Source organism: Schistocerca serialis, chromosome 6 (assembly GCF_023864345.2).
Source record: "Schistocerca serialis cubense isolate TAMUIC-IGC-003099 chromosome 6, iqSchSeri2.2, whole genome shotgun sequence".
Classification (NCBI taxonomy): domain Eukaryota; kingdom Metazoa; phylum Arthropoda; class Insecta; order Orthoptera; family Acrididae; genus Schistocerca; species Schistocerca serialis.
The window spans coordinates 241,586,008-241,658,096 of record NC_064643.1 but is presented as its reverse complement, the minus strand read 5'-3'; positions in this window follow the sequence as shown (position 1 = coordinate 241,658,096).

Genomic DNA, 72,089 nt, shown 5'->3' with positions numbered 1-72,089 from the left:
TCCCCTTTCAAAAATTAATGAATTACTGTGCCGATAAACCTCTACGTTATTTGATTTTCTAACAGCTGAGCGAAACTGAACGTACTCAGACATTACTCTCTTTACTTATTCTGATTAACACTAAACTGACACACAATATTTTTAGCGCAACGCAATCTGACTTTCAAAAATCCCTACAAAAGAATGGCCCTGACTAACAACAACCTATACCTTTCATGAATCACTTACCTCACAAAAATCTTGGTTACTCGAACTACTGCAATACAGCGAGCGCCACTAATGCCAGCTAAATAAAAGATTCTAACTACTGAAGGCACTAACTACTGATGGGCATAGTCAGCAAATGAAAGATTTTGATAGAGAACAAACAATGTATTTACCTTAATAATGTTCAAAAGTCATTATATATATATATATATATATATATATATATATATATATATATATATATATCAGTTCATGATATCCAGTATTACAAATTTACTCGCTCGTTCTGGCGGACACACGTCCAGATCGTCCGCTCTTAAAATTCTGCCATCTCTCTCCCCACATCCACCACTGCTGGCGGCTCACCTCCAACTGCGCAACGCTACGCGCTGTTCACATCCAACTGCCCAACACTACAATAGCGAATATTCCAACAACGCTAACCAGCCACAGACTGCACACAGCACAGTCTGTGATTTTCATACAGAGCGGTACGTGGCGTTACCAACATAAAAACCTCAACAGCCTACTTACAGCTGTAGACAACGTTCCGTACCCTGTTTTGTGAGTGATACCTTCATTGTTTAAAAAACACACTCCTGAATCAAATCCTGACTACGGCAATGTCAAGCGTTATAAACGCTCCTCATGCCTTGTTTTGCAAATCATGCCAGTTGCTTAAATAAGTAGGATGTTATCATATTGACAAGAGAGCTTAAGAGGTTAGTGTGTTAAGCCGTGAAGGATACGTATTTCATTGTTAATTTTACTCAACGAATTTTCTGTTCTATCTTGAACTGCTGGCGTTTCATGAATAATTAACCTAATTTCAAATTCAAATGGCTCTGAGCACTATGGGACTTAACATCTATGGTCATCAGTCCCCTAGAACTTAGATCTACTTAAACCTAACTAACCTAAGGACAGCACACAACACCCAGCCATCACGAGGCGGAGAAAATCCCTGACCCCGCCGGGAATCGAACCCGGGAACCCGGGCGTGGGAAGCGAGAACGCTACCGCACGACCACGAGATGCGGCCCAACCTAATTTATTGTGGACTGTAGTCAGCAGTGGGTAAAATGGATCAGTGTGTTTACACTATTTGTTTACTGTTCCTCTTGTAAATTGATTAAATATTATTTGGATGTTCTGGTTTGTCTCCTTGTGCTGTGGTATATTTTGGATACTATTTCCTGAGCTAGTAATTGATCATTTTACACTGTGCTGACAAAAGTCATGGGATAGCGCTATGCAAACATCCAGATGGTATCAAATCGCTTACACAAGGCATAAAAGGGCAGTGCATTGGCAGAGGTGTCAATTGCAGTCAGGTGATTCATGTGAAAAAGTTTCCGACATGATTATGCCCGCACGACGGGGATTAGCAGACGATTAACGCGGAACGGTACTTAGACGCATGGGGCATTCCATTTAGGAGATCGTTAGAGAATCCAATATTTCGCGATACACAGTGTGAAGAGAGTGCCTAGAATACTAAATTTCAGGCATTACTTCTCACTACGAACTAAGAAATGGCCTTCACTTAACGATTGAGAGCAATGGCGTTTTCGTAGAGTTTTCAGTCCTAATAGGCAAGCAACACTGTGTGAAACAACGGCAGGAATCAATGTAGAATGTACGGCTAACGTATCGTTAGAAAAGTGATGGAAATTTGTCGTTAATGGGCTATCGCAGCAACACCAACCAAAGCGATTGCCTTTGCTAACAGTACGACGTCGTCTGCAGCGCCTCTCCTAGGCTCATGATCACATCTGTTTGATGCTAGACGACTGCTAAACCGTGGCCTTGTCAGATGGGACCTGATTTCAGTAGGCAAGAACTGGCTGCGTTCGAGTGTGGTGCAGACCCTAGGCACAAGTTGTCAACAAGGCACTGTGCAAGCTGGTCATGGCTCCATGAAGGTGTGGGCTCTGTTTACACGGAATGGCCTGTGTCTTTTGGTTCAGCTGGACCGATCACTGATTGGAAATGTTTATGTTCGGCTATTTGAAGACTATTTGCAGCCATTCATGGAATTCATATTCTCTATCAAAGATGCGGCATGTTCTTGGGCCACAATTGTTCGCGACTGGTTAGAAGAAGAATCTGGGCAAGTCTATCGAATGGTTTAGTAGCCGAAATCACCCGACATGAACCGCAACGAACATTTATGGACAGAATCGAGAGGTTAGGTCATGCAAAAACTCGTGTACCGGTAACACTTTCGCTATTACGGACGGCTGTAGAGGCACCGAGGCTCAATATTTCTGCAGGGGACTTCTTGTTGAGTGTATGCCACGTCGAGTTGCTGCTCTGCACCGACACGATATTAGGAGGTACCCCACGGCTTTTGTCACCTGCGTGTATTTCTTCCATCTCATTTGTTTATAGTACGTTGGTACTCTTTTTTGTGTGCTCCTTGTTATTGTAAAGCGGAAGGACTTGTTAGGGGCAAAATGTTTTAAAATTTCTTACGTTGTTAGGGGCAAAGGTTTTACAATTTCTGACGTTGGTACGTTGTTAGGGGCCAAAGGTTTTAAAATTTCTTACGTTGTACAAGTTTTGCATACTTGTGAACTGAGTGCTGGCTGTTTTGCTTGTTTTTGACCTTGGTCACTGTTAACATACGAATTTAAAGTCTGTTAAGAAAGTACACCCACCTGACACCAGCCAGTTTCCAGTCATGCCGCTTCCTACGCTACAGTCTTTTGTGGTGATAGTAATAACTTCATGTCCACTCTTCTTCTTGCGTTGTTCTTTAGAATTAAATCATTACACGTCTAAGTTTCGACGTTCTTCGTAAATTTGCAAAAGCAAAGCAAAAGGTGAAAGTCAAGGAAAACTGAACGGTGTTGTGGATCCAATACTACGGCAGTTTTCGCCGCAGGTGGCCCATGTACATAAATGATGTAACGTTAGAGGAGCAGGAGGAGATAAGTATTTAGTCTCCCACTGACGGCGAGGCCGTTCGAGACGGAGCATAAGCTAGATTTAGGGAAAGATGGGGAAGAAAATCGACCGTGCCGTTTCAAAGGAACCATCCCGGCATTAGCCTGAAGCGATCCAGAGAAATCACGAAAGACGTAATTCACGATGACTGGACGCGGTTTGAACCGTCGTCCTCCCGAATGCGAGTCCAGTGTGCTAACGACTGCGAAACCTCACTCTGTCGATGTAACGTTAAATCATAGCGTAAAACATATATTCGCCGTGAGCTGATTATTGTTGTTGTTGTGGTCTTCAGTCCTGAGACTGGTTTGATGCAGCTCTCCATGCTACTCTATCCTGTGCAAGCTTTTTCATCTCCCAGTACCTACTGCAACCTACATCCTTCTGAATCTGCTTAGTGTATTCATCTCTTGGTCTCCCTCTACGATGCTCTACGAGCTGATTAGGCAAATGAATATGTGTAACAAATCAGAAGTGTACAGTTGTGGAACCGGAATTTCACTGCCAAACCCTCAGAGGCCGTTCCTATACAATCCCCGAGCATCCCTGTTCAACGGAAACACGGGCTCGGGTAGCTCATTACAGAGTAGTCGCATTTTGTTTGGCGTTTTGTCCCAGTTAGCTGTGTATCTGTATTGTACCGAAAAAGCTCCCCAGTAATGGAAATGTCGACAGAATGTTTTGTATGTCTTTTTTCCACTTGCTCAGGGTACCGCTTGCTGACAATAATTATTCCGCTTGTTTCCTACTGAAATATCCTACTTACCTCGTCTCCCTCAAGTTTGCATTTAAAACTGAATGGTTATCTCTAGGGTTTTACTTTCCAGCCGCGTTCGTTGTGCGTGGACGGTGATACACAGCAGTACTGTGGATTTCAAGAGCGAATTTCCAATTAAATCATTTAAATACTGTTAGGTAGCGAAAAATCGGAAAAATTAGTTTTGAAGTGCAGTTGCACTAGGAGAAATAATAAGTAGTTCAGTATTGTTAATACTAATTATGTACCCCATATACTCACTCGTTCCACGTCATTTCGACAAACGAATCGTTCAAGTTGCCTGCGGAACATGTAACTAACCAAGTAACTGACTAACTAACTAAACGTTTTATAATTGTTTCATAAGGTTTGTGGAATGGAGTTCCATTGCATATCAATTCTCTGCTCTCAGTCTGTATCTGACAAGGGGAGGCCATGAAGTCTGGAACGCGGATTTACTGCAAACTTCGTACACTCGTAGTACTCCATTAGGACAACAAAATGTGTAAGCAATAGCTCGTACTTCTCAAACGATATTGAGAAAATCGCAAGATAATTTCGACCGTCGAATATCGTCAAATATATACACCCGTGCGTGGCCGCCTTTACCAGGAATCAACGGCAGGCGAGTGGTTAGCGTTCTAGCCCCGTAATCGCTGGGTCGCTGGATTGAGTCCCACTCGTCATTTTTTTTAATTTCTAACACAGTCATTTTCTTTACTATTTATATTACAATAGATGTAATGGGAAAAATACGTGTAATCGGATGAACTTTTATTAAATTCACAATGTTATCTGGCAGTCCACAACTTTTCACTATCACAAATAATGTAGATATTCATAACTACCGACTAGTAAACGACCAAACGCATAAAGTGATAGTGAAAATGTATGCTTGTCCGTGTCTTCAAAATTGTTCGTATTTAATCCAAAGAGAACGAGAAATTGCTTCTCGTGAAGACGCTATTAAAATACACTCGATACTGAATGACCAATGATCAGCGCCAATATTTAAGGAAATGGTGCGTTATGCATGGTTTGCTTCCAAATTATCGGCTGAAAGAGAGGTTTTTGCAAATGTTAACGAGGTTTGTTTTTCCACGGACAACCTCAAAAGACCTTGCGCGTGTGGAAACCTAGCATTTATTCAATGCAGCTGGTGCCGTTTAACTTTGTTTTTCATGTTTTTACGAAAAATACCATCCCGCAACTTGTAACTGTAATGTCGAGAGCGACGATTAATTGTACATTTTTCGAAAGCCGTCTGTGCCGGTCAAAACTTGGAGGTAACAAATCGTTTCGGGCTCCTTCCAGGTATAAGGGATTTCTGAAATCACGGACAAGCATACATTTTCAGTATCACTTTATGCGTTTAGCCGTTTGCTAGTCGGTAGTTATGAATATTATATTATTCGTGATAATAAAAATTTGTAGACTAGCAAATAACGTCGTAAATTTAATAAAAGTTCATCCGATTACACATATTTTTCCCATTACATCAACTGTAATATAAATAGTAAAGACAATGACTGTGTTAGAAATTAAAAAAAAACTGACAGCCGGGATTCGATCCAGCGATTACGGGGCTTGAACGCTAACCACTCGGCTGCCGTTGCTTCCTCGTAAAAACGGCCACGCACGGGTATATATATTTGACGATATTTGGCTATCGAAATTATCTTGCGATTTTCTCAATAACGTTTGAGAAGTACGCGCTACTGCTTACACATTTTGTTGTCCTAACGAAGTACTACTAGTATACGAAGTTTGAAGTAAATCCGCGTTCCAAACGTCGTGGCCTCCCCTTGTGAATTTGTTCTGTATTCTGCAAGTCGGCACAATTCTAGAGCACTAACGACTGTGGCTCTGAAAAGCAGCTGCGAAGCGTATATTTGTTAGCAAGTCAACAGTCTCTTCACCGTGTAAAAGTTTCATAACATTCACCAGTCGTTGCATACTAGACGTTAGACCTGTTTAACAATTCTGAGTTTCTGTTGCGCTCTCCAGCCCGTTCTAAGTTTCAGCCAATGCAGTTTCCTCCACGTACACACTTATCAAAAATTGGTGTGTTGGCTTCCCCCAGTGTGGGATTTAGTTTTAATATAGCCAATGGAGTGTTCTGTTAGAATCTTTTATGCCATGGGTCGCCCACTTCGCGTAAAGTGACTGAAGGAGGAAAGTATTTCTATTCACAAAGCAGGCCAGCATTCTCTCATTGCACGGCAAGATGTTTATCAACTTCTGAGGCCCCTAGCATGGTGTCCGTGCAAAACAAGTCTTTTGCAGAAAACAAGGGCCCTTATAAGTTTTTTTGGCCTCCGAACCACTGCTCTTAACAATCACAGCTTTCTTCTGAGTCCAGGTGATCCTCACACCACGCTAATGACTTCTCTGACTCCAATGTTGGACTCATGTCCCACAGAGCGTCAAGGATTATATGAAATAGGCAGCAAGACATCTGAACGTCGCCACATCCTGACAATAGACCCGGTGCCCGATATCTGCTTCCTCGTAGTCAATGTGGTTTTAGAGTGCTCTGAAAAGGTAGCCCTCAGCTCCTAGGGATTCTTTCTAACGTAGAGTCCCTGGCCTTGTCTATCTGGCTCTGTTCATGGTGCACTCAGTTTAGCTGCATAAAAATTCATGCCAGACCTCCACCAACAAAAGAATCAGATTGCTTCATCTGACAATTATTGTATTAATCATTACAAATCTTAATTATTTTATTAAAAACAGAAACTAAATTGAGATAGTACTAATTACCAATTAAATCATGATTAGCATATGAGACCGTCCAGTATAGCAACAGAATGCTGTGTACCAGTACCTCTCTAAAAACACATGAAACATTTCAAGAATACACAATTCCACGGCTATGGTCTCATGAAACACAGAAAATTCTTTATTCCTGTAAGAATAATTGCGCAATAAAACAGTTCCTAGCATTTAACGCTTCCCAAAAGTTCTGCAGTATCTGAAATATTCTTGCAAGGTCACTAGAAAAAAGACAGTCACTGTTTCTTGGAGAGGTAAATCATCTAAATGTCGGTAGCTTCATTCTTCGGTGGGACGATCATTTGCCCTGTTAAAGGCGCTGCAGTCTGGAACCGCAAGACCGCTGCGGTCGCAGTTTCGAATCCTGCCTCGGGCATGGATGTTTGTGATGTCCTTAGGTTAGTTAGGTTTAACTAGTTCTAAGTTCTCGGGGACTAATGACCTCAGCTGTTGAGTCCCATAGTGCTCAGAGCCATTTGCACCATTTGAGCCATTTGCCCTGTAATAGGGACTATCCTGAGCGGTGAGCTTCCTATTCACAAAATACAGTGCTTAACTTTCTCTATCATTCCCAGAGTTTGAAGTTCCTGAAGTCCGAGAAGTATTAATTGACTTTAGCCGAAGCTCTTACCACATGGAAAAAACCCGCAAAGTAAGTCTAACTGCCAGACTTAACATCCCCTGGTGACAGGCTGAATTTGACTACATATTTCATGGCTCTTTTATGGGTAAATGAGATCAGTGGTCACACGAGGAAGAACGACGTGCTGGTGTGCACACTGGGGAACTAAATTGAGAGGACATTCATTCACAAAGTAGACGCTTGTCCTGAACTGCATTACATATGCAACATATTTAAAACTATAACACTGAGGTTTAGTGAGAGTTAACAGTATGAATTATTGTTTAACAAGGATTATGTTGGGCCAGGGGAGGAATTACGGAAGATAATATTCACAATTTCTTGCCAAGTTGAATCGTCAGTACTGACGTGCGCCTCGCAGCAGAATCACGATGCGTGAAGTGAGTCACGACCAGGTCAAGAACAAGTTCTGCCCTATATGAATTTGGTAAAATAATAATTTGCAAAATCCCCATAGTGCTTCAAACAAATGATTATAAAGTACAGATTTTGCCGACTCGGCAAGTGACAACTAACACATTACATGTGTTAGCAGTTGTGAATCAGGATAACCATCAACTGTATATGGGAGGAGGAAAATGAAAATTTGAAGCCGAGCGGTCTAAGGCGCTGCAGTCATGGATAGTGCGGCTGATCCCGGCGGTGGTTCGAGTCCTCCCTCGGGCATAGCTGTGTGTGTTTGTCCTTAGGATAATTTAGGTCAAGTAGTGTGTTAGCTCAGGGACTGATGACCTTAGCAGTTAAGTCCCATAAGATTTCACAAACATTTCACACACACAAAATGAAAATTTGTGCCGGACAGGGACTCTAACCACGATTTTCCACTATCGCGAGCATTCGTGTTACCACGATTCATGGCCAGACCCAAACTTCCAATCTTAATAAGGTACTACTATCTTTCCTAAGTTTTCCCCGCCTCAGAACACCGGAGGACGAAACAACCTGAGGGGTGACGGAGGTGATGTGGGAGGTCAGAAGTGACCAAGTAACAATTTACTGGCCCATAAAATTTTCCATTCGCTCAAACTATAAAATCTGAATGACCACGTCCCTGGCAAAGAGGCAACTGCGATGGCGCCCATTACAACAACCTCCGTAGTTGACTCGTCGAGGCGCCTGCTGCGTGGCGCTTCAAGTTAGTTTTGAAATTCGAGCTCAACTGTTTTTTCCAGGCCCAGCCACAAAGCTAAATCGAGAAGGTTTCCCAGAATTTACCCATCTGCAGACCTTTACAATTCCACCCACAATCATTCAGTCCAGGGCAGGTGGTTACAGGAACATGATCTGATGAATATGAAGCGTCATAAAAAATGAAAATATAAAACACTCAATTTCGGCTTCCAGCGTGGTCTTGCTCCCTGCAGTTGAAAATTATGAGCAAATATGGGTGTCCGAAAGACAATGCCGAAAAAAATCACCAAATTATATGAAAGGTAGAGTGACTTCCGCCTTTCACGATGACTGACAGTGCACGTTGTTACTGCAATGACGACAGCTAGTATACTACGTATCCATCAGTGCTTGTGGAGAGCTATATGTGCTGCAAAATGGGGTACTTATTCTTGGGTAGAAGACTACTAGACGTAGCGTGATCAAAAGTAGCTGACATGTGGGAATATTCCCAAGTCGTGCAGCGACTGTAAACCATAAAATTACCAAATATGCAGCAACCAGTCGCAAAATCATGTTTTATTTATTCACTTTTGGATATCGATTTAACAGATCAACGGCTACCATCGGTGCTTTCAACCAATATGGGCCCTGAGTAGTAACACTATCTTAACTTTATGTTTGACCTCTGATTAAGACAGTACTACTACTAGGGGCACATATTGGTTGAAAGCACCGGTGATGGCTCTTAATCAGTTGAAATCGATTTGCAAAAGTGAATAAATAAAACAAGATTTTGCGACTGATTGCTGCATATTTGGTAATTTTATGTGGGAATATGTAAACAGCGAAAACCTATCTGGCATACAAATCACTCGTCAGTGGAAAGTGTAAGAGAAACACAAAAATGTTTTCACGCAGAACTCTGGAGTTGTTCAGCCAGAACTCTGTCAGCACGTCCCGCATGTTCATTCTGTAGCTACTGGACGATGCTACTTGGTCAGTTGCCTTGATTATCTGCTACCAGCAACACAGGTGTGCATGTTTTATGGCCTGCCGAGTTGGTAAGGTTTCGTTCCTGGATGTATTCTAAATGGCTGTCGTATTACAGGAGAGTGTGTTGGGATGCCAAACTTACAGGGGAGTTCTTTCTGCGCTATAATGCTACTGGGCTACAATAGTTAACTTCTTGATTCCACTGTCTTAAATAACCGTGCAGTATTCTGAATATTTTCATTACATATTAAATTTGAATGATTTATATTAATTACTTAGTAATGTTAATAGTTTCTCGATACTCAGTATTCAACATAATGTTTAACAGGAATGAGTAGATTTCTTTCTCGGCGAAAGTGTTCTGAATTCTTAAATAAATCATTTAATAATGCAAATTTTATGTAGACTATGTGCAAATAAATCATATATTGTCTAGAGTAGCACTTCCATGAACGTTATAACTGAACAGTTTATTTCCAGTGGTAAAATATAGCTTGAGAAGCTAAGAAAAGGTAAATTTCATTTTCAGTACGATTTAAGTGTTATTTGGTAGTGAGTTTCGTAAGATCCCTTAAGCACAGTACCCGCAAGTAATGTTATTGTTTCTCAATGAAAATTATTGGTTCATTCAGGATAAACTGATGCAACTTTCGTAAAATTGTTATGTACAGAGTTAATACATATTATTCGGTATTTTCTGTCAAAAGAACACCTATTAACTAAAATACCCTTATAGTCGATGCAAAAAATAATTTTGTTATTGTAGTGTTATGCAAACAGCGTGAGTCCTCCAAACGTTCATATCGACAGCTGGTGTGTAATGCAAATAATCGTGCAGATGAAGATCTCCCTCCAGGAATACAGTTTTCGTGGCAACTAACTTAAATTTGAGGCTGCATTTATGACGTTTCAATAAGTATCAGGAGGATACTTCTCGTCAGGATGTCAAGACAATGGAATTCAAGTAACAAGGTACCGAGAAAATCAATCGCATTATTAACTTCCGCAGACAATGGGTACTTAGTACTGAGTACTAAAAGGTTCTTGGAGAAGTAATTATGAAGTAAGTACAAATATATTTAAGCCATCGTAATCTCGTAGACAAGTGGAAGATCTGACCGCAGTTTCTTTATCAAAGTAATGATTGAAATTTATTTGTCAGTATTTATACTGACGAAACATAAATAATTGTATTGTAAGATTTTCTTACGGCATAGAAATTAGCACACCAAACTACATTAAAACAGTTTAAATTTTTTAATTTATAGTGATCTGTTTCTCACTAACCATTGTAGTCGGAGACAAGCTTTTTGATGAATTGCTTTTCATGCATTGGTTTACATTATCGGTGCAGTAACTGTGAAGACGAATCGTTTGGTGTCGCGACGCTTTATTCCCTTACATGAAAATACAAATGACACAAAATTGACATTCAGGGTATAAGAGTCACTGATGATACAACTAAAACACCGTAGCGGCACTCTCTCAATCGGAATCTCTGCCGAATACCTACTGTCTATACGTTTTCGACATATTCCCACATAAAAACAGAAGCTATTATTTTGGGCTGGTTAATTGCTGGATCCAGTTACGAATTACCAGCTACCAACCCTCCATCATGGAACAAGGGCACAACGAAGAAGTGTAACAGGCTTCGTTATGATGAAGTAATTTCTATTTCATCACGACTCGCATCACAATAGAGACAAAAAATTTGTTGGATTTACATTATCAGGTCCTGAACTTCAGAAACGATGTTCCACTAAGATTTAGCATATACGCGGTCACTCATTAGTAAACTCCAAAAGAATTTCATAAGTATTTCAGATAATCTCTTCCCCGATTTTAACATAGCCAACTCTTTCGGAAACTGGAGAATCTCAACTACTTTCCGTGTCTTCAAACTGTCCTATCAAACGGATACGTGTAAGAACAAGAAGAAAACAGAGATCGCTCATCGAACTTGTGGTCTTAAAATTTTGTGGCAACAACGTGCACGTTGAAGATTAAAACAAAAGGTTATCTGCTGAGCCACTTTATTCTTCAAACAGGGTAGTCCCGTACTGCGGAAGTTGCAATTGTTGTCATCAACGTATGTAGTAGAATATGTCCACAATATCAGTTTGGTAAATTTCATTGATGAACTATCAATAAAAACATTTTAATCAATAATAGAGTTACAGTATTCTGTTCTGTAACGCCGTGCAGAAAACAGTTCTGAATGCGTCTTTCACTGTTATTGTAACAAATTACGAAATAGAATCTCTAATCGTACACATGTCAGTCCTCTGGCCTATTTCGAAAATTGTTAGAGAGCAAATGAAATATGTGCATCCCGAACGACCTGAATGATTATTCAGTTCTCTGTGACAGATGGACCAGCCATTAAGGTGTTCTAATGTTGTCCGTGTTTAGTGTTGTTATGACTCTCAGTGGGGTATGTCAGGAACGTGAGCAGTGGAAGACTACTCTTGATTTTTGTGAAGAAGACGGAGAGGCTGTGTGCTCCATGAGACACCTTGAACAGCGTCTGACAGCGTTTGAAAGGGGTTTCGTCGTCGGTCTCTGTTTCGTCAGCTAGTCCAATAGAGCATATCCGGTTTTATTGGGTACGCTGATATGGCAGTTGCTCATTATTGGACAATATGGGAAAGTAACGTGAAGCAGATTTAGCGATGAAGCATGCGTACAGAAATATGATTACACATTTAAGTAATTTGCTACAGTCTAATTTTCGCCGTGCATTTTGCTGTAACAGATAACCACGTTTTCACCGGCATTGCACTTGGAAAAACATAGTGTCTACCCTCGAGGCGGTTTATTTCTCCACAGTTAGGCTTGAAACAAAAAAAGAACAAATACGAACAACATCCAGATGGATGTGAACAAGGACGGAAATAGCCCCATCTGACTCATTGACCAAACAGGGTTCTGGAGTCATGCAAGAATATATGTTGACATTCACACAGGACGTCTGAAATCAATTCCCACCAGGGAGAGTCCCAAGTCCGATGTGTAACTTACTGTCCACTGTTCACAACCAGTAAGTAAATGTAGGTAACCCACTGTAGAGGGTAAGAGACTGAGCTGTGTTTACGGCCGTTCGTTAAACCCAGTCCTGGACTTGAGTGTCAAACAATGTGACATTCTGTGAGCGTTCTTTGGCTCGTAGCATCGCCGGGGCCAAACTGGTTCCTACAGATTTCAGTCGATATTCTGAACTGAACCTAATCCAGGAAACAAGAAGAGATCAGCTGTAATTTGAATGAAGTTTTCTCACATGTTACAGAGGCAGTAAAGCGCACACGTCTATAAAAGTCATTTTGTTCGTCACGAAAAGTGTTTTGACAATTTTTACTCACTTAGGGCAGTAATTACCTGATGTTTTGATCATATACATGCACAATCTTACGCTTCTCCGTATTGTTTCATTTTGTCCTCTCTCTGCAATATCAATTTCAAGTTAAAGGAACCATTGCCGTAAATCATAAGTTGGTGAAGGACGAAACAAAATAGTATCTATAGATTACTACTTTTTCGAAGTTGATGCTTTCTACCAAAGGACTAAACATGTTTTTTTTTTCTTTGCAGAGATGTACATTGATGTATAGTCAACTGTTAATACCTTTTTCAGCAGACCAAGCAACTGCAATTTTCATTACCGCACAAGTAGAGTATTTATTACGATTTGGGTCACTGTTGTAATGAAACAATACGAACAACGAATTTTTAAATTTAATTTAGAAAACTGCTCATCGCTACATGTTAAATAACAATTTCAATAGCTTCATTCCAGATCATCAAATAACCTTTTTCTTCATAGAAATAAATGAGCCAATTTTATTATGTCACTCTTCCTTTGCTTATGACAAAGACAGCTTTGTAAATATCTCCCACAATCGTAGAACTGTTAGGTGCAAGTGTTATTTCTCATTTGAGCAATGGGCAACGTGAGCCTTGGTGCTGCATGTGCTACAAGACAATCCTTGACTCTTCCAATCTCCAGGCCATTGCAGTGCAGGAACAAATGGTAGTCGTCTGGACGGCCACCAGCTGTCCTGTAGCACATTCTGCGTTTGGTACCTGCGACTAAAAATTGGACTATCAGTATGTGAAAGTCGGTATGTGCGATCCGAATAGGGTAGAATGAATATTTTTAACTAGGCGAAGGACCTGCTCCTTGCTTTCTGCGATGCAAAAGACATTCATGCGATAGATTAATTGAAACTTGGAGCTGAAGGATAGCATACGTCACCAGGTGTTGTCTCCTTCACCTGTCACTGAATCTCAAGGAATTTGTCGCAGGAAAGCGTTTTGACGTCCGTAACGACGGTCGGTAGGTGAATTAGTGAATTGAAAACACAGTTTTAATTAAAAAAAGGGTTTACGAAATAAGACCCACAGAAACTGTATGAAACAAACTCCGTGTGGCGACATAATATGTCATTATAAATTTCCCGTCATATTGCTGTACTACCAGCTACGAAATGCGAACTGCGACAAAAATTATGATATATTTGTAGGTGCTGGATTAATAACTGTCGCCGTATTAATATGTTTTTCAGGTATGCTGTAATAATGTTTTATGTCTCCACATGATTATCATGATTTCATAACCTAGTAGAAATACCGTAGTTATCATTTACTACTAATCATTAATTAATCAAAAATAATTATCTAACAATGTGGCACTGCACAATAATATCTAGGAGGTTTCATCATCGTGATTTTATGATATCAGGCAAGTGACTTTCGATTAAATGCCCCCTGTACGCGAATTACATTAAGTGCAGGCTAATGACGTAAAGACGGTGACGTATGATGCATAGGGTCTGGCAGCCATGCGTACACAGGTAGGCGAAATTGTTAAGGCGATCTCTCGCAAACGGCCAAAAATAGTGCTTCGAGTCCCGGTCTGGCACAAATTTTCAATGTCCTCATTCTATTCTACAGTTCAAAGTTGCCCGTATATTCAACTGCGAATAGATTTCCTGCATTTGCGTTGCTCTTAAACCAGCGCCTTAGTCATAGGCGTTTGTTATTACTTCATTAGTTATAACATTATTGTTTATCTGTACATAATACAGTTGGTTTGGTGTAGTGGTGCTCCCTTTCACAAAGACATGTCAGCGACACCTCGTAAGACTATTGTTAACATACAGAAGTCACAGTAGTCACGTTGATCTCAGACAAAGTGAGGACACAACAGTAGTTCATATGGCTGAATTTTACGTTAAACATAATAAGACATTAGATTTTGGGCGAAAGGTCGAAATGCATTGTGTGGTGCTCATATGACCAATCACAATAAACGAAGTACTGACACCAGATAGAATAAAAGACGCTATGACCGTGGGGACCTGTCTGACAACGTGATAGAAGAAGAAACATCTGTCGACATCGAAGCGACAAGCGATACAGCACTAGACTGAAGATAAGATAAAGCAGGAGGGATAGATAACATTGCATTATAAAATATAAAATCATTGAGGAATTGTCAAAAAGGAAACAACTATTCATTTCGGTGTGCAGAATGTATGCGACTAGCGACGTACCATAAAAATTTCGGGATAACGTCATCAACATAATTCCGAAGACCGCAAGAGCCGGCAATTGTGAGAATTATTACACAGTCAGCACAACAGCTCACGAATCCAAGTTGATGCTGAGAGAATGACGTGACGTCGTGGGTGATAATGGAAACAAGACTGAAGGAAAATGAAGGTTTATAAGATTTGTCGACCTATAAAAGCGTCTGATAATGTAAAATGGTGCAAATGTTCGAAATTCTAAGAAAAATAGGAGTAAGCTATAGGGAAACACCGGTAATAAATATATATCATAAAAGTAAGTGTACAATGTGAGTGCTGCTAATACTCAGAAACGAATCCCAGTACGATCAAGGGAGTTACATGGTCTATCCTTCGTCTATGAAGAAAGTCCCCAGTTTTACCTGAATGGCGTGCAATTAAAAAATGGCTCTTTTCGCCCTCTAGAAATTTCTAGTACATTCCAGAACATTCGAAACTATTCGAGAACATACCAGAATATTCTAGAGTATGCGGGAACATTACACAAAATTCCAGAATCTTCCCTAATGTTCCACAATGATCTTCGATGTTCTGGAATGTTCGGGAATAGTCAGGAATATTCTGGAAGATTCCTGAATGTTCACGAACATCCCGCAACGTCCCAGATCACTGTGGAACATTCCAGAACACTGTCTAAAGTTGTGGCATGTTCAGGAACATTGTAGACTATTCGAAGCCTTTTTGGTATATTCTAGATTTGGCCAATCTGGATTGGTTCTTTAAATGTGCAATTTTGACAACTAAAAGTAATATCTCGAGCATATTAACTTCAATATTAAAAAGAAAATACCGGGTGGAAATAGAATATAGAAATGAATCGACAAGATGGCAAACATTGAGGAATGTGTGAACTTCCCTTCAGAATCTGTAAACTCTTTACAAGTACCAGGAATGTCATTACACGGCCTTAGAATTAAAATTGGAACGCTGATAATACTACTCAGAAACCTCAACTCACCAAAATTATGCAACAGAACAAGGATGACAGTCAAACAGCAATCCAATAATGTCATCGAACAAAGGAAACAAACTATTTACCCCCAGAAGACGATTGATCTCTACTGAACTGCCATTTCAGTTTAAAAGACTACAAGTTCCAATCAAATTAGCCTATAGTTTTACAATTAACAAAGCGCTAGGACAACCATTAAAACAGTGCTGCAACAACCTCAGAGACTCATGCTACTCTCACCGTCAACCATACGTAGACACCCTCGAGTAGTAAATTCGAAAAATTTGTGCATATATACACCGGATAAAAAAATACAAATGTTGTGTACAAACAAGTATTTTAAATAGTTAGAATTTGTTTTCAACAAACTTTTTGCCTCTTATACTTTAAAGTCTATTCCGTTTTCTCCAATCATCACACAAACTCACACAAACTCGTTGAGCAAAGCCGCATAACCCAGGTAGTATACCATGCACTAAGTGATCAAAAGTATCCGGACATTCCAAGAACCTACATTTTTCACATTGGTTGCATTGTGCTGCCACATACTGCCAGGTACTCCATATCAGCGGCCTCTGCAGTCATTAGACATCCTGAGACAGCAGAATGTGGCATTCCACGGAACTCAAGGACTTCGAATGTGGTCAGGTGACTGGGTGTCAGTTGTGTAATATGTCTGTACGCGAATTTCCACACTCCTAAACACCCCTACGTCCACTGTTTCCGATGTGATAATGAACTTTAAACGTGAAGGGACTCGCACAGAACAAAAGCGTTCGGGCCAGCCTCATCTCTTGACTGACAGAGACTGCCGACCGTTGAAGAGGGTCGTAATCTGAAATACGCAGACATCCATCCAGACCATCACACAGGAATCCCAAACTGCAGCAGGATCCACGGCAAGTACTATGACAGCTAGGCGGGAGGTGAAAAAACTTGAATTTCATGGTCGAGCTGCTGCCACACATCACGCCGGTAAATGCCAAACGACGCCTCGCTCGGTGTAAGGAGGGTAAACATTGGACGATTGAACAGTGGAGAAACGTTGTGTCGAGTGGCGAATCAAGGCACACAATTTGGCGATCAGATAGCAGGGTGTGGGAACAGCGAATGCCAGTGAACGTCATCTGCCGGCGTGTGTAGTGCCAATTGTAAAATTCGGAGGCGGTGGTGTTATGGTGAGGTTGGGGTTTTCATAGAGTGGGATTGCACCCGGTGTTGTTTTTTGTGGAACTGTCACAGCACAGGCCTACACTGATGTTTTAAGCACCTTCTGGCTTTCCACTGTTGATCAGCAATTTAGGGATGGCGATTGCATCTTTCAACACGATCGAGCACCTGTTCTAATGCACGGCCTGTGGCGGACTGGTTACATGACAATAACATCACTGAAATGGTCTGGCCTGCATAGAGTCCTGACCTGGATGCTATAGAACCCGTATGAGATGTTTTGGTACGCCGACTTCGTGCCAGGCCTCACTGGCCGACATCGATACCTCTCCTCAGTGCAGCACTCCGTGAAGAAAGGGCTGCTATTCCCCAAGAAACCTTGATTGAACGTATGTTTGCGAGAGCGAAAGCTGTCATCAGGGCTAAGGATGCTCCAACACCATATTGAATTCCACCATTATCAACGGAGGACGCCACGAACTTGTAAGTCATTTTCAGCCTTGTGTCCGGATACTTTTGATCGCATAGTGTATGTGCAAGAGCCAAGAGGGAACAATGATGCTGGAACACCAAGAACAAAGCGTTCGGATTAAAAAAAAAGGATATAAGATTGTGTATGTAGGCTTTCGTCTAAATATCGAAGAAGCAATGGCGGACGTAAACGAAAGGTTCTAGAGTGGGATTGAAAATCACTCTGAATGGATGTGATATTGTCCGCTGATGACATTGCTACACACAGTGAAAGCGAAGGAAAATTATAGTATTTGTAGGATTTAATGAACAGTCTAATGAATACAGAATATCGATTGTGAACAAATTGAAGGAAGACTAAAGTAAAGAGAAGGAGCAGAAATGAGAACGGCTAGGAATTTAATGTTAGAATTGGGAATCACGAAGTGGACGATGTTAAAGAATTCTGCTCTTTCAGCAGCAAAATAACTCGCGGCGGACACCGCAAGGAGGACATTAAAAGCGGACTACCACTTGTAATGAGTGCATTTCTATGAATGAGTGATTTACTAATATGAAACATAAGGCTAATTTGAGGAAGAAATTGCAGACTATGTACGTTTGGTGCACAGCATTGTACGATAGTGGAATATGGGCTATGGGAAAATCAGAAGAAAAATGAGACATTTGAGTTGTGGTGCTACAGAAGAACGTAAATTAGTTGGACCGATAACGTAAGAAATGAGTAAGTTCAGCACGGAATCGGCAAAGAGAGGAATATATGGAAAACGCTGACAAGAAGAAGGGACAGGACGATAGACATCTGCTAAGACATGACGGAATAACTTCAATGGTACTAGAGGGAACTGTAGGGGTAAAAAAATATAGAGGAAGTCAGAGTGGCATACATCCAGCAAATAGAGGATGTAGGTTGCAAGTGCTACTCTGAAATCGAAAGGTTGCCAAGTGAGAGGAATTCGTGGCGATCGGCATCAATCCAGTCACAAGACTCATGACAAAAAACATTGTTTGTTGCTGACATGAAAATTTAGCTACACTTTCTTCTAACAATGTATACCGAGATAAACCCAGTCTGCTTCACGCCATGCATTACTGTGTTCGTTTAGAGCCAAACTTTGGCTATCATCCAGTTAACATTTGGTCGTCTCCGTAACTTGAACAGTACGCAGGTGAGCTGGATAACATGCGTGATCTATGCCCTTAGCGGAATATCTGAATAAAATCTCGCTTTTCAAGTCGCACATCAATTGAAATAAAATTCTCGAGTTTTCGATTGCAACCTTCGCCATCGTTGTCGGGAGTGAAAACCGTTGACTGTCGGCGATGGCACTGTTCATCTTATGTAGGCACTATTGCAGCCCATGGCTGAACATGTTAGTTCACAGAGGAAACGTTATTTCAGACCACCTGCAGTCTGAATAGCAGCACTTGAGAGCCGTGTTCATGTGGAATGTTTATAGCAATAGAAACATTGCAGACGCTTTCAGCTACCATCGAAGAAGGACACCTTGTGAATCGACATGTTAGACCAAGGCGGCAGTTTCCTACCGTACTGTGGGCAACGAGCAGCAAGTTAGGACGTGTGCTGGAGAGACATGGACTGAGACCTGTGTTCTGGCTAGTATCCAAGATACGAGGTAAGGTGTGCCCTGTTAAAGACGATGTAGCTCTTTGTGTGCCCGGTGTGTGTAGTATCGTTCACCAACGCAATAACATCTCTGTAGGTCAGACATTTCGTACAATTACAGAGCGTTGTGCCGAGCACAACTGACAATTTAAACAAAGGAAGCTTGACAAGTTGGCTACAGCACAGAATTTCCTGAGAAACGACCAAAAATGCAGTTTGAAAACACGAGAGTCTGTGTTTTGGCTCATGCGTCACCATACTGCATTTGGGTTATGAAGCAGGGCCGAGTTAAGGATGAACAGGAATAATTTTATGAGAGATGAGAGACACCCACTTAGTAGTGCGTGGGGATGGGCTTTGGACATCAAAAAGAAACAAAGATAGATGTCTGGCGCTTGTAGGGAGGCGGGATCGGGAGTTTAAAACGGGTTGCCAGCCCCTCGCGCCACCTGACGCCAATCGGACCCGCGGCGGGACGATCTGCTTCGAGCTGCCCAAACTACGTTCCCAGCATGCCTCGTCTCGCCCCTCTCTGATACGTGGCAGAGGCTGCAATCGTGCCAATGTAAGCAGAAAACAATCTCAGTCCTGGCAGCACAATACATAAAACAAGTAATTGATATAAATGGTTGTAGCTTCGTCATAATTTGTATTGAAAAGTCACAATGAAGAAATAAAAAAATAGATAGTTCTCAATGCAAGTTATGTCAAAGGTACGACCATTTATTTCAATTACAAGACAAGTAGCGGACCTGTTTCTCACTTGCAGCATGCTGCAAATTCATAAAACAAGTACTTCACAGAATATGGCTCTGAGCACTATGGGACTCAACTTCTGAGGTCATTAGTCCCCTAGAACTTAGCACTAGTTAAACCTAAGGACATCACAAACATCCATGCCCGAGGCAGGATTCGAACCTGCGACCGTAGCGGTCCTGCGGTTCCAGACTGCAGCGCCTTTAACCGCACGGCCACTTCGGCCGGCTTCACAGAATACTCACCACATTCCCTGGTCACTACCGTATTATCTATCGCAATCTCAAAGAATGCCCAATCTGCTTTCTAGTCATCCTTGCAACCATGTATAACAATATATTCTCCACGGGCTACTATCCTGACCTGTGGAAAACCTCGAAGATCCTGTTTCTCCTCAAATCAAGCAAACCCACCTCTGTTACCTCCTCGTACCGCCACATTTCCCTCACCTCAGTGCTTAACAGTGTCTCTGAATCCAGCATTTACCCACGAATTCCTCTCCTGTGCCAACCCCTTCATCTCAGAGTAGGATTCGCAGCCTATGTCCTCAATTATTTGCTGGATATATTCGAGTCTTTGTATTCATCTACAATTTTTACCCTCTACATCTCTCTCTACTGCAGTGGAAGTCATTCCCTGATGTCCTATCATTCTGTCTCTCTTCCTTGTCAGTGATTTCAGTGCTTCTTACGTCCTTACCATATACAGAATGACTGACGCTCACAAAGTAGATGAAGTCAAGGAATTCCACTACCTAGACAGTACAGACATATAAAGAAGTACGTGATCTGTAATGAGAAGTAGCAGAAATGAGAACATTGAGAAACTTAACATCAGGATTATCTTCACTTTCACTCGGGATGGCAATGTAATCTGCGAATCGTATCAATGATATCCTTTCACCTTGAATTTTAATGTCTCTCCTGGACCTTTCTTTTACTTTCATAATTGCTTCTTCGATGTACAGATTGAACAGTAGGGGCCACAGACTACATTCCTGTCTTATATCCTTTTTAATCAGAGCACTTCGTTCTTGGTCGTCCACTCTTGTTATTCCCTCTAGGCTTTTGTACATATTGTATGTTACCGGTCTCTCCCTATAGCTTTCACCCATTTTTCTCAGAATTTAGAACGTCTTGCACCAATTTACGTTGTCAAACGCATTTTCCAGATTGACAAATCTTTATGAACGCGTTTTGATTTTATTTAGTCTGGCCTCCATTATCAACAGCAACGTCACAATTACCTCTCTTGTGCGTTTACCTTTCCTACAGCCAAACTAATCGTTATTTAACACATCAGAAATTTTCTTTTCTATTCATCGGTATACTATCCTTGTCAACAACTTGGATGCATGAGTTTGAAAGCCGATTGTGCGATGATTCTCGCATTTGTCACCTCTTGCTGTCTCCGGAACTGTCTTGATGATATTTGGTACGTTGGCACACTCATAAATTCTACACACCAACGTGAATAGTCGTTTTTTGCCACTTCCCCCCAAAATTTTAGAAATTATGATTTGATGCTATCCAACCATTGTGTTTTATTTGATCTTCAGTGCTTCAAAGCTCTCCTTAAATTCTGATTCTAGTACAGGATCACCCATCTCTTCTAAATCGTGTTTCACCCTCTATCACATCAGACAAACCTTCTGCCTCATAGAGGTTTTCCACCTATCCCCAGTCTCCTCCGTATTTACCAGTGGAATTCCCACTGTACTCATAATGTTACCATACTTGCCTTTAATTTCACCAAAGGTTGTTTTGAGTTTCTTAAATGCTAAATCAGTCCTTCTAACAATCATTTCTTTTTCGATTTCTTCACATTTTTCACGCAGTGATTTCGTCTTAGCTTCCCTGCCCTTACTATTTATTACATTCCTCAGCGACTTGTATTTCTATATTTCTGAATTTCTCTGAACTTTTTGTACTTCCTCCTTTCATCGATCAGTTGAAGTATTTCTTCTGTTACCCATGTCTTCTTCGCAGTTAGCTCCATTGTACCCATGTTTTCTTTCCAGTTTCTGTGGTGGTCCATCTTAGAGATGTCCATCCCTCTTCAAATGTGCTGCCTACTGAGCTATTCCTTATTGCAGTATTGATAACAGAGCCATAGGACAGCTAGTTGGCTGTCCGAAGACAGTAACACTTGGTCTTATCTAGACCGAAAAATTGCAGTACAGGATACTACTCTTAGAGTGACTCCAGCACTCGTGAAGTCATCTGGTGGATGTTGAAACAATGATAGCAGATCGATCAACGTGGTAGATCACTCGGAACTGCTCTATGTACGAGAGGAGATAATCACGACACACTGCAGTCCAGCAATACCCAGCACAGAACTGCTTTGGACGTGCAGTCCGGCCTATTATAGTGAGTTATGCGAACTCGTGCAGGAACTGTAAACAGCGTCCATCATAAGTGCGGCTGAAGAGGTCTCTCACTTCTAGTTTATCTCGTCATTCCTTAGTGCTTCCCTATCCCACTTCTTTGCGTATTGATTCTTACTGCATAATCTCTTTAACTTCAGCCTACTCTTCATCACTGTAAGTAGGCTGTTTAGGTTTTTATGTTGGTAAGGCCACGTCTTGCTGTCTATGAAAATCGCTGACTGCGCTGTGTGCAGTCTGTGGCTGATTGGACTCATTGTTGGAATATTCGCCAGTGTATAGGTGGGCGGTTGGATGTGAACAGCGCGTAGAGTTGGGCAGTTGGAGGTGAGCCGCCAGCAGTGGTGGATGTGGGGAGGGAGATACCAGAGTTTTGAGAGGTTGCTATGAGCGGACGATCTGGACGTGTCTCTGTGAGAAAAAAGAAATTTGTAAGACTGGATGTCATGAAGTAATATATATATGGTGTCCCAGCTATCTTGTCCACCCAAAATATCTCTGGAACAATAACAGCTATTGGAAAACGACTTTCACCGGTATCAATGTAGGGCTGGGCCCATGGATGTACATATTTGGAAACATTCTAAAACGAAAGCATATGTGTTTTTTAACACAAACTTATGTTTTTTTAAATGGACCTCCTATAATTTTTCTTCAGTAATCCATAGCATGACAAAGTACATACACAATGGCGTTGATTGCATCGCAATATTCCCATTACATCCCGAGATATTGAGACACGAAGTTGACGCTTGAAACACCCGACATGCGCTGCTAGCGCACGTCCTGAGGCTCAGGCGTGAACCCCATGCTGCCCGTAATCGCAGCAGGATGGCAGCAGACCGTATTATTCGTTTCGGACCTCTTGATAAGTATGGAAGTGTGATTACGCATGTCAATCACATCGCGATTACGGGCAGCATGGGGTTCACGCCTGAGCCTCAGGACGTGCGCTAGCAGGGCATGTCGGGTGTTTCAAGCGTCAACTTCGCGTCTTAATATCTCGGGATGTAATGGGAATATTGCGATGCAATCAACGCCATTGTGTATGTGCTTTGTCATGCTATGGATTGCTGAAGAAAAAATATAGGAGGTCCATTTAAAAAAAAACATAAGTTTGTGTTAAAAAGCACATATGCTTTCGTTTTAGAATGTTTCCAAATATGTACAGCCTTACATTGATCCCGGTGAAAGTCGTTTTCCAATAGCTGTTATTGTTCCAGAGATATTTTGGGTGGACAAGATATATATATATATATATATATATATATATATATATATATATATATATATATATAATGACTTTTGAACCCTATTAAGGTAAATACATTGTTTTTTCTCTTTCAAAATCTTTCATTTGCTAACTATGCCTATCAGTAGTTAGTGCCTTCAGTGGTTAGAATCTTTTATTTAGCTGGCAGTATTGGCGCATGCTGTATTGCGGTAGCTGAGTAACGAAAATTTTTGTGAAGTAAGTGATTCATGAAAGGTATAGGTTATTGTTAGTCAGGGCCATTACTTTTTAGGTATTATTGAAAGTCAGATTGCGTTGCGCTAAAAATATTGTGTGTCAGTTTAGTGATGCTCAGAATAGGTAAAGTTTTGCTCTGCTTTTTGAAAATGAAATAACATAAGAGTTTTTCCAGATCTGTCATTCTTAGTTTTCTAAGGGGACGTTTCATCACCACTTCAATGTGATCTGCCTCTATATCTGTTCCTGGGTGCGCCTCTGTGTCCAGCGTCTGATTTTGAAATCTCTGTCTGACCATTGTGTCATCTAATTGAAATATTACTGTATCACCTGGCCTTGTCCAAGTATACCTCCTTCTCTTGTAATTCTTGAACAGAGTATTCGCCATTACGAGCAGAAAATTATTACAGAACTCAATCAGTCTTTGTCCTGTCTTATTCCTTGTCCTAAGCCAATATTCATTGGTAACCTTTTCTTCAACTCCTTCCCCTACAACTGCATTTCAGTCCCCATGACAATTAGATTTTCATCTCCCTTTACGTACTGTCTTGGCCTTTCAATATCCTCATATACTTCCTCTATATCTTCATCTTCAGCTTGCGACGTCGGCATCCGTACCTGAATTATCTTTGTCGATGTTAGTTTCCTGTCGATTCTGATAAGAACAACCGTATCACCGAACTGTTCGCAGTAACACACTCTCTTCCCTACCGTCCTGTTCAGAACGAATCCTACTCTCGTTATACCATTTTTTTCTACTGTTGATGGTACCCTATACTTATCTGTCCAGAAGTCCTTGTCTTCTTTCCATTTCACTTCACTGACCCCTACTACATCTAGATTGAGCCTTGGTATTTCCCTTTTCAGATTTTCTAGCTTCCCTACGACGTTTAAGCTTTTGACATTCCATGCCCCGATTTGTTATCATTTCGTTGGTTATTCAACCTATTTCTCATGGTCACCACCCCTTTGCAGTCATTCAGGGAGATCCGAAAGGGGGACTATTACGGAATCTTTTACCATTGAAGAGATTATCACGACACTTTTTCAATTACAGGCCAAATGTCCTGTAGATCCATGTTATGAGTCTATAACACAATGGTTTCCATTGGCTTCTGTACCCTCATGCCACAGAACATTGATGATTCTTCCCCCTTTAGGGTCAGTTTCCCAACCCAAGGTCAGGAGAGTGCCGTGAACCTCTGTCTAGTTCTCCACCCTCTTTGAGAAGGCTGTTGGCACAATGATGGTAACTTCTCATGCCGGTAATATTCGGTCGCCAATGCTGATTATTAATTAAAGTTTAAGTGGTTGCAGGTCTCAAACCCGTGACTGATGACGCTTTGATTGCAAATCAAACACACTACCCCTAGACCGTGGGTGCTGACCCTCTATCGTATGCTGCAGAAACCCTGATGATTACACCAAATTCACCTCAGTCAGTTTACCTACTGGTGTAACGAATGGTTCCTTAAGATTATCTCCTCCAAAATCCAGACAGTAATCATAAGACGCACCACCAACACTTCCGTCTCTGTGACTTCTTCCTCACCCATCCAGTTAACTAACACATTAAAATATCTTGACCTAATCTTCGACCGACAACTAACGTGGAAGGCACACTTAATCGTCTCACACGAAGCCAACTAAAACTACTAATGGGCCAAACATGGGGACTACAACCTTCCACTCTCCTTCACATGTACAAATCCCTGATTTGCCCCTCCCTTTCCGACGCAAATGTTGCATGGATCACTGGCCCTCCTAAGTCGTTCCAGATCCCTGAGCGCCATCCTCTCTGCCTCTCTTTCCGCTTCCTCTTATCCCCACCCCTCTCCCCACTAACAAGCATCAACTATAATCTCCTATATTTCTCTGTTCACGTTGAACACTTCTGGATAACCTTCACCATTCAAAAATTTGACTCCAACAATTCTATTGTGTCTTCTGTCCTTTCTGCTCCTAGTGTGCTGTCGCCCTTCTATCCATGCAGCCAACCAATCCTACACCTGCAGACCCTCCATGTCCTCTCCCAAAGAAATTTCGTCTCCCTCTTATGGACCACACCCCAACATATACTCATTGTACCAATTCCTGAATCCACTCTACCCTCTCTGCCCCCACCTCATGTCACACGTCCTCTCGTCCCGGTCCCTGTCGCCATTCCACTCCCTTTTCCTCTCATGTCTATAGATCCCAATACCAGCTTTCCCTCTCTGTCCCTACCCCTTAGCCGCCCCTGATTCATCACAACTTTTTACCAGTCATCATTATACATCATCACTACTTTCCATTCTCCCTCTGTACCCAGCCTTCCTTTACTCTACTATCTACACTCTTAGGGCAGGTCCTTTCTTAGCTTCGGTGAAAGCGTACAGTGCTCTGTTTTTAATGGTCAGTGTATCTATTGTCATGTTCAGTGTTCCTTTTCAAAGTGTTTAGTGTTCCTCAAGTGTTTCTCAATTGGTTTTAACTGTGCTGTCTGTCCACATTTTATCACTGTTTTTAAACAGTTCAATAAGGCAGTATTATCTTACTTATAATCTTTCATTAACTTCACCTTTTAAAATAATTTTTATTCGTAATACTTATCTCTCCTTGCTTTGTTTTTGTCTTACTATCTACATTAGAGACATGTTCAACTTGCTGAAGTGCGAGTTGATTGTACCGCTGTCAGCCCCTCCCCACATCCTCACCCACATTGGGAGAGGGAAGATGAAATAATAATAAAGAAAGAAAAGAATGAAAGAAAACAGCCCCGAGGTCAGTGATTAAACTCTTGACGACTATGTTGGAAATAGCCATCGAAAACGCTACAATTTTTTTTGCACCGACGCAGTTTGAAAACCGAGAAGATTTTAATCAAGCATAATCTAATTACATTAATCGGAGGTGGTGAATTAAATTCTTAGTGATGGACAAATTTTTGCATGTCTTGTGATGTTTGTATTATGAGCACCAATTTATTTCAACTAAGTGCCAATGCGTTCTAGAAGTGGAGCTCTATTCGTGAGTGAAGACTTTTTCTTTCATAATGCAACATTCAATGTGTGCTTGAACTTATTCCTCTATATATCTGTGGTTCAAGTCTCCAATATATGTTTATTCTCTCTTTATTTATTTACACTTCAGCCAGTTAATTTATTTCTGCAGAAGTGGTCTGCGTTTTAAACCAAATTAGACTGGCCCCATAACATGGAAGTGATAGTTCCGAGCAGTACACACCACCCCTGAGTGTGATATTTTTGTAAGTATTGAATATATAAGTTCATTTCAATATATGAGAGTAATAGCTCAAATACAATATACAGAATTCGAAAAATAGTTGTGACGTTTTCCTCCTCCTTTTCTTCCCTATACCAACTCTAGAGCACCTGACCATAAAAGCTATGATTCACATATATATTTTGCACATACAAAACTTCCCTTCATTTTTAGGCAGTAATTTTCTAAGGTTTCTAGCATGACTTTGTCTGCATCGACATCTACGTGTACATGACCACTCTGCAAGTCACAATTAAGTGTCTGGCAGAGGGTTCATAGACGCACCTTTGGTCTATTACTCTACCGTTACATCGCTGGGGAAAGACAAATATTTCAGTCGTTGTGCAAGGGTAACGTCTTTTGCACTATAAAGTTGCTGTGTCCTGGATTCGATACTAGCCATTGATAAAATTTCGAACACCAATCATCAGCAGTATCGGCCGAAAAGTCGTGTCATAAGACGTATTCCTCGTTCTACCAACGGCCTTGTCAAGCAAAGCGGAGGAACGGGCAGACGTTCAGGGCACTCTCTTGCTCTTAGGCTGGGAAACTGCCTCTACGGGAGGCGGAAGCTGTGGAGGGGGGTTGGGGAAGAATCAGAACTGATTGAGGGGATAAGGATGAAGAACGAAATGGAAGCCATTGCGTTAAAGGCAAGTAATGTGTATCCAAATCACATGTGGTCACCAACTGACAAGGGAGTCTCGATTAGTGAACAATGTAGTTGCATGCGTAATATCAGAAAAAGTATGAATTAATACCCTAGGAAACACAAGCCAGTTTTTAGCTTTTAATGTTTGAGGTAAGGTTGAAACAGTCATTATCAAAGGAAGGTTGCGATTAGCATACCGAAATGTTTTACGCTAGAACTAAAGCAGTTTAAGATATATGTAAATCATCTGGTCGCTAAGAGGGCCACTCCGATGCTAATACCTCATATATTTTGTTTTACCTAGTTTCCTTTCCATGGCATAACATATTTTAATCATCGTTCATATGTCCTGTTGGTGTCATTATCCTGCAAGAGATAGCTTACAAGGAAAACGCTCCAAATTGGCCTCGGGCATGGAGGTTCGTGTCAAACCGATGTTTAATACTGTTCCTCACGGTCGAACAAATTGCGCCAATTGATATGTGTCGATATTAGCTAAATATGTGTGGCAAGAGGAGTTGGTGTGAATTTTGTAAGAATATAATGACTTATAACTATGGTTCACCACAACGTGTGGGCGTGATAGCTCTTGCCCATGTCTACATATGATTAAAAAAGTCATTGAATGGAGATTTGTTGGAACCTGCTGCTCCAATACGAGTACTGGAGCCATGCACAAAATAAATTTAAACAACTACACAGTATGTCTGATATCCATTCCCATCTCGGAGGGACCGAAGATGCAGGTAAGCTATGGATAAAAGTTGAGCTGTGGTTACAGCCCTTCATTTATACTAATTCCTGAGCTTGTGATCTTCTGAGAGCGTATTGCGACCTGCGGAGCCACCAGTGGCAAGTTGGTTTCCCTACTTACCCTTAGGTTTTCTAAATTGTCCCCAAGTCAGCAGATGAGGAAAACTTAGCCACCTGCACTCTGTAGTGATGCCCCAGTATCAATGAAGTTTCATTCATATGGTACAAAGGCAGTATACCGCACTTGTCCTACTGCCAGGCGAGTAATTAGATAATTAGTGCTTCACCAGATATTTTTATTAAAACAAAAATCCCGTTCAAAAATGTGTGTGAAATCTTATGGGACTTAACTGCTAAGGTCATCAGTCCCTAAGCTTACACACTACTTGACCTAAATTATCCTAAGGACAAACACACAGACCCATGCCCGAGGGACGACTCGAAGCTCTGCCGAGACCAGCCGCACAGTCCATGACTCCAGCGCCATAGACCGCTCGGCTAATCCCGCGCGGCAAAAATCCCGTGTTTTGACAGTATTTAGTCAGTTATGATAAAGGAACTATCTGATGGTGTGATCATGTATATCCACAACAAAAAGTAAATATCCTATGATTATTTGCATTTTTTGTTCATTTTATCGTCTCTTTCCGAACAGTAGTTTCAAACTAAAGGAACCAGTTACATAATGTGGTACGGTAGATAATGGAAAAAAATGTGTAAGGATTACGTCTTTTTCAATGTTGATACATTGTATGAAACTACTTCGGAAGCTTTTCTTCACAGTGATTTGTATAGAACTGTTAACACGCATGTACAGTCTGAGCAACTACGGAAGTTACGAACGTAGAAGTAAAATATTTATTACGATTTCGATAGAAATTACAATGGAACATTACAGATAACATATTTTTTAAATTTATTATAGATAATTACTCATCATTACATACTTAATAACAATTTACATACCTCCATTGCAGCTCGTCAGCTTGTGTCATAAGAATAAGTGACCCAGTTTAATTATTTATTTGTTTCTCCTCTTCTCACAAAGACAGCCACGTAAATACAGCACAACAAATCACAAAATCCTAGGTGTGACTTTTATTTCTCATTCGAGCTGTGCACGAACTGTGGGTACTCGCTGTCTTGCAGGTGGACGTCCAACAAGAGGCCTTCAGGACAATACTTGACCCTTGCGACCCCCATGCCATGGCAGTGCAGGAGCATATGGCAGTAGCCAGGTTGGATAACATCTGTCCCTCCACAGCGCATTCAGCATTTGGTATCTGCTACCAAAATGTAGAAAACTAGTTGTGAATGTTGATATGTATAAACAAATAACTGCAAACTCATATATATTTTTCTTAGTGCGGAGGACTTGTTCTTATTTTTTAGGATGGAAAAGACCTTATTGCAGTTAACTAATTTGTAACAGAGGTGAAGGATAGTGCAAATTTTTTCTAGATATTAAATCTGAGGGATAAACGTAAACTGACACACAGAATAGGAAGAAGAAATTATCGTTAAGAACATGCCAGGCTGTTTTTGTATCAAATGAAACCATTAAATGAAATGGAGATGTTGAAAGTTTTTCTTTATCAAAAATTTTCATTATTATCAATTAGTCTTGTGAAAGACGCACGGAAATCTGTAAAACTCTGTCTCTAACAATATTATCGTTATCTCTACTAGGCAATCTAGTGAAACTTTAGCATCATTATCATAAAATATTATATGTAGCCGTGTAATTTGTATTATAAAAACCCTTATTCCGACATGTCAGTATTCAGACATTTTGTGGGAACTCCTACTATCTGACATGTCAGTATTCTGCTAGACAACAAAAACACAAATTAATTACTCTTCCTATAAATCACCAGAAATTAATTCAGTATGTGACGTTTTCTTTCATTACTCTACTACAACCGAAATTGATTTCCCGGTAAATGTAAGTATCTCTTTAGAGTAAAATAGAGGTAAGGCTTTCCATTCGATAATACCTGTTTAAATGTGTCTTTGTTGTTAAAAATCTCATTTCTAAATTATTCTACGTCTGTCTGAAAGCGTGACTTGTCATGAAGCATTGACTACCCAGTTCAAAAACGTTTATTGGTTGGATATCACGTAAATGAAATTTGTTTATAAACCAGCATTAGTGGATGAACTACAGATTTTTATGGCACAAGCTTTAGTTTCTGACAGAAGGCCCCTACGTTCACGCGTAGCATATTTACGAAAGTGTTGAGACATCTATTGAGATGTATAGAAGCACGAGGAACTTGGACAACTTCCTACGTTCTGGAACACCCTCAGTGTTGGTGATAATGAGGAAAGGCTAGTAACTCATTTTCTGTTGAAGTAAATTCTCGCCCGTACGGTCAGTTTATGGAATGCCGCATGCCTAACAATCACCAGCGAAGCCAGCACACAACTCGCAATCAGGATAGCACCTGGAGAGGATGAAGTGTTACAGTTTCAGTGTTGTGTACACACGTGATATTAAAATAATAATTCGAGATCTGCCTTTTCTACGGTGATATCTTGCTCAAATAGACTAGCTTCCTGCAGTTACTGCAAAGTGTCGAACATATTTATTAATATTACTGTATTAAGCGCACGTTGAGAACCCCGGGTGTTATACATGCACAGTAATCTCATCAGTGTTCATAAATGAAAAACATTTACGTTATTGAAGCGTGGGAATATATTCTTTCAATATTAATGTTATAATCAGGAAGCATTGCAAACCGAATCGGAGTGAAAGAAATTTATTATTAGAATAAGAACAAAGAACCAGAAGGGAATGATTTTCTTAGGCGTCAGTCTTCCCCTCATCGAAAACAAACATCACAGTCAGCTGCACGTGTACCTAAATAATATTCAAAATTACATCCGCTTCATCACCACTGACACAGAGTAGCGGCCTATCTTGCTTGTTGTGCATTGACATTGCACACTGATGAGCCTGTAGCTAGCATATTTTTTTGTGAGAGACAAGAATATATCGCGTTCCACCGTTGTTGCTATAGACTACGACACTTTAATTTATTTGTTATGTCACAGAGACCAAAGTTATCAGTTTTGAACAGGGCCATAAAATACAGTACCTAATGGGCTGAATGTATTTTGCAGTGATTGTATTTCTTTATTGGTATTTCGAGCTGCATTGCCCAATCGATTCGTATTAAGTACATCACCTGCAGTTACAATACGCTACACGACAATTTGAGTTCAGTACTCATTCCGCAGACCAGACATTCATTCAACGTAATTGTAATCTTTCTCTTTCTTTTTATTAGAGAAAGTTACACTTGGCGAGTGTACCCACTAGACCTCCATGACCAATGCTTCGAAGTTGCACTTACTGGATATTATCCGTCTTTCATTATGATGTTTGTATATTTTGCTGAGAATTTCATACGACAAATTATTTATTCTCAGTCGATTTATAGGCATACTAATTCTATGTACTTATGTTAGTTTTTGTTAAGCCTTCCTTCCGCTATGAAGGTTAACATCAAACCTGCTGTTTCTTTTCCTAATGGAAAACTAAGCGTCATCTAACAAAACTCCCAGCTCCTTTCCGCTTCACCCTCTATGTTTTTCGGCTTAACTTGGGTGTTGAGGATGAGAAGCGTGTTATGCAGCAGATTTCGCGTTGATTTGCACTTGTTACCTTCGTGATAGTATGCATGAAATTCTTCCAGATATCACAGGTTCTACACAAAACCTTGAACATTCATTTGAGTGTCACTTTCTCCGATTCTTTTACACTTGCCTTGTGCGGACACAAACTCGATAAACTCTGACATGAAATCCCCTGTTTGCTAGAAATCGACATATGTTTGCTGTGTCACGTTAATAGAATGTTAGTTCATTCTCTCTCCTATGGTAACACTATAAAAGAAAAAAGTGTCTATGTGAAGGACATAGAATCACAATTCAGCAAGTTTTAAAACGGCAGTTTACGTCATTCTCTACGGTGTTTCTCAAAATTATATACGCTGAAGTGTTTTACCTACATAAACCACACGACATTTAGGATGACTCTTTGGAATTGAAGTGCGGCTAATATTTAAGAGACGTACATCTTGTTTCTGCGAAATTTGTGATAAACATCTTGAAATTAGAGCGATAGCACATGCTGAAAAACTTATTTGACACTTGCACGCTTTCAAATATAGAGATTAATGAAAGAACCCGGAACTAAAAAGCGACGGCTTATTTGATTATCTGGGTTTTACCGCTCCTGCTGATCTAGAAATAAACAAGTTAAACGCGCTAATTACTTCAAGCAGCTTCTCCAGTGACGTCAATAGCTGCTTCTAAAGTGTGATGTGTGGCCACTGCAGTTAACAATATGCTTGATATGATACGATCTTGTAAACGTCGTTACGTGTTTGACTGCACTCCTGCTGCATCCGGGTTGATCACTGTGCGAATGCTGACTGGAGAGTCAGATTCGTATTGATAAGATACACCCTGCACAGTTAGCAGACACTTTGCGATAAGAATTATTTGCCGGAGAGGTGCACTGAAAGTGCTGGAGACGTTAAAAGAAAGCCGAGTGCGATTAGGACTCACGACATCTGAGTTTCAGACAAACTTAAGACCGTATCAAAATCTCTAAAGTAGTTCCTCAGACTAGTCCAGACATACAAAAAGAAGATAGCAGGGGATATCAGTTTATATAAGTAGACACAGGAGATTCAGTAAAACATTTTCATTTACTTCCCAAAACATGACAACTTACATTTTGCGTTTGCATGAAAAGAACTAGAAAATCTGAAAAGGGAAATGCAAAGGCTCAATCTAGATATAGTAGGGGTCAGTGAAGTGAAGTTGAAGGAAGACAAGGATTTCTGGTCAGATGAGTATCGGGTAATATCAACAGCAGCAGAAAATGGTATAACAGGTGTAGGATTCGTTATGAATAGGAAGGTAGGGCAGAGGGTGTGTTACTGTGAACAGTTCAATTCTAATCGGAATCGACAGTAGACCAACACCGACAACGATAGTTCAGGTATACATGCCGACGTCGCAAGCTGAAGATGAACAGATAGAGAAAGTTTATGAGGATATTGAAAGGGTAATGCATTATGTAAAGGGGGATGAAACTCTAATATTCATGGGCGACTGGAATGCAGTTGTAGGGGAAGGAGTAGTAGAAAAGGTTACAGGAGAATATGGACTTGGGGCAAGGAATGAAAGAGGAGAAAGACTAATTGAGTTCTGTAACAAGTTTCACCTAGTAATAGCGAATACCCTGTTCAAGAATCACAAGAGGAGGAGGTATACTTGGAAAAGGCCGGGAGATACGGGAGATTTCAATTGGATTACAGCATGGTCAGACAGAGATTCCGAAATCAGATACTGGATTGTAAGGCGTACCCAGGAGCAGATATAGACTCGGATCACAATATAGTAGTGATGAAAAGTAGGCTGAAGTTCAAGACATCAGTCGGGAAGAATCAATACGCAAAGTAGTGGGATACGGAAATACTAAGGAATGACAAGATACGTTTGAAGTTCTCTAACGCTATAGATACAGCAATAAGGAATAGCGCAGTAGGCAGTACAGCTGAAGAGGAATGGACATCTCTAAATAGGGCCATCACAGAAGTTGGGAAGGAAACCATAGGTACAATAAAGGTAGCTGCGAAGAAACCATGGGTAACAGAAGAAAAAAATTCAGTTGATTGATGAAAGGAGGAAGTACAAACATGTTCCGGGAAAATCAGGAATACAGAAATACAAGGTGCTGAGGAATGAAATAAATAGGAAGTGCAGGGAAGCTAAGACGAAATGGCTGCAGGATAAATGTGAAGACATCGAAAAAGATGTGATTGTAGGAAGGACAGACTCAGCATACAGGAAAGTCAAAACAACCTTTGGTGACATTAAAAGCAACGGTGGTAACATTAAGGGTGCAACGGGAATTCCACTGTTAAATGCAGAGGAGAGAGCAGATAGGTGGAAAGAATACATTGAAAGCCTCTATGAGGGTGAAGATTTGTCTGATGTGATAGAAGAAGAAACAGGAGTCGATTTAGAAGAGATATTGGATCCAGTATTAGAATCGGAATTTAAAAGAGCTTTGGAGGACTTACGGTCAAGTAAGGCAGAAGGGAAAGATAATATTCCAATAGAAATTCTAAAATCAGCGGGGGAAGTGGCAACAAAACAACTATACACGTTGGTGTGTAGAATATATGAGTCTGGCGACATACCATCTGACTTTCGGAAAAGCATCATCCACACAATTCCGAAGACGGCAAGAGCTGGCAAGTGCGAGAATTATCGCACAATCAGCTTAACAGCTCATGCATCAAAGCTGTTTACAAGAATAATATACAGAAGAATGGAAAAGAAAATTGAGAATGCGCTAGGTGACGATCAGTTTCGCTTTAGGAAAAGTAAAGGGACGAGAGAGGCAATTCTGACGTTACGGCTAATAATGGAAGCAAGGGTAAAGAAAAATCAAGACACTTTCATAGGATTTGTCCACCTGGAAAAAGCGTTCGACAATATAAAATGGAGCAAACTGTTCGAGATTCTGAAAAAAGTAGGGGTAAGCTATAGGGAGAGACGGGTCATATACAATATGTACAACAACCAAGAGGGAATAATAAGAGTGGACGATCAAGAACGAAGTGCTCGTAGTAAGAAGTGTGTAAGACAAGGCTGTAGCCTTTCGCCCCTACTCTTCAATCTGTACATCGAGGAAGCAATGATGGAAATAAAAGAAAGGTTCAGGAGTGGAATTGAAATACAAGGTGAAAGGATATCAATGATACGATTCGCTGATGACATTGCTATCCTGAGTGAAAGTGAAGAAGAATTAAATGATCTGCTGAACGGAATGAACAGTCTAATGAGTACACAGTATGGTTTGAGAGTAAATCGGAGAAAGACGAAGGTAATGAGAAGTAGTAGAAATGAGAACAGCGAGAAACTTAACATCAAGATTGATGGTCACGAAGTCAATGAAGTTAAGGAATTGTGCTACCTAGGCAGTAAAATAACCAATGACGGACGGAGGAAGGAGGACATCAAAAGCAGACTCGCTATGGCAAAAAAGGCATTTCTGGCCAAGAGAAGTCTACTAATATCAAATACCGGCCTTAATTTGGGGAAGAAATATCTGAGGATGTACTTCTGGAGAACGGCATTGTATGGTAGTGAAACATGGACTGTGGGAAAACCGGAACAGAGGAGAATCGAAGCATTTGAGATGTGGTGCTATAGACGAGGAGGAGGAATAAGGAGGTTCTATGCAGAATGGGAGAGGAAAGTAATATGTGGAAAATACTGATAAGGAGAAGGGACAGGATGATAGGACATCTGCTAAGACATGACGGAATGACTTCCATGGTACTAGAGGGAGCTGTAGAGGGCAAAAACTGTAGAGGAAGATAGAGATTGGAATACGTCAAGCAAATAATTGAGGACGTAGGTTGCAAGTGCTACTCTGAGATGAAGAGAGGTGAGCACAGGAAAGGAATTGGTGGCGGGCCGCCACAAACCAGTCAGTAGACTGATGACCAAAAAAAAGAAGTAACGTTCGTTTACTATGCTTTTGCTGGATGATTTAATGTTAGAAAGATATTTTTATGTGATCTAATTACAATTTAACATTTTTCAGATTTTTTTAGTTGTACTCCGAGACCTCGCTTTTTACCAAATTTCATAATTCTACATCAACTGAAAGCACCCAACAGATTTTGAGAAATGAGTTTGCGAGTATCAAAATGTATGACATAAATGGCAAAGTCTTTTGACTGAATTAACTTACAAGCTTAAATTTTATACACCTCTAAGGGTCCAGAGACCTTAATGAGTGACATAAATTTGAATCTGTTCATGAGAAAGAAGAGTCTTAACAGACGGAGAGACCAACAGACGGACGGGTAGAAAATATTTGTTCGTTTTATGTAACAACAGACACTATTTTCGGATTTTTCACTTACTTGTACTGTGAACACCTCCTTCTTGCCAAATTTTACCTGTCTAGGTTAACGAGAAGTAACCTATAGGTTTTCTTGAGTGGATTTTTAGTATGAAAACATGTGAAATAAATGGCCATATATTTGACTGCATTGCCGTAGAAGCTTAAATTTTTTACACAACTCAGAGACTGTACACGTTAATATGTGACATAAATTTGAACTTGATACGGTTAGCCATTACTGAGAAAAAGGATTCATAACAGTAGGACAGCCAGGCAGACAAACAGACACACGGACCACAGAATGATCCTCTGTAAGCATTCTCCTTTCACATCTACGGGCATGGAATAAAAAAAAATAGATAGCCGCATTGTAAATGTCTCGGTAATGTTTTAGGTACGTAGTATCTGTAAGTACGTTTACTGGTTTCCCAATATGCTATTTGTCAAGGAAGGAAGATTTGACTTTTACGTCCTGTCACCAATAAGATCATAAGAGACCGTTTTAGATATCAGAAAAAAGGTTTAAATCGAAGGTACTTACATTTACTGATTGACTGGAAGATTTTTAAACTTTTCAAACTTCACATTACGATAAATGAACTAAGATAAATGTACAGAGTGAACCACAGCTGCACTACAAACTATCAGAGGTTCTTTAGGGATACCACCTGAGTACTTTGGCATAAAACCACGGTTTCCGGTGGCTGATTGCAGATTGTTCAGTTTGTTACTGTAATCGCCCATGTTTCTGTGAATATGTAATATGTAATGGCCAAAACATAGAGCTGAAAGTAGTGGAGCAGCCCTCAGGGGAAACGCTACCCTGTGATGTGGTTGCCGTCGATGCGCACCACGGAGTCATTGTGTTGCTCTTCCATCGTTGTAGTATGTAAGGACCAAAACATATAACATACATCACAAAGCAGTGGAACAGCCTTCAGACGAAACGCAACATTGTGATGTGGATGCCGTCGCTGATGGACAGTTCACCACTAAGTCATTGTGTGTAGATGTTATCGGTTTCAGTTACCATCTCCACACAGTTAAGGCTAACCGGCCATTGACCTTCTCCTTCTGTGCGGATGCACACGCATTGCCCGAACTCTAGCAGGACTCGGTAAGATTGTCTGCCGCTAGTCATGAGTCTGATAAAAACAGTTCTAGAAGGTTATGTAGAAGGGAAAAGGAAGCAAGGAAGGAAGAGATTCCAGATACTGGATGACATGATGGACGGTACAACATACAGCAGCCTTAAGAAGGAAGCAATGGATCGCAGAAAATGGAGAGGCAAAGGACCTGCTAATATAGCAGATAACTGATGATGATGAGTCATGAGTGTAGTGGGCAGAGGCACAACGAATGTAGTGTGTGGACATTACGTTGGGAATGTGGGTCTCACGGAGAGCGTGCAAGGGATAAATCCCAGCAGTCGCACTATCCTCTGTGACCTCTGTTGCTCAGATGGATAGAGCGTCTGCCATGTAAGCAGGAGATCCCGGGTTCGAGTCCCGGTCGGGGCACACATTTTCAGCTGTCACTGTTGATGTATATCAACACATGTCGACAGCTTACGATATTGATTTAATTATCATTTCACGAAGTCGTTGTGCTGCTCTTCCGTCACATTCAGTGGAACCATACACGAGGTGCGTGTCAATCAACTCTTCAGAAGTAGAACTATCTGTACATCTGTGTATCACAGTTAATGTGCAACTAACGCTGCCGAAAAGAAAAGAAATGCAATTGCTCCACTAAGCAGTACTGAATGGAAGACTGAAGGCGAAGACTAAGATTGCTACAATTTTTGTGAGGAACAAGTGCCGTAAGCGAATTGAAAACAGACACACAGCGCATACCTTTAGGATTGGCACTGCTGTGCACTGTTTTCAGTGCAACACACATGCAGAGATAACTATGATCAAAAACTAATTGAAATGAAATAACTCTAATACGAGCCAATGGAGACCCTGTGTCTCTAATACCAAACTACTCGATGTATATCCCTTACCCAACTCTCAAAGTTTGTCAGTGGAGTTCTGGTTCACCATGTATAAAAAACCTCAGAGCATAAAGAAACTACAGGCTTCAGTGGATTGTGGTATCAGTATGGCAGTGTTTCGAGCTACAGAAGCAGTAATAGAAAACGAATTTGTAAATTTAAACCGCCACAATGTTGTGATAGTTTTGCTTCACAGGGAATGAGGCAAATCTGCTATAAAGGACTACAAAGCAATTTGTCTCCTCTCAGTAGTGCAGGTATTACCCGTAGTTGCGTTCGGAAATCAGAGGTTTTGTTATGATGAATAACGGTGAGTAAGGAAGCTAGTAATTTATAAATGTCCGGTATAAGATGGTGTAGATATGTAAGTGTGTACCTACAAAACTACATAAAAAATAACCTTTTTGCTTAACTGACTAACTACTGATTGTGAAAAATCTGTTAAAGATATTCGTAGCGAAAAGAATCACCAAAAAACCCACAAAAACCCGTGAAATAATAGTTCAGGTTGTGACTGAGGTATCATTACTACATGAAAATAAAAAAACTGAAAATTATAAAATATCCTACTGTCTACTATACAATGTACATCTGTTCCAGGAAATCAAGGTGGTTACTAAAATAAAATAAGGACATTATAAAATTATTAAATCCTGATGGAAACAGAAAATAGATAATTAGTACTTCCACATTGCCTGCGGTTCATACACGCCCAGGACGTTTGTGATGAAGTATCACTGTCTGCATGAAGAACAATTAAGTAGTTCAACCTATGTAAGTATAGTGAAGAATATGTAAGTTCAAAATGGCTCTGAGCACTATGGGACTCAACTTCTCAGGTCATTAGTCACCTAGAACTTAGAACTAGTTAAACCTAACTAACCTAAGGACATCACAAACATCAGTGCCCGAGGCAGGATTCGAACCTGCGACCGTAGCGGTCTTGCGGTTCCAGACTGCAGCACCTTTAACCGCACTGCCACTTCGGCCGGCAAGAATACGTAAGTCACTGAGACAAGTTGTGTATGACTCCATACACAACGGTAAGGAAAGGTGAGATACAAAGTGGTAAAGAAATTATCATTGTAGGAAAACTGGACAGGAGGAGAAATGTTTAACGAACAATTTACTATAGTAAACAGGAGATTTACTTAACTTGTATTTCTCAAGCACATTAAGACTCATTACACGTAATGCAGCAAGAAACAGAGTCTAGCAGGTAAAATAGCCACAAGGATAAGGTTCTCTCAACTAAAGCTCAATCGATGGTTTTTGAGCAGCGACTAGGTGGCGTCTGCTTAGCGTTAGGTAGAGAAGCGGTTCCAAGTGCGAGTGGGCTGTGAGGCTGCCACCGGCCATACTACACTATGCTGGCAGAGAGCGTTCGTATTCCAACATCCGCTGGAAGCGTGACTGGGAGGACGTGCACCATTGGGTCCACTGGAAACTGCATGACCGCTGTTGGCATGTGATGGAAACTTGCAATTCCGTTGCCAACTTCGTGCTGCTCGTGAGGTGGTACCGATAGGAGACACCACACAACTTCGATTGGACTTCATCAGAATAGAGGTCTCTGGTAAAGATATTTCATAATATCAAAATTATTCTCAATATGCCTTCAGGTAATTTTCAATTTCTTTACATTGGACAATCTCACAGTTACTCATGAAACTGTACTATTCCATAAAATTATGGGAATTCTACGATATCATCTACTGATGCACTCATGTAGAAAACCTAAGGAAGAAAGCAACTTTCGCATGATCTGAAACTGTTATGTAACGTAGATCGCTCGAACTTCGACCATGCATAGAAAGAACCGCTACAGTATAGTACAGGACAGAAGGTAACTCAAAGTAATATGCAATGAGATGAATAGAAATGACAGTTTTATTCAAAGAACGAAATGACACTGAAATCATCGCAATTTGTTACGGTCCCCTGGACATGTGGAGAGATGAAACTAGTTCATAATATCGTCTGAGCGATCACTATGGACAGCAATGTAGCACTGGAATGTGCTCCCACGCTGGCTACAATGCTAGTAGGGAGTTCTTGTAGCCAGGCGTTCCACTTCCCTCACCAGCGTGACTGACGACTGCTGTATGGTCGTTAGTGCACGCGAGAAAATCTCATAAAACTATGTAACATGATACACTTGCAAAACAGGAAGTTCCCCTCTACCAGTGTACAACATTGAACAGAGTGGACAAAACGTGGTTGGTTGCTCTCGACTAATGCAACGGAGGACACTGTGGAATGTGCGAATTTAATCTACACAGAACAATTATCCACACAAGAGTTGGTACAAAAAGAAGACGATATGCAAATACAGACAAATATTCACAAATAAGATAAATATGTAGTATATTTGAAAAAAATGAATCAGAAATTGCTAGTGAAGACATTGATGTCACTGCTTATAATTTCAATAATGAGAATACTCTAGGAAAATACCAATCTTGCAAAGAAATGACACCTCTAAAACCCCTTTATTTAATTAAAAAAGTGATTTTATTTTTGAAATTAGAAAGATACTTCAAAAAAGCAGTTTACCGTTAAGTGCAATTTCAGTATCCGAAAACAAGTGACAAATAGAAAGTAAGGTAATTTTAAAAAATTTCCTAAGATGAATATAAAATTCTTTTCCTCAATAGATCAATTGGGTTGAGCTTTCGTACAATAAACCGAATCTGACTCAGCTGGTGATGTCGGCGAGTCGTCGACATACACATAATTGGTCTATAATAGTTGAGAGTGCAGTCCAGTAATGATGATCGTCGTGCTGAACCCCTTGATCCCAGCCTCCCATTGTGGATGCAACAGGAGCGCTCGATGTTTGTAGAATCGTCTTAATTAGGATATCGACATGCAGCAACGAGAGTAAAACATACTTCATTCAATTAAGACACAACGTATCCCGACGTCATAATGCTTGTTAGCTGTTAATATTTACAGTTTTAAATTTATGGTTTCCCTTTTGCTTGCAGCTCGTCACACATCACAATACCATCGTTAGCATTAAGAAACAACGTTAATATATTCTTAACTCGAAACAACAGTCCACGGTAATGCCAAGTAATCAGCAATGAGGCCAATAGTCGGCTGCATTCACACTGATCTTGCGGCGTTTAGAATTTCCTACAATCGAGATTAATGTTGTTGATATCAATTCATGGCAAGAAATTGTTTCATCGAATTCCAGTATAATTCAACATTTCACTGATGCATTAACCGTTCCATGCCGTCTACAAGCAAACCGTGTGTTTCACGCAGCTTTGCGGCTTTAAAATGTGGTTGTTAAGATTAAAGTGCCCCAGCAGTTGCGATAGATAATTAATGCGATACCTATGCTCATTAACTGCTTAAACACGTAATAATTGCTCAAACAGTTATTTTACTGCACACTGTACAGACGCAGTCACGCAGCACAACAATCAACCTCTTGCTGACGAAAACACTATTAGAGAAGTCTTATGAGTGGAAAAGAGTGCAAGAGGATATGATTTACGGCCTTGTTCACGAGAAGTAGTAATAAAACTTTAGTAATCACCTCAAAAAATCATGCTGCGGCGAAGAAACTTGATGACAGTCTTTCTCTTTATATTGACACTTCAACACACACCTTTCTTCCCAAAATGAATTTCTTGGTGGAACCTTCTTTGTTTGAATTTGGCTGATGAAGAAACGTTGCACCTCGAAATGCCTGTCTCGTAAAGATTAATTCGCCAGAGGAAACGAGGAATAATTCACTGGGTAACGTGTCTGGGGAATACAGGGAGTGGGGCAGAAGTTGTTAGCCAAAACAAGCAGCATTTGTTTACATTGTCCGTCATGAGGATAGGTGAGTTCATGGAACCAAAAACACCACGTTGGACAGCTTTCCGCAGTATTTCATCTTGGTAGCCTTCAGGTAACATAGACTCAGATTTCTAGAGTATGTTCCTGAGACCACTCACCCATGGTGATTAGACGTCTAAAGAAATCATCTGGATTTGGCTGACGCTGCTGAAATATTACCGTTAGTTCATCAGTTCAGCAAATTCTTTGAAATAATTTGAGCAATCGTGAAAAGCAGCAGGTGGGGACATTTGTCATACTAAAATTGCCATATCGTAAGTTGAGAATTTATCCGGCGAAAACATACCAGAGACTGAGTACCAAAGAGATTTAGGTGTATGTATAAAACACTGCTAGAATATTCCGTTTTTATGGTGACAAATTTCTCTCGAAATCCCAGCAGCGTCAGTTGCCTTAAAATCCTGAAGCATTTGTCTGAATACCCCTTGGGCATTGTCAAGAGGAGTACTCAGCCGAAACCTTGTGGATCTTAAATCGCTTGACTTGACTCAAAGCTAGGGAATACTTTATCAATACATATCACCACAAAAATATGCATTCGAATATTCATTTCCTATATTTTAAAATTGATGTGTTATTCGTTGCCACCTTGTTTAACAACTTTTGCGATCTTTGCCTTAAGATATATTAATTGCAGCCTGTGAATTATAACACTTCGCCTGGCTTTGCGTGGGATACTCCGCTAAAAAATTGCTAAAGCACAACTGAGAAATATTAGACAATATCTAAAACCTTCAATTTTTTGAAGGAGACATTAGAGGCGGCATTTTCATTGCTCAGAGGTTATCCTCGGTTCATACAGGCTGCTGGCGGGAATGGCGAAGGCTGCTGGCCTCGCACGTGTAGGTCACGCAGAGCTCCCAATTTGTAGCATTGTTTCCAGAGTGGGGCCAAATGGAGGTTCTCAGTCAAAGGATTCGTCGACTCTGTGACAATCTTGGCTGCAGATTTATAGGCCTGTGTCGTGGCTTGGGGATTTGTCGGACTCTCCTTGATGGGTAAGGAGTGTGCTACACAAAGGAAGCAGATACTCGGTTAGCAGAGTACTTGTGGTGCGCAGGTGAGGGTTCTTTAGGCAAGGCGGTAGTTGAAGGTACTCTGACGAACACTCGCCAGTCAATACGCAGCAAGAGAATTCAAGCCGCTTTCAGAGTAAAGACACTTAGGGTGTCAAAATTTTATCTGTAAACTGTCTAAGTATTACTAACAAAATTCCCGAACTTACTGCCCTCCAGGAAAGTTCTCGCTCTCAAATTATTCTCGGAACCGAGAGGTAGCTCAAGTCCGAAATGAGAATCTCTGACATATTTAGAATGACGTGGAACATTTACCACAGATTAGAGGCCAGAGGGGGACTGCTCATTGCAGTTGACAAAAATATTGTCTGTATTGAGGTAGAATATGAGTGTGTGACAGTGAAGTAATATGGTCGCATGTAACAGGTGTAGGTGAAATCAAGTTAATTGTTGGCTGTATTACCGTGCACCTGATTCCAGTGTGACAGTTCTAGAGTCGTCTAACAGCGCGTAAATTCCCAGATCACACATTACTAATTGGAGCCGACTTTAAACTACCGAGTATGGACAAGAATGAATGTCTGTGGATTCATTGGATTCGAAGTATTTTACAAGACATTTTCCGTCTTGAGCAACTTGTTCACCAACCCGTACGCAACGGAAACATCTGAGCCATTGTAGCTACCAATAGACTGTATCTTATCGATAATCGGAGATTAACGATCACGAGATCATTACAGTAACTATGATTACGGTAGTTAATAAATTATTTAAGAAGTTTGGGATAGTATTTCTGCTAGAAAGAGCGGATAAACAGTTGCTAGGACCCCACTTAGACTGTGAATTGACATCACTTAGTTCCAGTAAGGGGAACGTAGACAATTACGGGAAAAATTTAAGTAGATTGCAATTAGGGGTCAGGAAAACTTTGTGCCTAGTAAGTGTATTAACTAAGGAAAAGATCCACCATGATGTAATAACGAGAGCTGGAAAATGCTGAGGAATCAGAAGCTGCTGCACCATTGGTTGAAAAGTGAAGGCGCAAATGACAAAAAAAGGTTAGTAGAGGTTCGTGCGTCTGTGGAAATCTGTGCACAAAGCATACAACTACTACAACCGTCATACCTTAACAAAAGATCTGACATAATCTCCGAGAAAATTAGAGTCGTATTTAAAATCGTGATGTGGGCCTAATGCTTCCGTTCAGTCACTTGGCGGCTGGTATGGAATGGCAGCTGAAGTTAGCAAAACGAAAGCCGAAGTTTTAAATTGCACGTTGACGAAATCATTCACGCTGGGGAATCGTACAGACATACCGTCGTTTGACCATTGAACAGACTCCCGTGTGGAGGACATAGTAATAAGCATCCCTGGCGTGGAGAAACAACTGAAGGAGTTGAAAACAGGTAAGTCACCAGGCCCAAAGAGTACTCTATGGTAATGGTCCCTTATTTAGCTTGCATTTACAGCGAATTTCTCACCCAGTGCAATGTCCCAAGTGCCTGGAAAAAAGTACAGGTCACTCCTGCATAAAAGAAGGACGAAAGAATGGTCATGTATCCCCAATATCTGTTTGCTGTAGAATCCTTTAACATATTCTCAGTTCGAAAATAATAAATTTTCTTGAGGCCGAGAAGCTTTCTTCCACGAATCAGCACGGCTTTAGTAGCAACGTTCGCGCGAGGCTCAGCCTCACGTGATATAGTGCAAGTAAAGGATGAAGGGTGACAGGAAGAGTCTATACAGGAGGTACGACAACATGGAATGTGTTAACAGATATGTGAGTGGCGCGAAGAACTCTTAATTTATAGAACTCAGTATGTTGTCCACGACGGCGAGTGTCCATCAGAGATAAGGATATCGTCAGATGTACCCCAGGGAAGTGTGACGACCGCATCTTTCTCTATATACACATATCAGCCAGAACATTATGCCAGCCTAACTAATAGCCGGTAAGTCCACTTTGGCACGGATAACAGCGGTGAAGCATCGTTTCAATGAGGCTTTGGTAGGTCGCTGGAAGGAGGTGGCACCACATCTACACGCACAAGTTAGAAAATTCCCGTAAATTCCAGGAAGGGGCGATGAGTCTTGACGCCACGTTCAGTCACATTCCAGATGTGTTCGATCGGGTTCGTACCTGACGAGTTAAGGGGGCGCGGGTACAATCGGCTGGACATCAACTAGAACTCGCGACGTTGTTCCTCGAACCACTCCACCACACTGAAGGCCTTCTGATATGGCGCATTATCTTGCAAAAAACTGCCACTACTGCCAGGAAACAATCATATACGAAAATAACTGAAATAGTCATAAAGCATAATGAAAAGCATGAGATAAGTCAAGCATTCCATTACATTCTGCTATATTTAGAACTGTCCGATAAAGTGCATACTATTCTACTTGTGAAACACTCAATTACTACTCACTAGTCTGGTAATAATCATATTTTCTAAATGAACATACTATCTACTGTTGTTTGTGAGTTAGAATGTGTAAATTTTTGTACCTATTTAAATAAGCAGTGCCTAACTACAAGAATGCTTCTTTTCTGTGTATTTTCATGTGGCATGAAGAGTAGCCTGAAACAACGATGTCCTTCCACAATTGGCAAGGAATTGACAAGTCTTCTTTGAAGAGTGAGCGGTACTGTTGCATCCGTCAAAGGCACGATCGCGGAACATTCATCGCGTCTAGGATATGTTACAATTTCTCCATCACATACCTGCAGTAATTACTATTCATGTTCTGTAGATTTTACTGCTGGTTAATAAATATAGAATTACACCTTTGTGTTACCCTATGACAATATTCCTTAATCTACGTATTTTCTGTGCATTTTGGTATGTATAAATAATATCCACATAATAAATACCAATTATATAGTGTGAATTTAGTAGCAGAAGAATGGAAAACTTCTGAAAACCAACCTCATAAAAGATCAGCTTCGGTTGTAGACAAATGTGGAAATTGCGAAGCAGCACAGACCCTATAATTTACCTTAAAAGTTAGGCTACACATACCGAAACCAGAATTCATGGCAGTTGTAAATTTAGAGAAAGCCTTAGACAGTATTTACTGGACACTATGAAGCTATCAGGGATAAACTGCAGCCTTTCAAAGGGTAGTAACAGCTTGTGTAAAAATCAGAGTTAAAGGACACGAAGGAGAAGCAGTGAATAGAACAAGACAGTGAAACTAATGGATGAATTCTGTTGTTTGAGCATCAACATAAATGATGATTGCCAAAATGAACAATGTATGAAATGAATACCGACTGTAATAGTAAAATAATATCTGAAATAGAGGAATTTGTTAACATCTAATCCGAAATTAAGTATTTGGAACTCGTTTATGAAGATATTTGTCTGGCGTACAGCCTTGTATAGAAGTGAAATGTGGGCGGAAAGCAATTCAGACAAAATGACTATAGAAGCTCTTGGAATGGTTCTACGAATTAATGACGAAAATAATAGGTACATTGAGTAACTAAGGGGGGTTACTGAATGTAATCAGGAAGAAGAAAACGTATAACACAATTTCACTAAAAAAAAAGGGGCAGTTATTAGGACACATCCTGAGGTGTCTATTATTCGTCAATTTCATAATGATAGAAGATTATCAGTGTGTGTGTGTGTGTGTGTGTGTGTGTGTGTGTGTGTGTGTGTGTGTGTGTGTGTGTGTGAGTGGAGGGGTGGAATGCGTAAGGATGGGGAAATTTGTGGAAGAAGCCCAATGAATTGAGGAGGAACCAGGTACAAACAAATGTACACTTGTGAGATTACAGCTGATCTTTCGACGTTCCCATTTGGATGTCAGAATCACCTACATTGGTTGGGCTGGCTGATAGTCAGATCGCTCTGCATAGCCTCACACACAGTTATTGCTGAAGATATCATGCAATGGATGTCCAATAGGCAGGTTCGGCCGTGCCAAACACAATACATGGGTGCTGCATCTCACTCAAGACAAAAAACAAGGTTTTCGTCAATGAAATGAAACAGTGCTCCACACTGATAGTTCTTTATGAAGTTCCCAGCTGATATACACACATAATGAATTACTATACAATCAATTCGATTAAAAACATTGCAGGGAATACGAAGACTGTCAGTTGTTAGCATGGATCAGTACAAGTCTAACGAGTAAGCATCGTGGCAAAGAATCAATAATTCAGATAAATGAGGCAAGACCACGATGTAGACATGAATTATGGGAAGGCAATTCCGTGGTGAACTTACCAGAAGAATGAAAGACTGTATATGCGGCTCCCATTTTCGACTGAGTTGAAATGAGCCATCAACTACTCGTGAAACTATGCGAATCTGAAGTGAGGCTAATGTGTCTACATCTGCGTCTACATATATGCTCCTCAAGCCACTGTACGATGAGTAGCGGAGGGGACTCTGTACCACTACCAGACATTATCTTTCCTGTTCAACTCGCAAATAGAGCGAGTGAAAAGTGACTCTCTGAATCCCTTCGTAAGAGACTTAATCTCTCTAATCTTATTTTCATGGACCTTACGCAAAACTTAATTTTCTGGCAGCAGAATTGTTTTTCAGGCACCCTCAAATTTAGGTTTCCAAAATTTTCGCGATAGATACTTCCATTTGAGTTCTCAAAGCATTTCCGTGATACGATTGTTCGAACCTACTGGTAACAACCAGCAGCCCGCCTATTAAATGCTTCGATGTCTTCCTGTAACCGGATCTGGTGCTGGTCCCAGAGACTCGACCAGTACTCAACAATGCGTCACACTAGTGTTCTACATGCAGCTTCCTTTACAGGTGAACCACACTTTACTAAAATTCTCTCAGTAAACTGAAGTCGATCATTCGCCTTCCCTGCGACAGTCCTTACATGCTCATTACATTTCATATTGTTTTGCTACGTTGCATCTAGATATTTGATCGACGTGACTGTGTCATGCTGAACTTTACCAATGCCGTACTCGGACATTATGAGATTGTTTTTCTTGCTCACCTGCATTAACTTTACTAAATTCAGAGCAATCTGCCACTCACCCCCATCGACTATAAATTTGGTCTAAGTCATCTGGTCTCCTCCTACAGTCGGTCAACGACGACACCTTCCCATACACCACACCATCGTCATTAAACAGCTGCAGACTACTGCATATCTTGCCGGCCAGATCATTTATGTATATAGAAAATAACAGTAGTACTATCACACTTACATGGGGCACTCCTGACGATAGCATTGTCTCTGATGAAGAATCGCTGTCGAGGACAACATGGTAGATTCTGTTCCTTAAGAAGGCGTCTAGCCACTCACATACCTGGCAAACTGTTCCATATGCTTGAACCTTCGTTAGCAGTCGGCAGTGTGGCACCGCGTCAATTGCTTTGCGGGAATCGAGAAATATGGAAACTGCATATTGTCTTTCATCCATGGTTCGCTGGTCCTCATGTGAGAAAAAGGCAAAACCATACCCATAGATGCATGTTAATTCTGTAAGTAGGGTAATTCTGGGAACCAGGTTGACGACGTTACAGTGGCTCATCATGTTCAGACAGACGGGTAATGTGTAATGGATGACTTAATCCGCTGCACACTGAAGTGTATGGGCTCTGCCTCAAATGTCCAGATTCAGTCCCTGAGTCAAGTGTTCTCTTCCGTGCTTGGACCAGAAGTCTCCTTGAATGGATTCCAAGCCGAAGGGTGTTCTGCCACTCCTTGAACCAAAGTGTTCTATACAGTTACTCGAATTAAAGTGCTGTCTCTAACTACAAGTTAGTTCGTTCCCCAGTCTTCATATCTGTGCAGTTCTCTTGCTCCAGTGAGAACGGTTCCTCAAAATACTGGAAAATGATCTATTTGATAGTAAATGAACAATCTCTCTTCCACGTAAAGTTTTCCGACACTACCAGTCGTTCTTCATCCGGGATTGCAATCTTTAAATAATGCTTACTCTCCCTCTCTTCAGCCAGTTTGATGTTTTAGCCACTGAGATCATCACCACATACACACTTCTCGTAAATCGGTGTCTTTTCGTCCCCTACTCTGCTATTTGTTTATACCAGCGAAGAAGGAAAGCTGTTACAACTTTTTAGGCCAAAGGTTGCTCACCTCACATAAAGTGGCAACAGTGAGTTACCACTGTCCTTTTCAGAGAGAAAGGAATTTCTGTTAACAAAGCGGGCCAGCTGATGCTCATGTCACGCCAAGATGGGTATTCATCACGGACTGCCCCGCACATAGCAGTCCCAGAAGGCGACATTTGGATGCAAAACAAATATCTTTCGAGGTTTATTTTTCCCCAGATCACTCAGCTTGTAAAAATTGCATCTCTCTTCAAGTGTAAGTGTTTGTCATACCAAGTTATCTATTTCCGGGAATGTAGTCCTGAAACCGGGTTGCGCAAAGCATTACGCGGTACTGGCATGCTGGAATGTAGACGTCTGGTCACCAGTAGTGAGTGACGTGGGCCCTCGGTAGCTGCCTCTGTCGGTCACTGTGCCCTTAAATGCTGGCTCATAGACCCCCAGGAGAGTTGGTCATAACGTTGCGTCAGTGGCCTGGTCTGTCCAGCAAGGGTCATCGTACAGTCAGCTGAACTAAAGAAAAAAATACATGCAAAAGAAACAAAAAATTAACATAGATAACATCTTCTGGCAATCAATGAAATTATTCAGTACCGTCGTTAAGTATTGTCCCACTAGACTAAAAGTAAGTTAAGACAGCAATAATTATAAACGAAATTGGTACTGGAGATACGCCAGTACGACAGAAGGAAGCCACGTATCAAGTTGCAGCAAATATTTGGAGAGGATGAGGCCTTTGTTGCACACGATTCACTAGTGTGAAGAGCTACAGCACACCAGTCTTCAGACTAAAGACCACAACAACACTGAATGAAAAAACAAGTTTCGAGTAGCGATATAAAAAAAATAAAAGTATTAATAAATGGGAAAAATATCATACATTGAAGTTACTTTGAGGTTGATTTAATGCCGTAGTTGAGGATGCAAGGAAGGTGATTTCCGTTTGCAGAATGAAATTTTCTTTCTGCAGCGGAGTGTGCGCTGATATGAAACTTCTTGAAAGATTAAACAGAGTGCCGGACCGAGACTCGAATTCGGGACCTTTCCCTTTCACGGGCAAGTGCTTTAGCAACTGAGTTACTCACGACCCCTAGTCAAAGGTTCAATTTTGCGAGTTTGATTTCCGTTTGACTGAAAAGACACTTGTCAGCTAAACTGCAGGTGATTGTTACAAGATCAGAAGGTCGATAACAGAAGGCAGTCATGTTTCATTACAGTACAAACTATTAACTATTTAAGATGCTCAATAATTAATGAAACGTAAGGTATCATTCATTGTTGATGCGAAAACAGGACATAATCAGCACGTCGACGTCGAAATGTATATTATAAATTATTTGATACGTTAGAAGAAATGACATCAGGTAATTTCCACGTTAAGTACAGTCTTGCTGAACATATGAATCTCGAGCCTTAGGAAACCTGGACGCTTCAAAGGTTGTAAATGCCTTTTCATTCCATATCAAGGCAAAGCAACAAAAGTAATTTAAAATATAATGCTTCCTTTTACTTCGTAATTTCATTTGTACAATGAATACCTCAAAGTAGTTGAGGTAACAACAATCGTTTGCGGATGGTATGTTGAAATTTATTCATTCATCAGTTCTTATATAACAAACGTATTTCTTTCGATATTTGTCCACTTTCGTTAAGGCACCTTTTGAACTTTCTTATTTTCAGTTGAAACACATTGTCAGCAGGTTCAAAACCCTAATCCCGGAAATATTAATTTCCACTACGTTATCGTCAAGTGATCCTCCTCCACAAGATGTACTGGAACGACTGAACGGAAGAAGCACGTGAGAAGTTGGAGCTTTGTAAGAACAGCTAGGCTGTACATGATCTTGCTCGCAGAGACCTAATGTTGTCTTGGTACGGGGTACGGTAACTGGTGTAGACCTGTCTGTGTCGTTGGTGCCATTACATCTACTGAAGTTTACACTGGTATGACTGAAGCGTCTCTATATAAGTCCCTTCACTGACTTTCAGAGTGGATACCCACTTTTACATCACTTAATAACATCGTTTATGTGTGGGTGATTTTATTATTTCAAACTAAGAGAAAGATGAACAGCTGGGTGCCCTGTCTGGCAAAGCAACAATGAAATTCAACGTTATGTTAGCATTTTTGAACTGTATTTCAGGAATAAATGAGTTTTCCATATTAACTATGTACTTATTAATGGTTCGCCTGATATGGTAAAGTAACCATCATGTATTTGCATCGTTGTTATGTGTCTTCCGACATGCCATCCTCTTGTCTGCTTGGAAATGTTCTTGTCGTCTGCTTGAGTGTCTGTATGTGTCTTTGGACTTGAGGTGAGTTCCCTTGAATGCAGACAGAGAGAACTTAGCCAACCTTTGTGTAAAGCTAAGGGAACAGATATGGGTCAGAGAGACACCGGCCAACGATAGTCTGCCACTTTGCTAAAATTGATACAGGCAGAACTTGCATATTGTCTATGCTTTCTTCCGGTTCGCTACAAGATACTGAGGAGGGGAGAGTAGCTTCACCGCTCTGCGAAAAGTTGGAGAGGTAATACCTTGGTTTAGTCCTCAGTGTTACTAATGTGGTGAATATGTAAGTTCAAAAAAAAAAATGGCTCTGAGCACTATGGGACTTAACATCTATGGTCATCAGTCCCCTAGAACTTAGAACTACTTAAACCTAACTAACCTAAGGACATCACACAACACCCAGCCATCACGAGGCAGAGAAAATCCCTGACCCCGCCGGGAATCGAACCCGGGAACCCGGGCGTGGAAAGCGAGAACGCTACCGCACGACCACGAGATGCGGGCATGTAAGTTCATTAACTGTCTTTAATTCGTCCCTTAGTAAATTTCAGATGTTATAAATTAGCTCAGTATGCTTAACGTATGTAGCAATTGTTAGTAATTCCCAAGTTTTGGAATTTACTGTCGTGTTCCTTACTGTCTATAACTGCGATAGAGGGGCACGAGGCCAAGTGCATTTATGAGTGTGAGTAGTCTTCTGAATCTATCGCTTAATTTGTTTATGAGCACTATATGTGTATGTAACACTCTGATGGTCATACAAAATAATCCTACTTTATTTTGTGGAGATTTATTTATTTATTTGTGCACACGTCAACTTCCGTAGGACCAAATTGAGGAGCAAACCTCCAAGGTAATGGAACGTGTCAATACAAGAAATTGCAACATAAAAGCATAACAGTTAGCAGTTACCATGTGTTTGTTACTGAGATTGTGTCCGTGGTAATGTACACTCACTAATGAACCAGTTTTCGTTTCCAATAAATTCTCAGGCACTACAGTCTTGTACTATGATCTTTCGTGATTTTTTTGTATGACTGATGATGTTTCTTCGTAGTGGCTAGTCACCTGGCTACTAATGACTTACCATGGCTCCCATCTTAGGAAAAATTGTTCACAGTACGTAGTATCTGTTAACTGTGCCTGTAATCATATTCTGCATAATTTTTACCACGAATTTTGGTGTAATCTTGTGTTTAAATACTCAGCCGTCGAGCATAGTTTCCAAACCATTTTATATTTGGTTTCTGTCTTGAATTTACTAGTAACTTCTTTCTCTTTGATGAATGGATAGTCTAAAAGTGAGAGTGTAGATCACACGTCGAACTTCCAGTTTATCTTTATAAAGATATTCCTAAGTGATTCTGTTCCAGAATTCTTAATGCCAATGAAGATATAAATATTTTCCTGAAGTGAGGCTTATTTACTAATCAACTCTTTAAATCGAATTCGTTGAAGTTAATTTGCAGTATAGTTGTAGGATTCATTTAGGTGGCAATACTACTCCAGGAGCTCTATACCCTAAGCAACCATCAAACAGACAAGCCTAACAGTCTCTTGGTAGTAAGACTGTAACTGAATAAGTATCAGTTAAGTCGTACCTGAGGAGCTAACTTTCACTAGTTATGTTGCAGAACGCACGTCATGGCTACGGTATCCATTTTCTAGAACACACAGAATTCACCCTGCAATTGCAGGCTGTTTCTCTGGTATAGAGTGGAAAAATTTTGAGTCTACGGACGAACCCCACTTCCAGTTGGGGCACACACTTTTAGATCCTAGTATCATGACTGCATTCACGAAGCCTGCTTCGTTGGGAGGTAAGTAGACAAGTCCTAAGAGTGAAGTGCCATAACGTGTTATCCTGACTTCAATACGATGAGATCTGTCTGAACGCTGCTGTTATCCCTAGAAAGTTACAGAATCGGAGGTGCTTCCTGGCTGAAAGTGTCCTCCTGGCAGGACAATGATTGGTCACATGATGAACGGATTTTGCAAGTCCTCTTTTCTGATTCCTTTAGTGGCATATTCTCCTGAGATAGTACACGTCTGGCATGTGGTTGATCAGTTACTTGCTTGTCACAGTCATGCAGCAATTAGTTCTGATATTTTGTAGATTTTTCCGCCAGACGGAATGAAGAGAGATTATTCAGCCATCTCTGATTCCGTGTCCCGACATTTGGAGGTCTGGGGATTGTGAGTTCTGCACAATTAGTCCCATGCTGAATTCCGATCAACGTTTCGAAACTTTGATTTACCGACATGTAATTTTTTTTTTAAATAGAATACAAGATGCCTTTCAAAAATTTCGATTTCTTGTAGTGAGAGATGTACAATTTTGTTGTCTAAATCGTTTGTTCATTGTAATGTGCCTAATCTGTAGTATAAAACGTACTTCTATTGTTCTTCACAACCATACCAAAGTAACGTCAACGGCCATATACGTGAGTGTCTCAAGGATTTTTTAGTGGAAACGTATGACACTCTTTCATTTGCTTCTTAAGATCTCGCGAAATCCTATGAATAATAAACACTGATAGGGCGTCCATGGGAACTGAACGTTACATGTGCTCTGTTAGATTCGTAGTTGCAATGAAAGTAACATTTCTGTCTATGACTCTTATACCGGTAATCAGTTGGCACTGGTTGAAAATACTAACAAATTGCAACAATTCATCAGAAATTGTCGTTAATTTATTATTGTTTGGTTTAAGAGAACATTACTTACTTTCAGTCATCTGTAGTAGTACTGGTACTATTATATTCTGCTGTGTATCTATTAAGGGAAAACCGTTTTTGGATATATCGTATGTTAATTTTATTATCATTTCGTAAGAAGTTCTTGATATCGTAGTAAGAATGCCGGCAGGAGACTGTAAACCGAATCATAAATGCTTCACCCTGTGTTTCACATTCTCCGGAGATACGGGGCCAATTAATTTATAAAAAATGTGTTTGTGTTGTTATTTAAACCTAATTCCGTTAGCTCAGTCTCCTCTTATGTCTTTGTTAACTACCAGCTGATTGATCATAGTGAGCTCTTCTTTCACACTCCAGCTTAAAACTTCAGAATTGTGGCATTGTGCTTTGTTCTTGGAATACAAATTGATTATGTCTGAGCATATCTGTACCTGTGTATCAATACTATCTATATTTTGGGCTGATATTACGTACTACCAATAATTCCTGAATATTGTAGACGCTCTGTTGACTAACAGTAGAAGTATCATTACACGTCATCGCCTTCTAGTGTGGAATATGCACAGCTAACTTTTTACTGTTCAGCTTTAAGTCATTTTTATTGATATTATTGTAAATATCCAATTTAATATGAAGAGGAAATAATCTAATTTACTTTTGTAATGACATAATATTATACATCCAAAGTTCCGTCCGGTAAATGGTGTCTGGCGATCTTCTTTCCTTCAGGATTTTTGTAAGTACTTTCTATTGACTTGCGCAGTTATATCGCACGATATGAAGACTGACGAGACACTGTATATCTACAAATATTAAGCAGATTGATTTGGTATTTATTGGTCCTTAAGAGATTGTATGTGACATACCTGGTAATCTATAATTTTCATTCGCTCGTCGCAGTGTATTTAATATTAGTAGAGGTCCTATCTCACGAAATAAGCGTCAACGAAAAAACTACAAAGAACGAGATTTGTCTAGCTTGAAGGGGGAAACCAGATGGCGCTATGGTTGGCCAATTGGATGGCACTGTCATCTAGTTGGAACCCCCATTTTTATTACATATTCGTGCAGTATGTAAAGAAATATGAATGTTTCAGTTTGACCACTTTTTTCGCTTTATAATAGATGGCGTTGTAATAGTCACAAATATATGGCTCACAATTTTAGACGAACAGCTGATAACAGATAGGTTTTTTTTTAAATTAAAGTACAGCACGTAGGTACGTTTGAACATTTTATTTCGGTTGTTGGAATGTGGTACATGTACCTTTGTGAGCTTATCATTTCTGAGAACGAATGCTGTTACAGCGTGATTACCTGTATATACCACATCAATGCAATAAATGCTCAAAATGATGTCCGTCAACCTCAATGCATTTGGCAATACGTGTAACGACATTCCTCTCAACAGCGAGAAGTTCGCCTTCGGTAACGTTCGCATATGCATTGACAATGTGCTGACGCTTGTTGTCAGGCGTTGTCGGTGGATCACTATAGCAAATATCCTTCAACTCTCCCCACAGAAAGAAATCCGGAGACGTCAGATCCGGTGAACGTGCGGGCCATGGCATGGTGCTTCGTCGACCAAGCCACCTGTCATGAAATACGCTATTCAATACCGGTTTAACCGCAAGCGAGATATGTGCCGGACATCCATCATGTTGGAGGTACATCGCCATTCTGTTATGCAGTGAAACATCTTGTAGTAACATCGGTAGAACATTACGTAGGAAATCAGCATACATTGCACCATTTAGATTGCCTTCGATAATATTGGGGCCAATTATCCTTCCTCCCATAATGCCGCGCCATAGATTAACCCGCCAAGGTCGCTGATGTTCCACGTGTCGCAGACATCGTTGATTTTCCGTTGCCCAATAGTGCATATTATGCCGGTTCACGTTACCGCTGTTGGTGAATGACGCTTCGCCGCTAATTAGAACGCGAGCAAAAAATCTGTCATCGTCTCGTAATTTCTCTTGTGCCCAGTGGCAGAAGTGTACACGACGTTCAAATTCGTCGTCATGCAATTCCTGGTGAATAGAACTACGGTACGGGTGCAATTGATGTTGATGTAGCATTCTCAACACCGACGTTTTTGAGATTCCCTGTTCTCGGAAAATTTGCCTGCTACTGATGTGCGGATTAGCCGCGACAGCAGCTAAAACGCCTGCTTGGACATCATCATTTGTTGCAGATCGTGGATGACGTTTCACATGTGGCTGAACACTTCCTGTTTCCTAAAATAACGTAACTATCCGAAGAACGGTCCGGACACTTGGATGATGACGTCCAGAATACCGAGCAGCATACATAGCACACGCCCGTTGGACATTTTGATCAAAAGAGCCATACATCAACACGATATCGACCTATCGACCTATTCTGCAATTGGTAAACGGTCCATTTTAACACGGGTAATGTTTTTTTTTTTTTTTTTTTTTTTTGTCATCAGTCTACTGACTGGTTTGATGCGGCCCGCCACGGATTCCTTTCCTGTGCTAACCTCTTCATCTCAGAGTAGCACTTGCAGCCTACGTCCTCAATTACGTGCTTGACGTATTTCAATCTCTGTCTTCCTCTACAGTTTTTGCCCTCTGCAGCTCCCTCTAGTACCATGGAAGTCATTCCCTCATGTCTTAGCAGATGTCCTATCATCCTGTCCCTTCTCCTTATCAGTGTTTTCCACATATTCCTTTCCTCTCCGATTCTGCATAGAACCTCCTCATTCCTTACCTTATCAGTCCACCTAATTTTCAACATTCGTCTATAGCACTACATCTCAAATGCTTCGATTCTCTTCTGTGCCGATTTTCCCACAGTCCATATTTCACTACCATACAATGCTGTACTCCGGGCGTACATCCTCAGAAATTTCTTCCTCAAATTAAGGCCGGTATTTGATATTAGTAGACTTCTCTTGGCCAGAAATGCCTTTTTTGCCATAGCGAGTCTGCTTTTGATGTCCTCCTTGCTTTGTCCGTCATTAGTTATTTTACAGCCTAGGTAGCAGAAATCCTTAACTTCATTGACTTCGTGAGCACCAATCCTGATGTTAAGTTTCTCGCTGTTCTCATTTCTACTACTTCTCATTACCTTCGTCTTTCTACGATTTACTCTCAGACCATACTGTCTACTCATTAGACTGTTCATTCCGTACAGCAGATCATTTAATTCTTCTTCACTTTCACTCAGGATAGCAAAGTCATCTGCGAATCGTATCATTGATATCCTTTCACCTTGTATTTTAATTCCACTCCTGAACCTTTCTTTTATTTCCATCATTGCTTCCTCGATGTACAGATTGAAGAGTAGGGGCGAAAGGCTACAGCCTTGTCTTACACCCTTCTTAATACGAGCACTTCGTTCTTGATCGTCCACTCTTATTATTCCCTCTTGGTTATTGTACATACTGTATATGACCCGTCTCTCCCTATAGCTTACCCGTACTTTTTTCAGAATCTCGAACAGCTTGCACCATTTTATATTGTCGAACGCTTTTTCCAGGTCGACCAATCCTATGAAAGTGTCTTGATTTTTCTTTAGCCTTGCTTCCATTATTAGCCGTAACGTCAGAATTGCCTCTTTCGTCCGTTTACTTTTCCTAAAGCGAAACTGATCGTCACCTAGCGCATTCTCAATTTTCTTTTCCATTCTTCTGTATATTATTCTTGCAAGCAGCATCGATGCATGAGCTGTTAAGCTGATTGTGCGATAACTCTCGCACTTGTCAGCTCTTGCCGTCTTCGGAATTGTGTCAGATGGTATGTCGCCAGACTCATATATTCTACACACCAACGTGAATAGTCGTTTTGTTGCCACTTCCCCCAATGATTTTAGAAATTCTGATGGAATGTTACCTATCCCTTCTGCCTTATTTGGCCATAAGTCCTCCAAAGCTCTTTTAAATTCCGATTCTAATACTGGATCCCCTATCTCTTCTAAATCGATTCCTGTTTCTTTTCCTATCACATCAGACAAATCTGCACCCTCATAGAGGCTTTCAATGTATTCTTTCCACCTATCTACTCTCTCCTCTGCATTTAACAGTGGAATTCACGTTGCACTCTTAATGTTACCACCGTTGCTTTTAGTGACACCAAAGGTTGTTTTGACTTTCCTGTATGCTGAGTCTGTTCTTCCGACAATCATATCTTGTTCGATGTCTTTACATTTATCCTGCAGCCATTTCGTCTTAGCTTCCCTGCACTTCCTATTTATTTCATTCCTCAGCGACTTGTATTTCTGTATTCCTGATTTTCCCGGAACGTGTTTGTACTTCCTCCTTTCATCAATCAACTGAAGTATTTCTTCTGTTACCCATGGTTTCTTCGCAGCTACATTCTTTGTACCTATGTTTTCCTTCCCAACTTCTGTGATGGCCCTTTTTAGAGATGTCCATTCCTCTTCAACTGTACTGCCTACTGCGCCATTCCTTATTGCTGTATCTATAGTGTTAGAGAACTTCAAACGTATCTCGTCATTCCTTAGTACTTCCGTATCCCACTTCTTTGCGTTTTGATTCTTCCTGACTAATGTCTTGAACTTCAGCCTACTCTTCATCACTACTATATTGTGATCTGAGTCTATATCTGCTCCTGGGTACGCCTTACAGTCCAGTATCTGATTTCGGAATCTCTGTCTGACCATGATGTAATCCAATTGAAATCTTCCCGTATCTCCCGGCCTTTTCCAAGTATACATCCTCCTCTTGTGATTCTTGAACAGGGTATTCGCTATTACTAGGTGAAACTTGTTACAGAACTCAATTAGTCTTTCTCCTCTTTCATTCCTTGTACCAAGCCCATATTCTCGTGTAACCTTTTCTTCTACTCCTTCCCCTACAACTGCATTCCAGTCGCCCATGCCTATTAGATTTTCGTCCCCATTTCAATATCCTCATACACCTTTTCTATCTTTTCATCTTCAGCTTGCGACGTCGGCATGTATACCTGAACTATCGTTGTCGGTGTTGGTCTGTTGTCGATTCTGATTAGAACAACCCACTGTTCACACAAACACACCCTCTCCCCTACCTTGCTATTCATAACGAATCCTAGACCTGTTATACCATTTTCTGCTGCTGTTGATATTATCCGATACTGATCTGACCAGAAACCCTTGTCTTCATTCCACTTCACCTCACTGACCCCTACTATAACTAGATTGAGCCTTTGCATTTCCCTTTTCAGATTTTCTAGTTTCCCTACCACGTTCAAGCTTCTGACATTCCACGCCCCGACTCGTAGAACGTTATCCTTTCGTTGATTATTCAATCTTTTTCTCATGGTAACCTCCCCTTTGGCAGTCCCCTCCCGGAGATCCGATTTGGGTACTACTCCGGAATCTTTTGCCAATGGAGAGATCATCATGACACTTCTTCAATTACAGGCCACATGTCCTGTGGACATACGTTACGTGTCTTTAATGCAGTGGTTTCCATTGCCTTCTGCATCCTCAGCAAATACCGTCCGCGCTGGTTGAATGTTACGTGATACCACGTGCTTATACGTTTGTACTATTACAGCGCCATTTATCGCAAACCGAAAAAAGTGGTACAACTAAAACATTCATATTTATTTACGTAATACAAGAATATGTAATAAAAATGGGGGTTCCTATTTAAAAAAAAAATGCTGTTGGTATCCGTTTGACCTATGGCAGCGCCATCTAGCGGGCCGACCATAGCACCATCTGGTTTCCCCCTTGCAGCTAGACAAGTATCGTTCTTTGCAGTTTTTTCGTTGATGCTTATTTCGTGAGATATTTGGCCCGGTCACTGATTAGACATATTTATTCTCAGTGTCAGTCATGCGATACAGACCTCTGTGACAAGATGACCTTCCTAACATTACAGCAATCCGTTACTTTAATAACAGTCTCTCGCTCCATCATCCATGTGAACACTAATATGTGCATACCTTTTGCACATACAGGTCTGGTACACCGTGCCTTGGAGACGAGCGCTTAGCGTTTTATAATACCCGAGAAAGTTACATGCACCTTTTCCAAGCGAACAGTATGAAGCCGAAATTATTAAAAATTGCCTAGACACCCTTCAGTCAAAGCACGTTCTAAAATGAGAATGACAATTGGAAGAAGCGTTAAACAGCTATCGTCAACAACTGGATGGCTCTGTTTATCACTTATTTTAAAAGACAAAAAAACTGTTTTTTTAAACTAACTAGTTGTGCAGCAACTGCTCCATCACGAACTAAAGAAGAAATAGGAATGACAGCAATTCTTCTTATTGATGATGCTTTAGTAAATGTGGTCTACTTTCAGTTTCAGTTCATTTATAAACGCTTATATTTTTATGTTATTTATTCCATATTCAAATAGCTACGACCCAAATGTAAGATGTTCATAAACTATCCGTCTTTGTATCTCACATCTAAAACCACTCTGAACAAGTCGGAACATGACTGAAGAATGACAAGAGTGAGGCATGAGTAATGCAGGAAAGAGGAAGCCTGCTCCAACAGGTTATGTGTTGATCTTTCCACTTATCAGCTGTAATTTAAAAACAGAAGTTCCTAGAATAAAATGTGCTTTCACATCCGGAAAATGTTACAGTTGAAATGTTTCGGGCTATTATACGAAGGTCGAATGGATTTTACATTAAAACCCAAATAGGGACGAAACGTTGGGTTTCAATGTGAAATACATTCGACCACGTATTAATAGCACTGAAAATTTTGTTTATTGTGTGAAGTTCGTAAATTTTATTCTGGTTTCCCATGCGGCCAAAGGACTAATGTGGCATTACAGCTAAAGCAGTAAAGAATCAATTGTTCTGTCACGTTTGAGCTCAAGGTGTTAATTCACTATCATTGGTGGAAATCCCAGCTTCTAAATCATACGAAACGCAGTGTCGCCTATTTATCATAGCTAATATTGAAACATCATGGCAGATTAAAACTGTGTGCCGGTGAGACTCGAGACCGTTGCCCCCAGGCTGTGACTAAGCCATTCTTTCTTCCAGAGTGCTAACTAGTTCTGCAAGGTTCACAGGAGAGCTGCTGTGAGGTTTTTGGGAGGTAAGAGACGAGGTACTGGCAGAAGTAGAGGTGCGAGGATGCGGCGTGAGCCGTGCTTGGGTAGCTCAGACGGTAAGAGCATTTGCCCGCGAAAGGCAAAGGTTACGAGTTCGTGTCTCGATGCGGCACACAGTTTTAATCTGCCAGAAAGTTTCAAATCACCGCACACTCCACACCAGAATGAAAATTTCATTCTCGATAGCTAATATTAATTTCATCACCGAACCCTGTATCTCTCACATATTAACAACGGAATGGCAACCTTAAAGAAATCGAAAACACCAACCGGATTCCAGTACAATAGAAGTGAAGTGGGTGAGATAGTGCACGGAGCTTTCCTCTTTGATTTTGACTGTCAGAAGTGCTTGTATTATCATCCAGAGACGTCAAGAGCAACCTTGCGACGTATCAGCAATGACAATCACAAACAATTACACGACATTTTTTACGAGTGGCATCGAAAATAATCATGCCTACCCGGAAAACAATCTAAAATACTAAAATGCTCCTGAACGCCTCAAGCTTGTCTCGAACACAATATTTTGATTTGGGAATTATATTACAAGTGTTTCCAAACTGTAAGCTAACATCTTTGGATGAAACAGTCCTACAGTCACGGCCCTGAGGTTAATTGATTCTTCGTTCCCTTGCAGCATTAATATATTGGGAATTCTGAAATTTGAATAAACCATTTGACATTCACGAACCTTAGTGGTAAATATGTAGTTTCAATTCCATATGTCACCATTCCTTGTTGGATTACCCATGTATATTTTACAGATGGCTGATTTACGTTTCTAGTACAGATATACCAACGATTAAGAAGCACTCAGTATTTTAAGATATAAAAAGACAATTTGATCGAAGAAATGGTATGTATGTGTGAGCAAGTCAGTAAGTAAAATCAATTTGTTTTTTTGCTCCATAGGTTAAAATCACTTCCCCATCAATGATTTTCCTTAACAATAACATTGTTCTTGTGCATTTGTTCACTGAACAGCTCTATTCGCAGTGATTTCAAAGCAGTTTATTGTCACCCGTATACTGTATTCAAGTATAAAACGGCGGGAGTGATTGATTTTATGGGCTCAGAAGGAACTAATGCTGCGTGTGTTAATCGATGAATGCAGCTACAGTATGTTGGTAGTAGTCAAAGTGTACAAAATATTTACGAGTGAGTGAATTGTTTAAAAACTGAGCGTGTATCTGTCTGCGATTAAAATTGTTTGGATGGGCCATCCATTAAAAAACGAACAAGAACATCCTGAAAGCTCAGCAAATGTTTCACGCTGATCATCGTGCATGAATCTATGATATTACGTGAGAATTCAACGTCGCCACGGCTCAGTATTTATAATCAGCTACAGTACTCTAAACTGTCGCAAAGTTTACGGTAGCTGGGGTTACCTCAAACTGAGAGACATATACAGGAACGTATGCAAATCTCTGAATCGCCTTTAAGTGGTTTTGAAGAGGAAGATGAACACTTCCTCAGTCGCGCAATAAAAGCCGATGAAGTGAGGGATCATCCTTACCAAACACAGAATAAGCAGAAGATGGTGTGAAAACATGCTGTCTCTCTACCTAACACCGAAATACTGTTCGTAACTAGATGCCGAATGTCCATCTGTCAATAAATGTCTACTCTGTACCGATATTTGCCAAGTCTCATGACTTCACTTTAAAACGGAATGTAAACCTAAGTTGTGACTCACATACTCAACAACTCATCCAGGAGCAGATACAAGTACAACATCAAAATAATGTTCGATATTTAAGAGAATAAAACGGTCCACGTCTGGGTTCAGGCACAGACACTGGGTATTAATGCTGCTAGTACAAAATGTTCGTGCATGAAGTGGTAAATGTTTGCTCTCTTGGGAACTCTACTGAGCGATCAACGTGTAAGTAATTTTAACTGAACTGAAACTGTAATGTGCAGTAGCTATGACGAAATTCCTGTTGCTCTATACATACCACGTGTTGTCATTTGTTAAAATGTCCTCGTAATGTCACAGTTGAATCACTGTCTACAAAAAATTAGATTATCAAAGAAACATAACCTAGAACCGAACGATAAAACATCTTCTTTTGATGCTATTTTCATTCTTCACTCCAAGGAGTGGAGGGGGCTGTTCGAGATCTGGCCCAATGGAGAGTCGCGGTACTAGTTAGCCAAATCGTACAAGCTGATATTGTGGGAATGGGGAATCTAAATTGACAAAAGATTTGTGGGACCTGCCAGTACCGGCTTATGCGTTGCAGCCAGGGGAAACATACCGGAAACCTTGATCAGAACCCAGGGATCAGGTTGTTTCGGGAACAAAGTCCTTCGGTGAGAAAGTCGTCCCACCCAAAAATTAAAATGTTGTATACGTGGGAAGTATGTGTATGTTATATAAGTGTTAGTGAACAGAGTGAAGTGTTGAGTGTCGTCAATTTATCTCCCGTAAAAGAATTTTTGCAGTAATGGAAATATTGCAACTGAAATTAGTATCTCAAATTTCTCCGTAAAAGATAATGCATTTCCTTTTATTATTAAATTTCGGAATAGTGATCACGTCCTGATTTACTTTGCTGTTAAGTACACTGAGGAGCCTGCCTAATATCGTGTAGGGCCCCCCGGGAGCATGCCTAAGTGCCGCACACGACACGGCATGGACTTGACTAATGTAATATTGCTGGAGCGAAATACGCCATGAATTCAGCAGGGCAGTGCAGAAACCCGTAAGATTACAAGGGGGTGTGTATCTCTTCTGAACAGCACTTTGGAAAGCATCCTTGATTTGCTCAATAATGTTCATGTCTGGGACGTTTGGGGGCCAGCGGGAATGTTTAAACTCAGAGGAGTGTTCCTGGAGCCACTCTGTACCAACTCTGGACGTGTGGGTGTCGCATTGTCACCTGGGATTGCCCAATTTCGTCAAAATGTACAATGAATGCAGGTGATCTGACAAGATGCTTACGTACATATCACCTGTAGAATCTAGACGTATCAGGGGTCAAACTGCACACTCCCCACACCTTTACAGAGCCTCTACCAGCTTGAACAGTTTCCCACCGTCAAGCAGAATCAACAGATTCATGAGGTTGTCTCAATACCCGTGGTGGTCTAGCGGTTCTAGGCGCTCAGTCCGGAACCGCGCGACTGCTACGGTCGCAGGTTCGAATCCTGCCTCGGGCATGGATGTGTGTGATGTCCTTATGTTAGGTCGGTTTAAGTAGTTCTGAGTTCTAGGGGACTGATGACCACAGATGTTAAGTCCCATAGTGCTCAGAGCCATTTGAACCATTTTCCATACCCGTACACGTCCAACCACTCTATACAATTTGAAACGAGACTCGTCCGACCAGGCAACATGTTTCCAATCATTAACAGTGCATTGTCGGTGTAGACGAGTCAAGGCGATGTATAAATCTTTGTGCTGTGGGTTATCAAGGGTACACGAGTCGGCTGTCGGCTCCGAAAGCACATACCGATTATGTTTCGTTGAATGGTTCGTACACTAACACTTGTTGATGGTCCAGCACTGAAATCTGCAGCAAACTGCTGAAGGGTTGCAGTTCTGTCACTTTGAATGATTCACTTCAGTCGTCGTTGGCTCCGTTTTTGCAGGCTCTTTTTCCGGCCACAACGATGTCAGAGATTTGAAGTTTTACCGGTTCCTGACATTCACGGTACACTTGTGAAATGGTCGCACGGGAAAATCCCATGTTCATCACTACCTCGGAGATGCTGTGTTCCATCACTCGTGCGGCGACTATAACACCACGTACAAACTCATTTAAATCTTGATAACCTCACTCACTTACTCACTATATTGACGGGCCTGCCTTGGACCGAGGTATACGAGTTTAAGCTTGGATAAGCTGTTCCTCCTGAATCCTCTCTGTTGGGAATGTTTTTCTTCTCGGTTTGGATTGGCCTCTGGTTTCTGTAGATGAAGAATTATCTGCCGGCTGCTTCCGGCGGCTTCTTATTCTTCTTTTTCTTGCTCCTTCGTGGCTGCCCGAATTCTATTTTCTTCAGTCGGGAGAAAATCTTGATAACTTGTCATTGTAGCAGCAGTATGATTGGTGGTGGTGGTTAGTGTTTAACGTCCCGTCGACAACGAGGTCATTAGAGACTGAGCGCAGGCTCGGGTTAGGGAAGGATTGGGAAGGAAGTCGGCCGTGCCCTTTCAAAGGATCCATCCCGGCATTTGCCTGAAACGATTTAGGGAAATCAGGGAAAACCTAAATCAGGATGGCCGGAGACGGGATTGAACCGTCGTCCTCCCGAATGCGAGAGCAGCAGTAAGAGATGTAACAACTGCTTAAGACACTTATTGACTTGTATAGGCGTTGCCGACCGCAGCGCCATATGCTGCCTGTTTACATATCTCTGTATTTGAATACGCATGCCTATGCCAGTTTCTTTACTACCCTTAGTAGTGTGTCACTAATTTTATATCTACAAGTCTATATGTTTCATTACTAAAATAGTTTTTTCAGAGAAATGAAGATTCCACTAATGTGATATGTCATTATAGTGGCAGAAGGTGGACACTACACTTGTGGATCGGCAGATACCTTGCTGGACCACAGGAAGTTGCCAATATGGCGATGGGCAGTTCCGTAATTGCACAAATTATGTGAAAATGTTAATGACTCAAAATGCTTCTTTGTCGCACTATTTTGGCTCTAAAACTATGCCAATGAGAGGGGTATGATGTTTATGGAATCTGATGGGTTAGTACACCTATGCTAATAACACCGTTCACAATCACAATAACGCACGCCCTCACAGCCTGAAGTTAGTCTCACGCTTCATTTATTGAATCAGTAACATGATAGGCAAATGTTGTTTTCGAGAATGTAGTGTATATCTAGTGTACGGCATATTTGTCGAAGGGCATGATTGCTGAGATTTCCAATTCCAAATTTTAAAACCCCTTGTTGTAATCAGTCTCTTTGTTATTAGACGGGTGCCATTAGGACAGGGCTCGAGGCTATGTCAGTGCGTGAGGAACCGTTCACATGCAAGCCGTTGAACTGGCGAGGGCCGCAGGCATTTTCGCCACGGTCCTTCAGGTGAGCCGGCAGTATCACTGTGTGAGGAGGATTGGCGTTTCCTCGACCAGACGGTATGCAGGCGCTGGCCACTGTGGCCGAGCGGTTCTCGGCGGTTCAGTCCGCAACCGCGCTGCTGCTACGGTCGCAGGTTCGAATCCTGGCACGGGCATGGATGTGTGAGATGTCCTTAGGATAGTTAGGTTTAAAAAGTTCTAAGGCTAGGTGACTGATGATCTCAGCTGTTAAGTTCCATAATGCTTAAAGCCATTTAAACCATTTTTTGGTGTCCAGGCTGCGTTTTCGGCCAGCCATCGCCCGCACTTCCGTGAGGCCACAATATTTCCAATCGACGCAGAAGACTTTCCTGTCACAGCAGTCACAGCGTGGACAATTATTTTAAAGAAGTGGTTTCTATTCAGAATGATTTCGTATAGAGAGTCTCCAAATTGCTACTCACTACCCTCAGAGTGATTGTGGGCGTCTGGTCAGTTGGAGTTAAGAGCATGCAACTCCGGGCGCCTTTTCAAGATAATATTGGTTCGTTTCATGATAAGAGCAAAAGTCCACGGTTAGTACCAGCGTTGAAGCTTCCTGATGCCTCGCTGCACACTGTTATACACTCAACTTGGAGTATACGACAGAATGTTAGATTTATGTACGATTGGCCGGAGTTCGGAAAGTATCAGAACGATGGCGTACCATTCGTCGGCACTGACAACTTTCTGAGACCAGATTATATCACATAATGAGCGAGATATTTTTGAGACGAGGTTTCCCATTGGCAGAGGTTCAGAAATTCATTTAAATTGATCTTACCAGCAGTATTCGCAGCAAGGGGAGAGCTGAAGTGGAAAGTGGAGGTTTTTAGAGAAATTAGGGATGGAACCGTCTTCAGAAACATCCGACCAGCAGACAGCGTGGGATAGAAGATGGTGTGATACATACTTAATAGACCATCAGCAGCTGCCATTTCATCTCAGCTCGGCGCCATTTAAACTTGGAAACTTTTGCTCCAATATGGTGAACGAGTAGCTCTCGCAAGGGATTAGGTGCGCTTCATCTCATTTGATAATAATTGGCACGCTTTGTCCTTGACCGGCCATGAGTTCATTGTTTGGTTGTCTCGCATGATCATCCACCGCACCAACCAAATCGATGCAATCACCACAGTCAGAATGACCTCAAGATTAAATTCAGTTAGACTCTTTGCGAAACTTTGTTACCAAACTATACTCCATTCTTTTATGAGACATACCATTCACCGTAGCAGTCTGACGTACTCGTTCCATGAACGCGGGTTCTGCACACGTTTCTTCAACGAGAGAGAATTTGTTTACTTCTTTTTCTGTAGTGATGATTTATATTGCCCTTGTCCTGTAGGCATCTCCCTTCAAAGATCCTTACGTATATATTAATTTTAGACAAGACCCACAGCTATGGTTGATGTGTCAGAGCCAAATTTCCATTCCTCTTCCGTGGACTAAAGTCTTTATCATACATATGAATTGTAGTGGACTGATTTGGATATAGAGAGGGGCACACGATGCTTGTCAAAGGTTCGTTTAGCAAAGAATAGTCGTAATGGCAGGGCACATCTTGCGTGAAAAATGGCAACCCTGCCGTTACCTTACTGCTAGGTAATCTTCCGATCGAGTTATGTAATAGAGCTGTACACGTGTGGGCGGCACCTGCAGTTTGATTGTGTGGAGAGTGATTGTGGCTGAGGAAGTGCTTTAAATTCATATGCACTGTGAGGGAAAAGTTCATGTTCTGTTTCATGAAAATGGGAAAAATTAAGTAGCGGTGTGCATTTCTTAATCTGATGTGTTTCTTTCGGCTCTGAAGTGTGTGCGATGTGTTGTCACATTTGTTGTTGCCCTGTGTTGTATAAATTGAAATTTTGGAGGGGTTTCAATTGTGTCTTGAATATAGGTGTTTTTTTAAGTAAGAAGCAAGAGGAGTAATTGTGTGCAGAGAATTTATGGTAGTTAATGCGAACACATAGCGACTAGAGGGAACTTTTGCGCTGAATGAGCAATTTAATATGGATTTCAGTCCGTGTTGATACTTGATAATGGCTTAAAGCCATAACATGGTAATTGAAAATAAAGAAGTTGTACAGTCAAATGGCGGAAATATCATTCAGAAATAAATTCTTTGATCAGTGTAGTGGGGACATTGCAACTGTCCAAGATCTGGAGTTATTGAACCCATAACCGGTTGTTCCAAGTACAGCAAACCTACAGCCTATCCAGAAAATGGAACATCCACTAGCGAAGCGAGTACGAAGGCTGTTGATCATTTAGATGCGATAGTACTTCATTCGGCTGATACAGTGATCTTAATTAGGACCGTTATGAAGAGTGTTGTGTAGAAACACATAACAGATTCGCGTGAGATAATCGTGTGAGTGCGCCTACGCCATCGTTACCCGAACCAGCTGCACAAGATTACCCCCTATGGCAGATCTTGGAGATGCTACGAAAGACGAATTCAAAATTGGAAGCCAAGAATTCCACTATTCTGATTTACCAGATTGAATTCTAAAACTACGGACGGTTGCACTGCTGTAAAAGAGACTCAGGAGAAGATCAAAAAGACTGAAGAGGTATGTGGAACTTGTTTCACTCCAAAGTAGCGACAGTAAGGAAGAAAATTAGGATCAAAGGTGGCATGCGTAGCTCTAGAAGAAAGTGAGAGGAAATCTATAAATATAAATAATGACGAGAATTGTGAATTGAGCATAGTGATTCAAGAGGTCCGCCATCTGAGGAAGGATAGAAGAAAAAAATAGAATTGATAGTGAGAACCATATTTTGAGCAGTGGCAGCAGATTTTCCATCGTCAAGTAGATGAAAGAGGTTAAAGTGGACATAACAAAGCATCGTAGCAATGAGTGTGTGGTGAGACGGAGAACCAACAGTGAGGTGAGACTTTGGAAGGTACGCAAGCTTTGCTTAATATAGGAGTCAGAGAACCGTCTTCCTTTCCCTTTTTCGTTCTCTGGTAAAGCACGACAGGAGCGTGCAGGCTCAAAAATTTACTTGAGTTTGTCGCATTAGGAAACTCGGCACAAATTTTTAATATGGCCGGAAGGTCGTGAAACGCGTCAGGCTGCAGCCAGCCTCGCACTTCATTCTAATTATGGTCAATTATACTGAATCAGTATTATTATCTCCCCATTCTCGTAGTCAAATATGTGGAGTCTAGGAGTCCTACGTACTCGATTTGCTAGACGAACAATTCATACAAATCGTACTAATAAGTTTTATTACAAAAAATAAAAGACAGTACTTAACTCTGTCAATTACACGATGCGTCGCAAGCAAAGGGCAACATACAAAATAAGCAGTCTCTTTAGAACAATTCCCAAATCTGTTTTACATAGAGTGTACGCTGCTATAAAAGTTACTAATATTGAACCTGGTATTCAACTGGGGTGTCGCCAGTCGGCCGCAGCGCTTATATCCACTTCACACAGGAAACGCTGCCGTCGCGTTGTCGTCCTGGAGAGGTTCAAAAATGGCTCTGAGCAGTATGGGACTTAACATCTGGGGTCATCAGTCCCGTAGAACTTAGAACTACTTAAACGTAACGAACCTAAGGACATCACACACATCCATGCCCGAGGCAGGATTCGAACCTGCGACCGTAGCAGTCGCGCAGTTCCGGACTGAGCTCCTAGAACCGCGAGACCAGCGCGGCCGGCTCCTGGAGAGGGATCGGTCGGCGTGCGTTTAGCTGACGTCGTCTCACAGCCATGTCTTCCCTATCGTTCCCGACTGGCGTGCCGGCGCTTGACGTTACGCCGTAACAAGTAACATGAGAGGCGCATTTTGATCTAGAGAATGTAGCGTTTATGTAATGTAGTGGTTAATTCTCAAGGGGCATGTGTGATGATTGCTCAGACTACTCATTCCTAATTTTAGTATATCTTACTGTACTGAATCTGAGTAGTTAGAGGGCTGAACAGCATGGAAATGGCCAGGGGAAACATTAGGACAGGGCTGGAAGCCACGTCTGTGATGGGGGAATTGGTCGCCAGCAAATCATTGTGTAAGTAAGCGCCCAGACCGTTTCGCCGTGGTCCTTAAGAGCGGTTGATGAGATCTCTTTTCGGAAGATAAGGATTTCCTCAAACATACTCGACATGGGCTGACGTGTTCCACCAGCCATTACCCGCACTTCTGCAAGGGGCGATATTTTCTATAGATTGTCTCCGAAATGTTATTGACCACCTGCATAGTGAGCGGGTGTGTCCGATCAAGAGACTGTAAAAGCACGTTAGAAAAGTGAGATTGCTTCGAAATGTGGGAAGAGCAAACCTCCAACTTTATGATCACTTTTGAAGCTTTCTGATGCCTCGCTGGGGTTCGATTAAAAACACGGTGATCTGGAGTACAGGAGGGATAGTAAGGTTCAGTTATGATTTGTCAGCGTTCGCAAATCCTATGGTAATGGTGGCTTACTAGCATTAGCACTCGCAACTACCCGAAATAGATCTGACAAATTCCGATAAGAAGCGAGCCATTTTCGAGACGAGATCTTCAATTGGCAAAGTTTGAGATGTTCATTTAGGTTGGGCTTACCAGAAGCTTCAGCGGCAATGCGAGACGACTGACATGTCGGATGGAACCATCTTCAGAGACACTCGAGAGGGAGACAGCATAGGGCAGAAGCTGATATGATGCATATTTATCAGACCTTTAACCAATGCCATTCCGTCTCACCTTGGTGCCGTTTAACACATATAAGTTGCGCTGTAGTGTGGCGAGCGAGTACCACTTATGCCCCAAACTCACTTGATATTAGTCGTCATGCTTTGCCCTTCATCTCTTGGCCATGAGTCTTGCTCACTAGCTCATCCACCACACGTATCAAATCAATGCAATCTCACAATCAGAATGATTCTATGATTAAACTGAATGGAGCTTTGTTGCTGCTAATCCCAGAACCAACTAACTGCTGAATAAGAATTTCATTATGTGTCCTTTTTAACATTTTAACAGTGATTGATTTTACTTTAAAATATAATTAGGAATATCTTCTTAAAACGAGCTCCAGTGTGAGAGTCATAATTAACTACAGAAATTACTATAGAAAATACTCAGTTAGTGTCAGTACCACATGTCCTACAGCAATTTAATATTCATCCAAATCTTTACCACTTCAGGTGCCGGTTGTTAACTGATACTGTATCCCAATATTTGTTGCAGAACTGTCTAAATACTCGATTCTGCTTCCCAAAAAGTGACTAACAGCACTGAAAACTGTTCTGTTTAATTGCTCCTTAGTGGCACAACTAAAATTGAAATTCAACAAAATAAAGTGCAGGACAAATAAGGTTCATTAACAACTCATGTATTAGAGTAGTAATAACGAAATACCTGCTACCAAGACAAATCTGCTTTGAGTTTCAATCATATACTCAAAGAATACCAGTGTATCCTTCACACACCACAATGAAGCCCACTCTTCCTTAAAATGTCTCTGCACAGGATCACTGTTATAAGCTGCAACTAATCTTAGTCTGCCAGCAGCCCGCTGTCAAATCTAAAGTACTTACAT